This window comes from Python bivittatus, unplaced genomic scaffold, assembly GCF_059951505.1.
Source record: "Python bivittatus isolate LINGU-HERP-01145 unplaced genomic scaffold, Pbiv_v1 ctg000480_np1212, whole genome shotgun sequence".
In the NCBI taxonomy this organism is placed as follows: domain Eukaryota; kingdom Metazoa; phylum Chordata; class Lepidosauria; order Squamata; family Pythonidae; genus Python; species Python bivittatus.
In genome coordinates, this window is record NW_028277075.1 from 56,077,176 (window position 1) to 56,149,264 (window position 72,089).

Here is a 72,089-nt window from a genome sequence, read left to right on the forward strand (position 1 = left end):
ATTCAGGAAGGGGACTCCCAAATGATATGATAAAATGTTTGAAACCAACCTTGCACACATAGAGCTCAAGATGGTGTCTACCATAAGTGTGATCTACCCTTCCCTTCCCCAACCTAAACCCTTTGTAGCAAAGTCCAAGTAGTCCATTCTCCCCACTACAGGCCACACTATTGAAAGTTTTTATGTGCCATAACTACTTCCATTGAGCTTTTCATACTGCTTGAAAGCTTGAAATACAAAAGTGGCCTCGGCTTCAAATAGTGTGCATACTTCTTCATAGGGACAGTGTGCCCAGAAAGGGGGAAATATTACAAAGTTTAAAGCTTAAAGAAGGTTGAAGATTCTTGTTTGGTGACCAGAATTGATTAATCTGGCCCTTCAAAACTGAGAACCAGGGAGAGAATTTGGAAGGATGAAATTGTGAAAACTTTACTATGGGCATCAGTGGGAAGTCTTTTTTATTATTATTATTCTGAGCTGAATAGATCAGATTTTAAATAGGAGGGGTATTAAAAACAATTATTTTCTTGATAAAGAGCAGTACAAAATAGCACCATACAAATAAAAGGTCAGTAGTCATGCATCAGTCTGCATAGCCACTGATGAAGAGGGGTCTGAAAATGGAGACCCCTCCATTTTCCAGGTGGAGATTTTCTTTCTCTCTCTTTCTCTCTCTGCATTATAGAAGGGGTGAGTGGGAGAGATGAAAGGCCAGGAAGACTTTGTTGGCTGCTACTAGCAAGGCTGCCTGCTGCAAAAAAGGGTCTACCTTTAGGGATGGATTCCAGTTCCAAGACCATTAACATTTCTCCACTCTTGGGACTTATCTTTGTCAGCTTGGATGTTGAACAGCTCATTTCTTGGAAGATCACAGAAGTGGCTCACATTATGAGATAATGGTCTGGAGCCATGATTGCCAAAGACTGTTTATCACATGCCATTCAACGTGACCTTCAAAGTTATTGGTTTGTATTTTAACAAAGGAGCATTGATTGATCAGGGCTAATTAGAAGGGAAAACATTTCTTTAGTACTATCCTATTTGTTCTATCAGGACTTGCTCTGTTTCGTGAGAGGCAGCATGACCCTCTGTGTGGGTTGTAGGAGGGCAACTCAAGGGTTTTTGCTGATCTAGGTGGTTTGTAACTAGAACTCATTCAATTAAAAGTGCTTGTTTTAACCTTCAGAACAGCACATGACTTGGAGACAGATTGTCTTAAAGACAATCTCCCCCCATGTTTGCTTAGCCAGATCCATTATTAGTTGGCTGGATGAGGCCAAGAGGTAACTAAAAATAAAAGGGCCTTTTCAGGAATGTTCCCTGCCCCTTCTGAGAAGGCTCACCCAGCACCTATAACATTAAATTTTCAACATTTGGTGTGGAATCCTCCCCACTCCTAGATTCTGGGTTCTCTTTGTATTATTTTGCCACTATGTTGTCCCTTTGCTTGATTTAGCTTTAACTGAACTTTTTTGCTGTGCTTTTAATGTGTGCACCTCCCCAAGAAGTTTGGCTCTGGGATGGTTTAAAAATGAACTAACTAAAGAACTTGATATTGCTCATGGAAACTGAGGAGATGCCCCATTAGTTTTTCAAGCTCTGAAAGTGACTTGAGAGCCTAGATTTTCATTCCAAGGTTGCAATGGCAGGTTCCATTACCATAGGACGCAGGCATACAGTGAGATGCTATTAGAATAAGAGGAGTCCATGTGCCATCTTTAAGTCCTCTTCAAGTGTGAGAGACTGTGGGAAAAACATTGGGGGTGAGCCCAGATATGAAAGACATTGGAAGAAAGTGTTTCAAAGAGACTCTGGCTTAATTCACTCAGAGCTCTGGCTGGGAATTTATTCTTACAGATTTCAAGGCCCTATTTTTAACTCCAGACTAGCACTAAAGGGACCTTACTGAAATCCATACCATTCTGGCTTCCTTGGTTGGCCAGCTATGTGGGGCTTGACATCAGGCATTCACTTGAATACATGAGAGCATGAAAGTGGGTAAAGAATGAGGGCATAGACTGGCCTTTCTCCAACTTTCTCCAGCTACTATGCAATCCACCAGGAAGGGAAGCTGCCCTTCTATTCACTTAAATGACATTACAGCCTCTTTTATATTCTACAACCTTGCTTCATTAGGGTTCCAAATTGAATGGACAACTATTCATGTTCAATAAAGTCCAAGTACAACTTGAACTGAATGTATGATTTTTGGAAAGAATAGGAAGCAAGAATGCAGGTACAACTCAGTCTTGGCCCACTTTTAAGCCCTCACATGTTCAGATGAACACCAGGAAATGGCTTCAGTTAACTTCTTGTGTGTGTAGGAGTCATTAAATATGCTTGAATTCAACTCTTGCCAGCCTCAGATGGCCTGTTGGCTGGGGATGATGGAAATTATACTCCAAAACATTCAGAAAGCATCAGCTGTTCCTCTGAGTGCTCAGTGTCAATAAGATTTTTAAATGAGTTTGTTGTTGTTGTTGCTGTTTTCAAAATTTATTGCAAAAGTTCATAATGAAGTCAGGTGTTAATTTCAATTCTTCCTTAGATGACCTTGCTAGGTAAAGACATGTTTGCGCTGCATCTTCTGTGATGTGCATATAAAATCTTGTTTTTTCTTCTTTTAAATTTATCAGCCAGAAACAGCTAAGGAACCAGTTCCTGCACCTGGTTCCTTAGCTAAGAACCTGTATCCACCCTACAGAGGGAAAGTAGGATTGAGAAACTAGAGCTGCCTTCTGACTTTTGATGGGTGGTGGATCTCTGACTGAGATCCCATCACAACAGGATTTTGGAGGACATGTGAGGGCCCTCTTCAGCCAAATGAGCAGGAGGGTTCCCAAACACATCAGAAAACTTTTCACATTGGAAATAGATCTATGGCAGTGCTTGTGTCTGTTAATTTGACTGAGGTGGAAGCTAGCTAAGTGTCCCTTGCTTGTTAGCTGGGACATCCTCAGAAGGCCCTGTTCTTTGCTGCCTTTGGTAATACCGGATAGAATCTAAATCATCTCCACGCAAAATCGGAGAAATAAAACTACACTGAGAAGAGAGATTCAAGTTTCCACTGAATTTACTCTAAATCTTTTTCTGTCTCTTTTAAAAAGCAAGGAAACCTCTGGGTTTCTTCTTAATATTGAAGAATGTTAAATTGATGTGGGATCTGTTGATTGCTGACAAACTAAAAGCTTTGCATCCACCCTAAGAATTGTCAGAGAAACGAATTTCATTGCAGTCTTGGGACACGTAGCCTGGTAGAGGGTGACGTGAAGGAAAGCCATTTTTCTTTTCATAACAAGCTCTGCTAAATCCATCTTTTTGGGTAATTCACTTAACAAGGAAGAAGAACTTTGAAATTAGCCTTTGCATATCTTGTTTTCAATTTACAGTTGCAGAGCAGTTCCCCTTTAATATAACCATTTTCAGAATAGATTACCAGTGGAATATGTCCAAATTCATCTGATGTCCCACTGCATTTCAATTGTGTCTTTTCTATTTTTTTTGGGAACAAAGCTGAGAGTGCTCCGTCTTCTTGCAACATTTTTAAAGGCTTCACTATAATAACTCACTTGATTTAAAGAAGTAGTATAACTCAATGATGCAGCAAATTCCTCTTACCTGCAGTTCAGTCAAAAGCCTGCTCACACTCACAAAAGGTTTCTACTTTTATATTTCTTTTTATTTCTCACAATTGTCCTCATCCTTCTGTGTCTTCAGGTGCAGCTATGTATATAAGTTAGGAGAGAGGGAAAAGTTGATACTTACTTTTTATGTTAAGCTTTACACAATGTTGGCTGAGATCTTAACATTTTCCAGTAAAGTGGGATCTGCTTACCTATTTATTAATCAAGGAGTATATTGAGGTGGGTAACCCTCTTGATCTATTTTGAGACAGCTTGCTTTAAACAAAAAACATTCTCAGCAGTGGATCCCATAGTCCAAATGCTGTTCATAAAACATTTAAGAAAGATCACTCAATATTAAAACGTTTTTTGAAGGAGGTGAAAAGAAAAAAAGAAGAATTGCAAGCAGACTCGGGGTTTTTTGCGTAATGACTCTTGGTATCCCACTGAGTGAAGTCTCTCCCCAGCTTCTCTTCTGCATTCTTCATCATTCCCTGTGGGAGAATGAGTTGGATTTGTCTGCCATATTCACAGCAATCGAGGTGATCCAGGTTGAAAGAAAATCAATAAGATGTGTCCATTTATGCCTTACAAAGGAAGAAAGGTCTGAAGAACAGGCATGGGACGTGATTCAAGCATTGGAGACTTAATAAGAGTTCTACTTGTGTTTGAAGGGGATGGTAATTTATATTTTACTTTGAACTCCCTTTTTATGCTTCATAACTATCAGGATTTGGGCTGACATGAAAAGCAAGGAAAAGGAGGTTTGATGCTGTCTTAAAAGACCTAACTCATTTGGGAAGTGCAGATTCAAAATCCCCCCCTCCAAGAAAAAGAAATAGAGAAATGATTTTAAAAATAATGGAAAAGCATCACATTTTCATATTGATGCCCCCCTCTTGAAAAAACTAGTTTAGAGTAGGACTGGGGAGTGAATGGGACATAGGACTGGGGAGTGAATGGTTTCTTTGAGCCTATAAGTGAGGTTTTTTGGGAAGGAAAGAAGGAAACATTTCCATAATACATACTGGGATACCACAGTAGATTTGATATAAAGATCCTCCTCTATCTCAAAAAAAGGGAACACCTAATTTTGATTGTCTTCTTTCTATTGTCAATTTATATATATATATATATATATATATATATATATATATATATATATATATATAAAATCATTCCTTGGTGGAAAAATGATCTTGCATGGTTTTAGGAATTTAGATAGACTGAGAGATAATAATTCAGTGGGAACAGTGGGTGGGACAGAAAAATTCGGGGGGGGGGAGGGGAAGGTGGGCAGGTGAGAAACCATAGGATTTTGCCTTTTGTACTGGAATCCTATATATCTAGGATATATAGTATCTATATAGTATCTGCTTAGAGAAATTTCATTCCAAAAAAAAAAAAAAAACCAGCAAGCAAGTAGGTCTAGAACATAACACTGAATGCACCAGTTCCCCAGTCAAATGACTTTCTATACCCCAAGTCAACCACTAGAATACAATTTATTACGCAGTATTTTGTCTGCTTTAGTTTTTATAGAAAAGAGGAGTGGCAGTGGTTTCTATTTGTGGACAGCAGGATATCCAAATATAAGACACTATATTGACATTGTGTGGTCCGATTATTTATTCCTAGGTGTGTTTATTTAAAATAAAGGAGAAAAGAGAAGGTTTGTAGTTTATGAATAAAAACATTCCACTGGCTGTTTCATGGGGCTGCACAGAAAGGAGTCAGGATGGCATAGGTTTATGGTCCTTGAAACATGTCTTGCATTTGCAAGGAGGCATCATGATGTTGATGAAGTTCTCTTCAGCCAAAATAAACTTCAGGAGCCCAGAAACTCACTTTAACTGAGTTTTTCAAATTTCAAGCTTAGAGCAAAATCCTGGTGGGAGAGGTATTTCCCACTTCTTGCCTGTGTCTGTTATTTCCATATTATGCTACCTCTTCTTCTTCTGGACTATGATGCAGCTGCAAAAAAGCAAATGCAATTCTAGGTTGCATCAAAAGAGGCATAGTGTCAAGATCAAAAGATGTCATTGTTCTTCTCTGTTTGGCATTGGCCAAATCTTATCTAAAATATTGTATCCGCTTTTGGTCAGCTGATTTTAGGAAACATATTCTGGGGAGGGCAACCAAAGTGATAAAAGACCTAGAAAGAAAAACAAATCAGGATAAATGGTTGGAGGCAATGGGTATGTTTAACCTGGAGAAAAGAAAATTATGGAGAAACATGATAGTTGTCTCCTAATATCTGAAGGATTGTCATATAGAAGATGGGCAGAATTGCTCAGAATTGTTCCAGATGACTGGGTAAGAAATAATGGGTTTACATTGTAAGGAAATAGATTCCAACTGAATATCAGGCTAACTTCTTAATCATGAGAGCTGTTTAACAGCGGAACAAACTGCTTTGGGAGTTGGTAGGTTCTCCTTCACTGGAGGTCTTTAAATGGAAGCAAAATGGCCACCTGTTTGGAATGCTGTTGTAATGATCCTTGTTGCACAGATCTCTTCCAATCCTATCATCCTGTTATCTCTGGCAATGTGGAAGCAAGTGGGAAAGTAAAATCCCTTGTTTCTCGTGTAACCCAGGTGGATGGAGCCAATGGACTAGAGCAGGGTTCCTCAACCTTGGTGACTTGAAGATGCTGACTGGAGAATTCTGGGAGTTGAAGTCCACACATCTTCAAGTCACCAAGGTTGAGGAACCCTGGACTAGAGTAACTACAAGAACTTATGCTGAAACATATCATACAGTGAGGCAGACCTTTCCTTTGGGAAATCTACAGTTCCCAAAATCTTCTGTACTCAGTCATGGAAATAGGTAAATGTTTTAGTTATGTTTTTAGGACTTAATAGGTATTTATGTGCCTTTCAGGGCATTTAACCTCATAAGGCAATTTGCATCCACCAAAGATAACTCAGTTGCAGGAGTGTTTGAAAGAAATGCAGCTTTCAGATTCTACCACACTCAGGTCATCTCCTCACTAGGGACTTGCAGCATCTTCATAGCATCATCAAGCCATTGCTGAAGTGATGTAAAGCCTATCCTTAATACTGTTATTTTGACACACAATGGTTGGATGACTCTGGAAGATGCTCTAAGTTGTCAGCAGAGAAATGACTTCAGTCACCTAATTCTGAACATGGAAAGGGGAGACTCCAAATAGCTTCCCTTTGTACTTCAGCACTTGCAGCTGCTCCCACAGGTGAGCATTCATGGAGATATAGTGTGGCATGGATGGTCAGAGTGATATTTTCCCAAGACAATAGATTAGTTTGGACATTATTCCAAGTTTTCTCACTGTATGTATTTTTTTCTAGAAAATCTGAAGAAGACTTAACTAAGCCCTTTCCTTTTCAGTATTAATTTTTAGTTGCATTTTAAAAAACTCAGTTTTAGAAAGTAGGTATTTATGGCCAGTGACCCCATTACATTGTGCAATAAAAGAATAACATTGAAGCTCCACAAAATGGCATCCAAATTGTTCTATACAGCAAAGCTCTGCCACAGCAAACAGCAATGGCCATTGAAGAAAATTAGGCCACCTTCCTGACAGACCACCACTGATTTCTCTGCTAAGAATAAGGTTTTCTTCTAAATATTCATGATCTTAGGTATCTGTGAATGGGGTTTGGGGAGACAAATGATGGAACATGTGCCATAGTGTCACAACAGAAGCCATGCAGCTGATGTATGAGTATGAACAGCTGGGGCTTGCATCATGATGTCATGCGATCCACATTTTGGTATTTTTTCATCATCGCAGTTTGTACTGTCCCCCAAACTCATGGCAGTTAATTTTTTTTTTTTTTATCTGCGCTCAGTCGTTACTGACTCTGCAGTGACTGCTTGGACGAGTCCTTGCAGTTTTCAAGGCAAGGTGTTTCGGAAGTGGTTTGCCAGTGCCTCCTTCCTAGAGCAGAGCCCAGCTGGTGAGTGCAGGAGGCGGGGTTTCTGTTGCTTCGCGCCTTTTTCGGGCGCGCGCGGTTTTTCGCGCTTACCGGCAACTGCTCCCAACTCCTTTTTGCAAGGCGCCGCTAGCATTTTTCCTCCCACCGGAGTGAGAGTACCCATTTATCTACTCACGTGAGTTTTCGACCTGTTGGGTTGACAGGAACTGGGGAGGAAACAGGAGCTCACCCTGTTAACGCAAAGGCTGGATTCGAACTGCTGAAGCGTCGACCATTTCTGGCCAGCAACTTTCAGCGTCATTAACCTGCTGCGCCACCATGTCCCCGGCAGTTAATTAGCTACAGCCTAATTAAGTTCTTGCATTAGATAGAATAAACAAGGGCAGTGAAGAAGGTAGTGGGCAATTGATTCACCTTCCCCAGGTGGACACAGACAGAGGCATCCTTGCAAAGGAATGCCATTAGACTTCCCTTCTAATAATGATGAGGATGTCACATTGAACCTGACTACAGTACTGGGCAAAGATTGTTGACAAGGTAAGAGGTCACTGAGAAGGGTCTTCTGAATAAGCTTGAGCTACACAATTTTGGGCTGGAGCTTAGATGTTTTGTAAACCTAGGTGGTGGCCAATATTTTTTTTTTAAATTCAGACATAGTGTTATTCTGCTCTTCAGCTATTTGGCCTCAGCAGTTTTCAACACCATCAGTCAAGCCCTGTGTAAAGCATAGGATCTGGAGGTACTCTTGGGTAAAAGGAAACAAAACTCTGGGATTTGGATACAACTGTTCAGATTGGGGGTCATGTACACACACGGAAAGGGCAAGTTGGCTTTCTGGCAGTGCTCCTTAACTTCCAGATGTCTCTGGAGACAGCAAACAGCATGTTTCCACAATTAGGTCTAGTCTGTCAACTGCAGCCATTCCTGAGCTGGTTGGTCCTGGCAAGATTTATCCATGCTATACTGTAGTTACATCCTGACTTCCTTCTGCAATGCACTATGTACTTGGAGCTACCCTTAAGGAATGTCCAAAGATGTGGTTCTCAAAACTTAACTTTGGCTCATATGATGTGGCCTTGTGCCATAATCTCTCCCTTTCGGCTAGAATATATGTTCCTCTTTTACTTCTTTCTTTCTTTTTTTGTTCCTTTTAAAATTATGGTTATAATTATTAAGTTGTAAGTCTTAATAACCCATCTTTTTAAAATTAATTTAGTTCAGCATACTATAATAAAAATAGTAATTATCTCACATATTATTTTAATTTGGAAGGGGTTTTTTTGGGTGGGGAGGGGGCAGATTCTTATGTTCCTTTATACTACATGCAAATGGCCTGGAAACTAACAAGAGGACAAAGGAAATGGTCACTGAACACTGTCAATTGCAGAAATATTTCCAGAATTGAAGGATGCCCATTCTCTGTCAGTGATACAGAGAGCTAATCTCTTTCTATGTTCATGCATCTTTGCCAGGGATCTTAATGAAAGGACTTTTTAGAAATTTGGCCCGCTTATACTACTTTATATCTTTAATTTTCCACTTGTTTAGTATGAAACCAACATATGGAATAATCTATGAATGATGAATTTTCAGGTAAGTCCCTTTCCCTTCCCTTCCCTTCCCTTCCCTTCCCTTCCCTTCCCTTCCCTTCCCTTCCCTTCCCTTCCCTTCCCTTCCCTTCCCTTCCCTTCCCTTCCCTTCCCTTCCCTTCCCTTCCCTTCCCTTCCCTTCCCTTCTCTTCCCTTCAAGTCACCTACTCAGCTGGTGTCCAACTTGGTGTTGAGGAACTTTATCTGACAGATGCTGAGAATATTCCTCACAAGGCCCCTGCAAGGGCTCCCCCCTTCCCTCCTTACCCAGAAGGGACCTGGTCACCCTAAACAGGGCAGCCAGTCAGCTATCTGCAGATGCAATAAGAGCAGAGAATTGATCTCGTTTTGCTGCTCTCATTGCCTTTATTAGGTAAGTCCTAATAAAGGATCTCACCTTGCTCTTCATCTTTTGCCAGCAGTGCTCCAGGTGTCTCTTGTGTTGCTTCATCTCCTGTAGCCCCTCGGTAAGTCAAGATGCTCCACAGGGTCCACAATCCCAGAGAGTGCCAGCCCTATAAGGTAGACCAGACCAAGGAACCAATGCTATATCGATCTATTGGAACAGTTCTAGAGAATCTTGCAAGTCTGAATGTGCTTCCCCCGTCCTTTCTTTATCTTTGTGTGAATTAGGGAGGGGTCTGTCTGAGATGCTTTCTCAATTAGTTTTTTGGAAAGGACTCAAGCCCTGCTTGTCTGATTGTTGCCTTGGTAGTGGCTCTTTCTCTTGTCCTTCAAGGCCATTCTCTGTGCCTCTACAGGGAGTGCAATCCAATCCAGGGCTCTTGTCGTATGCTCATTCCAAGCTGCGACCAAGGCCTCAGGAAAACCCCCAAGTTCCTTCTGAAAGCCGGTTGGATCCATCAGTCACCCATCATAGGCCCCACCTCACTGCCATGTAGGTGGTCACAGAGAACTCCAGGGCCAAGAGGTTGTGGTCTGTCCACGGCAAGGGACTGATGTTAATGTCCCCCAACCCATATTACAATGTCACTGTCTTGAGACAAAACCAGATCTAATCTGTGACCTCTGTTGTGGGTTGGGCCCTTAATAATTTGGACAAGGTCAATGGTTGCCATGGTGGCCATGTACTCCCAAGCCACCTCTGTCTCCAGGCCCAAAGAAGGCAGATGGGAATCCCACAGGACTCTAAGCCTGGGGAACTCCACCACTAATTTAGCTACAGAGTCAAGACGCTTGAGCAGGGTCATTGCTACCTTGCAGGGAAGTAGGTAAGCAAGCAGCAGTCCCAGCTGATCCCAACAGGCTCCACTCATAGTCTTTTTGCCTCTTTAGCCAGGCCTTTACAATATGAATTAGTTAACAGCCATTAAAAAAAATCTATTATGTTTTTTCTGTTCCTAGTTTGCCACCTTGAGTGCCATATACAGGTAGTCCTCGCTTACTGACCACTTGTTCAGTGACCTTTCAAACTTATGAAGGCACTGAAAATAGAGACTTGTGACTGATCCTCAAAGTTGCGGTTGTTGCAGCATCCCCAGAGTCACATGTTCTTGATTTGGGTGCTTGGCAACCAGCACTCATTTATGATGGTTGCAGCATCCTGCAGTCACGTGATTGCCATTTGCGACCTTCATAGCTGGCTTCCAACAAGCAAAGTAAACCAGGAAGCTGGCAGGAAGTTGCAAGTTGTGGTCATGTTATGTTGTGCTTAATGACCATGGGTGATTTGCTTAACAACCACTGACAGAACTGACATTGTAAGTCGGCGCAATCATGTGACATCAAGCTGAATGACCGCACCGCTTAGCAACAGAGTTGCTGGTCCCCATTGTGGTCAGTAAGTGAGGACTACCTATAGTCAGAAATGCAGGATAAAAATTTAAATAACACTAATACTAAAGTCAGTAAACTTTTGAAAGTGATTATGTCTACCATAAAAGAATAAGGAAATGATATTTTTAACAGTGGCAGCAGCCAATGACATTTTTTGTGGCTAACACCACTGATACTCCAAGTCTTTGAAGGATGCTGTCTGACATCCAGCAGTTGCTCTACCATTATTGCCGGCAGCAGAAGAAGTAAAACAAAGTGAAACAAATCAACAGGTTCTTTTTTAAAAGAGACTGAGACCACCACTGACTTCTCCTTAAACAAAAATAAAAATAAAATAAAAATCAATGAAATTGCCAGATTTTCAGGTACATCCAAATTGTCTCTCCTGATTTTGAACAGAACCGATCCTAAACTGAACGTATATACATGGAAACTTTGGGCTCAGCATTAGTTACATATAGGAACAGAAAAGAAATCCATGTTAAAGAAATCTCTAAAAGATTTCTTTTAGATTGAAACTCCATGAAATAACCAGCCTGAGTCCACTATCGCACAAAGGGAAAAATTAACAAAAGTTAGCATAATTTGAGACTTTGTGGAAAACCATGTGTTTTAAGAAGATGGTATAATAATTACATTTGGATTAGTTACTGTAAAATAAGTGTCTCTTCTGTAAAATTGCTGAGTCGTAAACATTTGTATACAACAAAGCATATATGTTTTTCTCATTATTGAAAAATATGTTTAAAATCTATGTGCACTGCATTTTAAAATTTGACAGAAACTAATGATAAATGAGAATACGCAATACTCATGTGGAACATGTGAATATATAAGATGAATTAAGTATTTTTAAGTTGCATTGATTTCACTTTCAAGCATCAGTTTATCCTTCCCACTGAAATCTCTGAAATGGATCGAACCCAATGTATGAAGATAAAATATCTGCAATCAGAAGATCAATGAGTTGTTAGACAATTTCTTAGGACTTGAAATTAAATCCTCAGCCACAGTTGGCTGTTTCATTTTGGAAATGCAAATAATTATTGCATGTCTAAGGGAGATTGGGAGTGCAAGGAACAGTAATGCCTAGAATTATAGATATGGATATAGATATAGATAAATCTTAAAGTACCATTGAAAGGAGTTTGGCCCACTACCACCATTTTGGTGAAGACAGGAAAGAGCTGCCACTGGGGCTTTAAATGAGTCAAACTAGCATTTCAATGATTAACTTAACACTTTGAAAACATATCCTTGAGTGGGGAGTGAGATCAGAATACCAAAATAGCCTAAAATAGTGGAGCGTTGTAGCCTAAAAACTAAATTGGGAAAATTGTTTGCAGTTTATGCTTGCAAATATATAATGGAGAGAAATGCTGTAGGGTGGGCATTGTATGAAAATACCCAAGTCATCTTACATAGGCTTGAGAAAAAAAATAAGGAAAAATGCCTGCCCCCCCCCCAAAAACAAGTGGATAATATATCTGAACCGCCGCATGTAAGCAAGCTTTTGCAATTCAATAGATGTGTGCTTTTTGCCTTAATAGATCTGAGGACTGTTTTAGTGCCTTATTTGCATAGCAAAGGCATCGCAACATCAGCTTTGCTTAGTACGTGACAAGGAGAAAGTCTGCCTGGGCCCCCCAACTATTGAGTCATGCAGAACATACCAATACTGGAGCTCTGTGCACTCGATAGGCCTTCTCTGCTTATTAGCCTTATATAGGCAACTGGGAAATCAAATGCTAAGGGTGCATTTCATCAGTTTATCATGCATGCCTAGGACCCCCCTTTCCACGATGTAAAGGGGCATTATAGCCAATGTAACGGCCTGCCGAGGATAGAGTCCCTCCCCTGTTTTGTTTGCAAGCCCCACCTCTTTTAGGCAGAATTCTTATAACATGAATTGAAATTCAGTGGAAACTGCTTGAAATATGTTCCCCAAAGGATCTACAAACAGACATTCCTCTTTGCTCAGGACCTACACGATAGTTCCAATTTCTGACCTGGAAATGAAACTTTTCTTAGTCTGTGCACTGCATTGTTCGTTCATCCCAGTCACTTCTTCCATCCTATTAGCAGCCTACTTGGCTCATTTCTGTTCACTATTAAACCATTATTACAGGGTGCCTCTCAGTCTCAAGAGCCCTCTGTGCTAACTGGATGCCTGACCCTGATTTTTGATATGGAGTCATGGGGCTTCTGTGCCTTTCCAGTATGAAGCCACCCCAGCTATACCTTTTTCAGGCAGGAGGCAGGCTCACAGACCAGATCCACAGACAATAATATTGTAGAGCTAGAAAAGTTCAAGGAAACAGCAACTAAAACGTTCCAGTGATTTAAGCAACATGAGGGAAAAACCAACAAAAAAGTGTTTGGCTTTAGAAAAAAGATGAGGAAAATGAGGAAATGCAGGACTATTTATTATTAATTTTTCTGCATGTCTAAACACTCAAAACAGCTTAAAACAATATATTACAACATGATAGGGATTCATACAAGCAGGCATGATAGCGAGAATGTTGGGTGAAAGTAAAGAGTGAGAAGATTCAGGACTGACCAAAGTACATTGTTATATAGTATGCAGTTAAACTTTGATCCAATGAAGCATCATGATGGCTTCCACCTTGGGCAGCTCTTTAAGAAAAGGATTAAAAATTATTCAAGGAGGATGAGGCAGTTCATGGCTACTCATCATGTTCTTTATATGCTCTTTTCAATGTCAAAGGCAATGCACCTAATAATACCCTTTGTGGGTAACTTTGTGCTTAAGTTTGGCTTCTTTACATCCCATTAGGCCTCTTGTTGGCCATTCGGGCAGCAGAATGCTGATCTAAAGGGGCCTTCAGTTGTCCTGACTTTCAGTACTTCTGATGGATGGGAGTTCTACATTTTTATGGGTGGATATGGATAGTTTCCTGATATTGAAGGATATGTGACCAAGTTACACCAAAGTCATAGGAAAGAACATCAAATTATTTTTGCCCAAATGATTCACTAGAAACCTGCTAGCTGTCTGTGGACTTTTTAGGGAGAACATTAAAGGAGAAATTGGTTTTCATGACTATTGGTTTCTGCCCAACAGTATTTTATCATTCTTTTTAAAAATGTGCTTGAAAAAATGATGAATGAGTGGGTTACACACACACACACACACAAAAACAGGTAGCCCTTGACTTATGAGCATTCATTCAGCGACCGTTCAAAGGTACAACGGTGCTGAAAAAGGACTTATGACTGGTCCCCAAAGTTATGGCCGTTGCAGCATCCCCATGGTCATGTGATCAAATTGGCAACCTGCCTGCAGTTACGATTGCAGGAGTGCTTCAACTCCCCCCACCCACTTTTTTCACCCCTTTTGGGTGCCCTGCACCGTGTCTTGTGGGATGGCAAGCAGCCCCAGAACTGTGTGGCTCTGGGGTGCTTGCCACGCTGCAGCTCAGAGGCTTCTTGGTGCCCTGTGCAAGAAGCCCCTGAGCTGCAGTGTAGCACAAAGCTGCAGCCACCTCTGAAGCCTCAGCTGTCCCAGCCTGCCCCAGCAAGCCCAGGAAAGTGTCAGCAAGCATTCATTTGCCCAGTTGTCTTCTCTCCCAGTTCCCCACACTGACCTTTCCTCTTCTGCACCCAGCCTCTATGGCTGAAGCAGAAGCGCCTTGCTGCCTTTGCTGTCACCTTTTCAGACCCAGCTTCTCCGGTGAATGTTTCCTACACGTGGTTGGAGGCACTCCCTTACCTAACTGAGGCTCAAGGCTGGGAGGGGCCAAGCTCAGAATGGCTTGGATTGGGGTGGGTCCTTGGCTAATGACCAGTGAAATTAGCTTAAACAACATCAAGGGGATTGCTGTTGCTAAGCAGTGCGGTCATGTGATGTCTCGCTTTACAACACATTGCTTAGCAATGGAAATTCTGGTCCCAATTATGGTCATAAGTCAAGGACTACTTGTATACATATATACTTGAAGTAACTGGGTTTAGTTTTCCTCTGCAGAACTGCAATTTGGTATATATTTTTAAAATTCTCATTGGAATGCTAATTTTTATTTTTATTATCTGCCATGAGCTGTTTTGAAGTTTTTCCCAGACAAAAATAAATAGCCCCATAACAGAGAGGATTATAGTAGTCTTGTTTAGAAATATCTGACTAGGAATGACATTTAATTTAGGAATATAGAAGGTTTTATTGAGGCTGTAAAGTCTTTGAAAAAGCTTGATTCACTCTCCTGTTTTGTAAATTTGCCTATAAATGGTTTAACTGTTTTTTTTTTTTAATGCAACTGAAAGGAGGAGAGAGCTTCAGCATTCTTTTCAACCATACCAAGGAGAGACACATTCTCTCTCACACATACACAATATAATTCAGTAAAATGATAGCTAAGTTATATTGTCCTTATTGTATGTGTGTAGGAAATATTTTCTTTTTGCAGTCAGTGCATACCCAAACAGATCTGTGACTCAGCTTTGAAGGTTTTGCTTGAATAAATCAATTTTGGCAGCCTTGTAATTCATAAAACAATACCTCTGGCTTTACTCAAATGGTGGTGGGATTGTTCAGCCTCTGTGATTCCATTCAGTTTTGGAGTGTTAATGGGGCTATTTGTAAAGAAAGAAAGATAATGAGTTATCACAAAACAGCAAGGACTCTTGAAGGGGCATTCTCCCATTTATCACCCCTTCAAGCACAGTCCCCAAAGAACGATGCAAGAAATCTTGTATGGAAAAAAGAGAATTTGGCAGTGACTGCAGACTAACATTCACAAACTGGGGAGCTGGGGCTACTTTTTATTTATATAATTACCCCAAGTTCCCTAGTTTCTAAGTATTAAAAAGCAAGGGAAGAGAAAAACAAAAGAAAAATAGTTCTTCCTACATTTTGGCTGCCTGCCTTTATGTCTATTTTTGTAAATTATAATCTATGGGCATAAGGCTATTGGATCACTTTAAAGCAAAGCTAAAAAACATGGAGGATTTTGAGCCATTTATAATTAGTCACATGGATAGCATTCATACATTCATATATGTATTTTAATTAATTGATCCTGAGGACTGCATCTTCACCTGGCTCATTAATACTGCTGACTCCTCTGCATAGGCTTTGTGGATTTGATTCAGCATTCTAAAGAAAACTGGAAAAGATCCTTTTCCAGATGTATCTAATTTCTCTGAGCAAGAACTTCCTAATTCGCTGAAAATGACAAAACAAATTTAGAGTATCATTCTTTATTCTTTCCCCCACCTGAATTTAGGGCCTAGCAATAAAAATTCATAATAAGATTAGTTTGATCTTTGTTTTGGCAATTAATACTGAAAGCACTGAAGTACAGAGAATACAAAACCACCCATTAGCAATGTTAGATTTAAACTCTGTAAGCTAGTTTCCTGATTTTGGATAACATCTTTGGGGGGTTTTTTGCAAGAGAAATGGGAAGGTTTGCCAGGAGTACTGTAGGTGGGAAGGAAAAGTAAGCTTGCATATGAGCATTCAGTTATTATAATACTGCTGTAAGGGTGAGGCTGAAACTAGATATGATATGGTCATGTGGTCATCAGCCAGAAGCAAAAGACTCATATCTCCTCCTCAGGTTCCTCTCTGATAGCTATTGCTTAAAAATATGTGCCATCATCACATGTAGAATTGCTATGTTCCACACAAAGAACAGTGGTGTAAAGGCTTTGTATGTGATGAGATCCTCATGCATTGTACCAAGGCAGGGGTGGGATATAGGGATGAAAGGTAGGCTGGCCATGGCTCACCTAATCCTCATAAATTCATACTTGAAGGAAGGATGAAGAAACTCTCATTACCGTGATGTGATCAAAGAAAATGGTCTCTTCCCAATCATGTCTTCATTTTAAAAAGCCAAACACTGAAGAATACAGAGCCTCCCCTAGGTCCTTTTCTCATTTGTTGAGAGAATTTAGCAGTTCTTGTTCAGGCATTTCCTTTTGCACTCAGAATTAGACATCTAATATGATCAGAAAAGGTGTATTTTAGCAAATACATTTTGTATCCCAACATTTTCATTCTTAAAGGACTGAGCCAAGACCGTGATAGCACAGACTGTCATAGGCTGAATGTATAATGGTCAAATGTAGCTTAAATTTTAGGGCATATGCCAACCCAAATCTATTTTAAATACTATTGATATCAGCATGACAAAAAAGGGCTTACCTTTCTGCTGCTGAAACTGAAGTTAAAAAGTTAGGAAAGCTTTAATGGATGATACCTGATAACAGGTGCCATTTGTGTATTCTAATTTCTGCTGGAATATGAGTATATATTGCACAGCTAAAAAAACAAAAACAACATTATAATCTTAACATAGGAACAACAATGAAATCTAATAATATTCTCAGTGTTTAATCTGGATTTCCATATATTTACTTTCTACTAAATTTCACTGTAGCTGAACTTCCAAAGGATCCCAGTCTTCCAATAATATTGAAGTCTACTCAGGATTTATAAGCATTCTTATGATGATTCGAATTGGGTCAGCTTTCCTTTTCAGGCCTTCCAAGGGCAGAAAATTGGTTAAGCTTATCATTTGCCATTGTTTGTATAAAGAAATGCAAGATGCATATTATCCCAAGGACAGTAATTTGACATGTTTGCACCCAACCATTTTTAGAAGTTCCTCAAGTTCCTGAACTTGTATGCAAGAACACTTCATTCGGTTATGCTATCAGGGGGTAAATAGTAAATTTTTGACATTTGGGAGCTCATTATCATAGCCCTCACTGACAGTTCTACTTAATGTGCAGTCACATCTCTCTCTCTTCTGCTTTTTTAATAGGAGCAAATACTCTGGTTAAAAACTCTATCATAAAACAAATATATGCGCAACAAGGAAACAAATAGCTAACAGAATCAAATAAATTCAAACAGAATTCCCTTCAGTCAGAAGGGAATAAGTTCTATAGAAGTCAAGTAGTTCTTTTTGATTGCGTAGGATCACACTGTAAAACTGTAACAAAATACCTCTTTCTCCAGCTGAAATGCAGCCTTTAGTTTTTAATTAGAAATGCAAACAAGACTATATTGAGACACTGAATGAAGTAGGAACCATAAAAAAGTAGTACTGTCTATGACAGAGGAACATGGTTTGAGGTAACAGGGCTGCAGGTAACTCCTCCAAAAGTTGATACGAAATTATGTCTAAAATGACTGTAATAAAATAAGCTGGAAAATATTAATATTAATTGTAAATAGTTTTAACTAAATTGATATGCAAATGAATTGAAACAAATTTTTGTTTTTGTTCTGGTTTTGGATTCTCTTGGGTTCCCTGTTACCCCCCTCACTCCCCACCCCAAATCCCTGGTCTTTGCTTGTTCTATCTGATGTTCTTTAAAGAGAGAAAGGGACTTAAATACCCATTTCATCCTTTTCAGAGCTGAACACAAACCAATATTTAATCCAGCTTCCATCAACTGAGTAATCTCCAGACTAAACCTCCCTTTTTCCCAGACAGCTTTGGGAAAACTGACTTAATCTCAAAAAGCTATGACATCATCTATTGGTTAGAAAGTCTTTGATAATCTATATAATAAATGAGGACCTTTCTTAAAAATATACATTATCTCTGCTTCCCCACTGTTTTCGGTTCCCTCAAGTTGCCTCATTTGAGAGAAATCATTTGGAATTCTTGCATTAAAAATGCAAGTAGCAGCTGCTTCAGAGAAGCAGGAACTGATCATGATTAGGATGGCAGCAAACTTTTCTTCCCTTCAGAGAAATAATTCTCTGAAGCTGCTATTTGTACTTGAAGAAAACTCCCAATGAGTGCAACTGGAGTTTTTTCTTTTTATGCAAATAACTGCTTTAAGGGAGCAATTTTCATTAGGCTGCAGCCTGGGAGGTAAAGGTTAAAATCCACTCCATGCCTGTTGCAATTTTAATAATGATCTTCTCTCCCCAAAGCTGCTATTTGCATTTTTTAATGTGTATGTTAAATTTAAAGATGCATTTAGCACGTATAGCTTGGCCCCTCGTGCCAACTATTTCTGGGAATTGCTTATTTCTCTCTCTCTCTCCCTTTCCTGTCCAGCCCCCTCCCCAACAGTAATATAAAAATCCTTCTTACTATCCATTTTGAAATGGCCACTTTGCTCCCCAGTAGTTCCATAAAGTACAAGCATCAAACTGAATCACAGCCTAGAGGGGAAATGTATACATCTCTCACTGGGATACACATTTTGTAGCATCCAAACTGTACAATCACTCCCATGAGGAGCATTTCCTGCGTTCAAAGCGGTGCAGCATTTGCAGAATGTTCTTAAATCTCTCTCTTCAGGCCTCGCACATTTGGTGCACGTACATTGCTCTCCCTGGCCTTAAAGGAAGTATAATACACACATCAAAGGAAGGATTTCCTCCCATCATGAGCCCCGATGGGCAGAGGCAGCAGCAGAAGCTCACAAGCTACTGTATCTAGTTCTGAGCCACTGGTGTGTGGCAGAGTTCAAACAACAGCTCATCTTGTCAGCAGCATGAGTGCGGGCATGTGCGTTTTTGAAAATATAGGTCAGTGTTTAAATGTTGACCGTCCTTGGACCCAAATGATAGGTTCTCAGTCACAGGAAGATGTGACACAAACTGAGAAACAATCAAGGAAAGGGGGTTGTCCTGGGATAAAGGAGACAAGATACCTCCTGGATCTACAGACAACATAGGCAGGTATACTTCACTTTGCCAGGCTATAAGCACAGAAATCCTTTTGTCTAAGCAACAATTACAGATTTAAGGGGTCTGCCTTTGCTTATGTGTAGTCACCTCACCTGAGGTGATGGTTGCAATGCAGATAGCTATGGAGCAGAGTTTGGTCTGTAGGGAGAGAAGAGTGAGTCAGAGAAGTAGTGTAGAAGTAGTCTATGCAGAGATGGGACACATTTTCATTTTAATGGTATTTTTCTGGGCTGGGACTACCGGGTACGGGAGAGCATCATGTTCCAAGAGCATATGGCTGTTTTTGTAGGTGTTTTTTTTCCTGAATTGTTCTTATAGAAGATGCTATTTTGGGTGCACACTGAATCTAAGTTATCCTAGTTGATTAAATTCCAATCTGAGAATTTGCCACCAAATAAATGGTGCATTCATGGGGCTCCAAAAAAGGGATTGCATACAACTTGTGGGCTAGCCAGATGCAACCTTCCTGTTATAACCGTGAGCTCAAAAGTGTTTATTCAGAATTCCAGTTGGCTTTCATTTTTAAGCAAACTGGCATACCTTTGAGTTATGTGAATCAAAAGAACTTCAGATTACATGTCTCCAAGCTGCATTAGAGTTCTTTGCTCCAAATTTATTTAATTATTTATTTACTGGATTTATACCCTACCATATTCAATAGTTTCTCAGCTTACAAGAAATACAACAACATGACAGTTTAAACAACTGTGTAGAATACCAACATAAGTGGCAATAAATAAAAGAGAGCGAACTAATAAAACGGGTGTAAGAAATTAAGTTAGCAAGATCATGAAAATACTCTGGAATAATTCATGTTTATAAGAGCTTCTTGAAGGTCAGTAGGGAGGGAGTGAATGTATATACAAAAATATACATTTCTTAATTAAATGAATATATAAATACTTATTCATACTAAGATATTAAAAATGAGTACTTTATGATAAGATGTTTTCAACATGCTGGATAAAATTATAATGTGTGTTTAGCTAAGTAGCTACATGGACATATTACTATTTTTTTCAATTTACCATGGTTATAGTTTTGTAATAATAGATTATTGGCAAATTATATAGAAATCAGATAGAATGGATTGATGAATCAACATATGTGAAACCGACCTGGACTACAAGTTGAGTAAATTGGTTATCCCGACTTCAAGGTACTATCATTCAGTCCAGGGCTGCTGCTGTCCTCTGTTCTAATTAAAGTCCAAGAATGTATGGTGTTATTTCATACGCTAATACCCTCCAAACAAAGGTAGAATTAGGAACACCTTATTTCTGATCATTAGTATCAAGTGGAGTGGGGAGGGAGGTCTAGATAGGAAAGCGTTAATAGCTTTTGCCTGAATGCTGGGCTTTGCAATTTCTAAGCAGCTTTAGTGTCTCCCACCACAGCCCTGATTTAAAATTCATAAATGCTAATCCTCCATAATTTACGGTTTAAAAAGCAGCCCCACTCACAGGCCCTGTGGCTACAGCTCTGTCAGAGTAATTATGCCGCCAAGCTGAAATTGGACTACTAACTGAGATATTAAACAGGGTAGGAAATCCTCTTCCTTGGCAGCCTACCCAATTATTCCAAATAAGCAAACAGATTAGTGAGTAATTTTCCAGTTGAATCTCGTGATTGGTGCCAGAATTGTACGTTAAATATTCAGAAGTAAATAGATTAAAGATGAAATGTTCCCCCTCCTTCCCTCTCCCCCACAAGCTTAATTTAGTGTGTATATTAAAACTTTTTTTTTTCAAAGAGAGTGAGAAAAATCTTCATTGAAGGGCAGGGTGATTACTTTGAAAAAGAGTCCCTCCCCCTTTGGTTTGCCCATGGTGTGTGCATGCCTGTGTGTGCGTGTGGGGAGAGGGGGCTCTGCCATTAATTAGTCAGGGCACATTGTGTTGCAGGAACCCTGTGCAGCACAGAGACAGGGGTGGGCACTGACGTTCTATTAACCCTGATCCTGGAGGAGACCACCTATGTGGCAGCATCAGGAGAGCTAAATGGTGACAATCAGGAAAACTTCTGAATGAACTTTAAGAGAGATTTGATGGTAAAGCTGAGAGACATTTGGTGTCGCAGCTTCCTAAGACACTGGAGAAGAGGAGAGCCTTTTGTGTTTCGCCTGTTGACTTTTGCCCATTTCTGAATAGGTTATTTTAATATCCTTTTTATGGCAGTGGGTGTGTGGGTGGGATTAACATTTCAGAACATTCTAAGGTTTCATGTCTAAAAGATGAAGATCAGGCACATGATTTACCTCATGTATTTTCATGGGTCTCTAAATTCCATCCGACTGTATGTAAAGATCAGCTTGAGATATCCTGCTTGTGGTCCTACTGGCGAGAAAAAGATTCTGGCCCTTCTCATTGGTATCATCTTGATTCTACAGAACTCTCCCTAGGAAGGGAGTATGACTGACTCCCATTGTTTTAAAAAATAGAAGGCAAACCTGTTCATCTGGCCATTTGTAGAATCATCTCCCACTCTCACTCTCACTCTCACTTTCATTTCTTACCTGCTGCATTCCTGACCCTGTCCAGGACCAGACTGCACTTTAACTGAACTCTGTTAAAATGATTGTATTGCCATTGTTTTATTGCTGACTTTATGAGAGTTTGTGTTACTGTTAATTGCTTATATCAAATGTTTTAATTGCATAAACAGCAAGATGATAAAAGAAGAAGAAGAAGAAGAAGAAGAAGAAGAAGAAGAAGAAGAAGAAGAAGAAGAAGAAGAAGAAGAAGAAGAAGAAGAAGAAGAAGAAGAAGAAGAAGAAACAATAACAACCATGTAGGTGCTGTTTCCTGAATAGTATAATGCTTTAGAATGAGAGAGAGAGAGAGGGAGAGAGAGAGAAGCCCAGTGAAAGAAGCTGAAAATTCTGGCCTTGGGAGTTAGTTTTGGCAACAAAGTTGAGTGAAGATCATATTAAGAAAAGATCACAAGGAAGAGACTTGGAGCCCATGTGAACCTCATGAGTGTCTTGGCAAAAACAAACAAACAAAACAAAAACAAAAAACAAAACAAAACAAAACGAAAGCTCTTGCACAAGAATAATTATAGAGTTCAGGATAAAGAGTATACAAGCCAAGAACACCTGAGACTCAATAGTTCTGAGGCTGAAGCTAAGATGGGACATAACAAAGGAATCAATAGTTTCATCCTGAGTAAATGAAAGAAACATCAAAGAGTTTCTCAGCCACTTGATTGAGCTAAATCTACTTAACAAAGCCAGTTACAAGGGATAAATAAATCAGTACCATTTTATGAAACCGTAAAGGGTGAAGCAAGAAACTCTTCGTGACTGTGCTATTTTTCCACCCAGATTTTTGCCTGCCTGATTTATAGGTACTCTAATAGCTTAGTGAGCTGGGTAGTGATTTGCCCATCAAGCAGGCATATTTATGTGTTGGCATTTCTCTGGGAGCAATTCTCTTCAATCAATGAAGGAGGCATATACCCGCCTCAAATTATGAAGTGGAAGAGATGCATCAACAAACAAACCTTTGCTCCTCTGTGTTCCTCTGGATCATCATTCTTGCCCTAACAGTCTTCCAAATCTCTGACTTGGTAGCTCTTTCTAAAACAAAATGGATTCCTGAACTAAATATAAGGTACAGCTACATGAACAAAGAGAACCAGCGTGCCAGAATTCCTTCGTAAAACTAGCAATATTTTAATTACCAGCAGAATACAAGAATCTTGTAGAATTTATCACCCTTTTATTACTTACATAACCACATGTAGTAGTACACATTTAAAAAGTCAGTTGTCTCTCAAATAGTTGTCACCATGTTGTTGTAATGTAAGAATACTCCAAATGTCATCCAAAACAAACCTGGTGTCACTTTTCTACCATGTTATCTGGCTATTTCAGCCATTTTACCACAGTTACGGTTCTGCAACTGTCATTCCATTGCACGTCTATCACTGGAAGTTTTGTTAATAGAAGCCACCTGAAACTTGAAGAGTTGGAAACCAAACATTTCCATGGGATTTTTCTGATTTTTGCCTTTTGCAAAAATATGTTCATGGGTTTCAAGTATTCTGAAAAATTTCATACACACCAGAGTTGTTTGGAGAGCCACTTTGGTGTAGTGGTTAAGGCACCAGACTAGAAAGTGGGAGACTATGAGTTCTAGTGCCTCCTCAAGGGACAAAGCCAGCTGGGTGACCTTGGGCCAGACCTTCTCTCTCAGCCCCAGGAAGAAGAAGGCAAGGGCAAACCACTTCTGAAATCTTACCAAGAAAACTGCAGGGAGTAGTCCAGGCAATTGTCAGGACTCAATACTGATGCTAAGCCACCACACACACACACAAAAGTTGTTCCGGTACTTGTTTAGTTAAGCCTTCTGTAGCTTTGAAAATGGAAAGCCTGGAATCGGGCAGATAGGTGGACCTAACACAATGATGCTGGATGTAGGGAATGACTTGAGAGAGCAGATTAAAGAGCCATGGACTATAGTGTATTATCTTCACTTTGCCTGTCGCCATTTCTGTGATTCACAGAAAGCATAAGAGTTTGAACTCTGCTCTCAGGGAAGAGAATTTTCTTTTCTCTCTCATTTTCTCTGTTTACAACCTGAAGTGTGTGTTTGGTAGCTGTAAGGCCTTGTGCCTAGCTGCTAATATAACTACGGATCCTTTCTGTACCTGCTTGCAGGCATATGCATACACAAACACAGGTATTATGGCAGGTGTTTTTCCTGCTACTTTGAGGTCACAGATTAATTATGATTATTTACTTGTTTGAAATATTGTCATTTTCTTACAGAAGAACATTTACAAAAGCAGGCTAACCATGCAAAATTTGAAAAGATACAATCATTACAGTAAAACCAGAGACAGATCAGCAGAAAATATCATTTGAGAAAACTGGAAGCTTGAATGAAGAGATTCACGTTATCAAGTTTGCAATATTGCAATACTGAGGATGTCATACAACAGGAATTGGCAACTTTTTCAATCAGTAGCAACAACAACAACAACAATACCTGTAATAATGTTCCAAATAGCACAAATCACCACATCTCATGAGATTTCAACATTCTCACCTCAAATTCTTGTGACATTTCAACATTCTGGCTCAAAATTTTATGATCACCACAGAAGTCACTTGGGATGACTGAAGCACAGATAAAATAAATTTCCATGAAGCACCGTGGTCCGTTAGAAAGGGGGGACCATGGTACTTCATGGCATTTTATTTTATTTAGCAAATTTATTTTCAGCCTGCCAAAAATAAATATATGATGAGAATATATAGCATTATATTATTTCTGCATATAGTTGTGTTTTGACATACCTACATTATTTTATATGAGTATATGTAATAGCTTAATACTTAAAATGAATTTACTCTGCTTTAATGGTGAAGAAGCCCTTGACTCAAAGTCAGTTCCTGATGTCTGCTACATAAATGCATTCACGCAGTTCTCTGTGCAACTATGTGGAAGTTATTTGCCATTGGTTTCTTCCAATACTAGTGTACCACTCTAGCATTTCCTGGTAGTCTCCTATCCAAGTACTGATCAGGCCCAGCCCTGCTTAGATTCCTAGTTTAATACAGTGCTATCATCTGCTGAGACTTTATTTTACCAAGTACAGTGACTGTGTGTCCCTGTACTTGGTACATATGTCCTAGTAGAAGTTAATATGTACTTGTACATACATCCTAGTGGAAGTTAATCTTTAGATTAGCGATCGGAGATTGCATAGAGTAGTGTGATCACACTTTGGCTGTACATTTATTATACCAGCTAAAGTGTGCCCAAACTGACCAGTGGTGTACTTACCATTAGCAGAGAAGGCTGCATATACAGTAATATGGTTATGCATAAGGCTGGTATTATCCAAGGGTACATCTTCTCTACCTTATTAAAAAAAAAAATAAAGCATTATTTCAAAGCCTCAGCTGACCAAAGCCATTATGCACACTGAGGTTCAATATCTATGGGGACATGTGATGAATATAACTACATATGATGCTGTACGATAACTGCACATGACATGAGAACCAATATGAGCATATTATGTCAATTCTTCACCATCTGCATTTATTGCTAGTCCATTCTGGACCCAATTCAAAGTGCTCACCCTACTCTATGCAATCTCGGATCTCTAATCTAAAGACTATCTTCCACTAGGATATATGAACAGTCTACTGACACAGTCACTTTACTATCTAAAATAAAGTATCAGCAGATGACAGCATTGTATTAAACTAGGAATCTTAAAGCTCGGTATGGCTTAGGAGCAAACTACCTGAAGGAGTGCCTTCTCCAATATATACCTACCCAGACTTTAAGATAATCTAATGAAGCCCTCCTCCAGGTCTCCCCACTAGAGGAGGTGAGATGGGTCTCTGTAAGGGGGAGAGCTTTTTCTGTGGTTACACCCCATTTATGGAAATTCTTCCCCAGAGGGGCTTCACTGGCACTCCTACCAGCATCATTTCAGCACCAGGCAAAGACTTTTCTATTTTCCCAGGTTTTTACTGGGCTTTTAATTCATATAGTTTTAGTTTTGAATGAGCACCATGCTACTGCCCAGTTTATATGGTGTTTTATTGTTGTATTTTATTTTTATCATATATCTTTTTATTCAGGTTGTATTTTTAAGTGTGTTTTATTGTAAACAACCCAGAGAGCTTTGGTTATTGAGCAGTTCAAATTGTTAATATTTTTTAAAAAATAAAATAAAATGAAAGATTACAATAGCAAAGCAAAAGATTAAATGGTAAAGGACACAAACGTGCAAATGAAATGAATGAATGAAAGAAAACTAGATATGTTGAGTGTCTGAGAAATTAAGAGAAAGAGGAAGGATGTAATAGATCTGAATGAAAGTGGTCTGATTTTTGGAGGGGAGTTGATGAATACATGAAGGGATGTGAACTTGTAGGTTTAATTAAGAATGAATGTACAAAGAAAATCCATGGAATAAATGAATGAATGCTTTTACCAAGATGCAGTACAAATAAAAAGCATGGTAATGTAAAATTCCATCCAATCAAATTAGTTCTCAACTTAACAGATAAACCAATAAACAATCCAGAAAGTTCTGTAAAACAAGTAAAAACATAAATATTCAAAACAATATCCTGTGATATGACTGAGCATGTATACACCCCTAATTAGAATAAAAGAGGTATTAACCTAGGAAATGCCAAAATTCAGGAAAGTAGGGTGGGATAACTACGCCCTACACTGACTGACTACTCAAATAAAAAGGTATTTAAATCCCTTTTCAAGGCTATCAAACTTGGGCAAAGAGGGAGAACAGGAGGGAACCAATTCAAGAGTTGCAGGGCCAGTCCCTGAAAGCCCAGAACTTGGAGGAAGGGAGGAAAAGAAAGAAGTTTCCCCCTTAGAGAACTATAAGGAATAAGTAATCTTGTAGGGAAGCCAGAGAGACACTGGGGGGTTGTGAACAGAGAGTCATTGAGGGGCCTGTGCTGTAGCAAAATATGAGAAGGGAAGGGAACAGCCTCAGTAGCACTGTTCTGGACTAAGGTTAGTAGATGGAAACAACTGTCAGGAAACAATTGCAAAATTCAAGATGGGAAACAACTCAAATATGCACCACTAAAGCCACAGTCATCCTCATCAGAGATCTTTGGATCCATGTCTTCCTGCTGATGGATCATGTCTCAGGCTTCTGTGCAGAAACACAAACACATTGTGCTAATTTTGCTGATAAGGAGAGTAGAGACAGTTCTTATAGAAAAAAAGAAGGGGTTGCAGATGGGCTGCCAGTAGAAAATGATTTAAAAAATAGAGAAGATTCTGGGAAGAGGAAGGGAGGGGAACTGAAATGGTGGTAATGGCTAGCAATTAAAATGGGGTAGACAGCTCAGGCTCTTGAAGAATGGTTATTTTTCTATAAGAAAACCAATGTGAGCTGAGTTCAATTGGGCAGTCTTTGCACAACTGAAACGTTGTTGGTTCCAGGACAATCCCAGAGTAATTTGCTGAAGAGAGTTGTTAAGAATAATCTGGAGAAGCATACTGAAGACCAGAAGAGGAGACACCATAGGACCCGCTCTACCATTTGCAGAGAACTCAAAGATGATGATGGAAAACAAGAAGAGAAAAGGTATTATCAACCAGACAAAAGCCAGCTGTCAGACTAAATGAGAGAGAGAAAAATGCTACCAACCTCTGTAAGCTGTTCCTTAACTCTAAATTTAGGAAACAGATAGGGGCAGAAATAGAGTCATGCACATATAAGCGAAGCTCACATCATAATCTGCAAACGTGCATGCTTAGAGTTGTTCTAGGCTGACTTTAGTATAGGGGGAAAAAAAAAAGGTTCTTGCCTTGTAGTTTAAATCACTGATCATCTAAGGTATGGAAGGAGGGAGGAATTCACAGTGGAATGCAATGCAATTAGTTGCTTGCCAAGTGAGATTAATAAAATGAAACTACTAGTGCTTCTTATTTACATATGCTTCTTAATAAAAGGGGGAAAACATGAACTGGTGTCTTGCACTGAATTTCTAACAAATTCTAAGAACCCATAAGCTGCTCTAATCACACTACAAGTATTCACCAAATAAAAATTAGTGAATCAATAAATCAGTGCAAAACTCAAGGCTGCAAGTAGAGAAAATGGGTGGTCTGGAGACAATTGGGAGAAGACGCATTACAGGATGGGAAGGATAATCAGGCTGAAACATGACTAACTCTTTGTTATCCATATTCAGCTTAAGATGATTGGAGAACATCCAAGAGGAAACACTAATGGGATGTTTTATCACAACTGATGTCCTCATCAGGGCCACAAAAGATTAATAGACTTGAGCATCATCAGCATAATAATAACTCTCTATCTTTATTGATTCTTGAGCCCAAGGAAACAAAACTACTACCTTCACATCTTTGCTGTCAATGATAAGTTCAGTGAGCATGCTGATCGACATTATCTTTGTCATCTTAATAGTTAACATTAATCTTGTGGTAAGAACAGTTGCTCAGCTCCTTCATGGCACGCAGTTAGGTTCCCTTTCCAATCTTGATACCTATAAAAACATACAGACTGACTTTTTAAGATCCCTCTTTTAGATTCCCAGATGGGCTCTGAATGTAGTGCTGAGAGTAGAAGCTGGTCTCTGATTAGGAAGCCAACACCTGGCAAATAATATGGTTCACCTGGGAAAAGATCAGTGGGGACCACAGGCTGTTTCCACTAATAGCACTGGACAGGTATAGATCCAAGTGGTGGGGAAGTATTATAAACAAACATATAGACTGTTCCCTGGGTCTAAACCAATAAGGTCTGGCTTAGATAAAGCCAAGGAGGTAATCAAGCAATAGGTTGGGGACATAAAATTACAATGGGAACTTAGCTAAACCACTAGGTTCTACTGGACTAAGATCAAGATATTCTCCTGCAAATTACCTGAAGTTGTTTACCCACTCTAAATATTTCTAAGCTTCTTCCAGAGCCCATTGTAATGCTCTGCTTTTGGCAGTCTTAGAGGGCAGATTTAATAGTTTCCTGATCATTCAGAGGCTTTGCCCATGTGAATCTAGGGAAGTCAAAATACTAGAGCATATATTTTTGTAATGGAAGTTTTATGTTGTTATTCAGCTAAGGCTACTACAGCCTCTAATAGTGAAAATCCCTGACCTCTCAGATGAATTTTCTATCCAACATTTTTGGTTGATACCAAAGGTGACATATGTCAAAGCAAAATACTGCACCCAACCATCTAGGACCCCTGATAGTATCAGACTAGTACATATACTTATCAGAATACTATCAGGCACAATCTCTTTTATGGTTATATTTTATGTATATCGAGTGTATATGAATTCTGGTCTAAGACCACAATAAACCATAATTGATTGAGAAAGAAAAACAATGACATTGAAAACTCTGGTTGTGAATCAGGCCACCAAAGTGACAGGTATAAAAGGCAAATAAAACAGAATCCAGGACTGATCCCTGAGGGATATCAACTTTAAGGGGAAATGTCTGGGACTGTAATCTGCCATGCAATACTGCTAAAAAAATAAGAAGGCAAAATAGATTCAGACCGATCAAATGCACAGCCAGTGATGCCCAAAGACCATAACCTAGACAGCAATATCCAATGGTCAAGTGTGTCACATGCTGTTGTCAAATCCAAAAGGATCAGCATTGATGTAAAGCATTGGGACTTTGCTACCAAAATATCCAGATTTGAGAAAGTGCTGTCTCAGTTTGCTTGGAATTCTGATTGATTTGGACCAAGAAGGACATTAGAGGACAAATGAGAAACCAGTTGTGAGACAGCGACTTTGTCAAGGGTTTTAGATGAAAAAGGAAGCAGAAACACCAGTCAGTAACTTGACCACAAAGAGGACCCGAGGAAGTTTCTTCAACAAAGGACAAAGAAGAGTGTGCTTTAATGAGTCTGAAAAACTGCAGGTGGTAAAAGAATAGCTCACCAGGGGAACAATCTAGGATTGGTGACAGTTGCATGTTATACTCCAATGAATGATGATAATGGAAGAACCAGAGAGGAATTTTGGAAAATATTGTGCAACTTTCTGAATGAGTATGAACCAAGGCAAAAAATATTTTATTCGGTGACATGATTGAGCAGGCAAGAATGAGATATAAGAGTACAAGAAAAGATATTGAACCATTTGGAGGCCCAAAAATAAATGAGAATGGTGACTGCTGGATGAGTATCTGCTTAGAAAATGTTCTGTTTGTTTCAAATATTATGTTTTAATCCTAAACCTATACATAAATATACACGGTGAAGGAATGAATATGAATCTAAAAGCATGAGTAATTTGATTATATTCAGGTATTGAAAGAATTAGTGGATGAGTGCTGAATGAATGTGAGTTAAATACAAAAGTAAGTAACCAATATCAAGAGGTACTGTATATTGAAGTAATTTGGTCATATAGAGGGAATAAATGAGGATCAAATTGCAAAACAAATATACAAATGGGTTGAAGGAAAAGGAAAGACCAAGAAATTTGTGATTGGATTGAGTTGATGAGATCCTCAAAAAGAGGGATGAAATGTCAAGAATAGAAAATAATGTATGGAATGCTACATGAACATGAAGGAAGTATAGATGATTTACTAGGATAAAAAGATATGGAAGGTTAGAATGAATGGGACTGGTGCAAATTTAATTGAGCTATGTTTCCTTTTATTTATGTTGTCCCATGCCATTAATTTCTCTGACTGTTTCTTACTCTTTATGCTCTTCGTAACATTATTTATTCCAAAAAGAAATAGCATGTATATAGGTATTAAAAAGTAATAATAAAAGGAAACAACATAGATTATTATATGATAACTAACAAGGGAAATACTATAATTGCAGTACTTGAAAATATATAGTCCTCCCACTTCAAGGAGTAGTAACTTAGATTTAGATCTAATACATCTGCTTCAACTCTAGTATGAGTAGGATAGGAAGAAGGGAAGATAATGGAATTGAGTAACTTAGAGGAAGTACAGGACTGGTTGGCTGACATCCTGAACAGGAACACATTGGTGAATTAATTTTGTTGCAGGAAGCTAAAGCTCTTGAGTTGAACCTGGTGAGTCAGTTAAAGTTTAGTTATGGTCTTTATATAAGGGGACTATTTTCTTGGCAACAGTACAGGCAGTTTGCCATTTTCTTTTTTCTTTGTTGCAGGGCTCAAATGGTCAACCAAATCTTCCTAAAATCAGGTTAAAATTATGTCCTGCCTACAGCATTGTTTTTACTGAAGTTATATTACAAGCATGATCTAGTGCCTTGCATTTTTGTTATCCGAAGATTCTTCAGAAATAGAAAAGGGAATATCTTCTATTTCATTAGCCCTTACTTGAGCACTAGCAAACTACGTAGTACTATTTGTTTTAAGGAACTGGGGATGTTGGCTGTAACTCACAAATTTGAATGGTCTTCAGTGGAAGCAGTTTTTTCCCCCTTCTCAAACTACTGGAAGCTTGGCTTACATATTCCTTCTCTCACATGAAGGTCATCAAATGCTGTTGTGCCAAGTGTTAAAATGAATGCCCTCCTAATGAACACTGAAAAACTCAGAAAACATTTTTCTGACAAAGCAGCAAGAACTTGTGCACCTGCTTAATCCCAGCATTAAAGAAAAAGAAAGAGCTATCCATCCATAATCACCTGGTTTACCTGTGCAGAAGGGTGTTCAGCCAGAAGGCAGAGAGAGTCAGACTGCAAGGTCAAGTTCAGTTTAAATAAATGAGGGGAAGAATTGCTGGCTAGACCATAGAGATCACAAATGTGGAGAATTTCACTATTACTATTTCTAGTAATCCCAACTCACTTGATAAGTCAGGAAATGGCGACCATTTCTCATGGGATATTTATGTTATATCTGGGCATAGAGAACAAATGAACTTGAACTGAAATAATTGGGCATGCTCAGCCTTTCAGTCCATGGCAAATATAAAAGTCAATAATAGCTTAAAACCATCACTCTTAAGACTGAAAATACAGTCCTGTTCTTTCTCATTTAGAACTTGTATGTATTTTGCCAAATGCAATTATATGGGCAAAGAGGATGAGGGTCCTGACATCATACCATGGATCCCCATTCCACAGCTGGAAGGGGAGATTTGGGTGGTAATTCCCTTGCGAGGAAGGAAGGAAGGAAGGAAGGAAGGAAGGAAGGAAGGAAGGAAGGAAGGAAGGAAGGAAGGAAGGAAGGAAGGAAGGAGCAAGCTCAACAGGGCTTAGGAAGTAGTTTCTCTGTCATGGACTCCTCATGTAATATTGCTGTATTAAGCACATATTCAACTTCTAAGATTCACACATACTCTATAGCAGTGTTTCTCAACCTTGGCCACTTGAACATGACAAAAAGGTCTGATAGCGGACATTGCAATACCTGGAGACAGCAGAAGAAAAGAGGAAGAATCGGAGAAAATCACAAAATATAAAGACCTGCAAATAGAAGTAGAACAACTATGGCAAAAGAAAGCAAAGATAGTACCAGTAGTAATAGGCACCTTGGGTGCAATCTCAAAACATCTGGAACACCACTTGAACACCATCAGCAATTGACAAAATCACCATCAGTCAAATGCAAAAGGCAGCTTCACTTGGAACAGCTTACATCCTGCGACAACACCTTTAACACCACCAAACAACAACATCTGCCTAACCCGGGTCCTTGGGAAGGACTCGATAGGTGGATAAAAATGTTAAATCCAGTCTAAACATCTGGCTGACTGAGTGACCAACCATCATCATCATCATCATCATCATCATCATCATCATCATCATCATCATCATCAACATCATATATTAAACTTGTCATATTTGGATAACCTATAGAGGTTGATCCTCAGCAGGGTTCTGGTTTCCCTTCTGGTTATATCTCTGAACTAGGAGGGGAAATCTACAGCTAGGACAGGACTCTTACTTCTGTGTATGGAGAGCCTTTTAGCATTTGGCACTCAGGGATTCCCACTCTCCATGCATTCTCACTGCTTGTATAAGAAAGATTGATGGAGGCTTGAAAATACCTATGGGATGTCCTATGAAGTAGAGTAGAGCACTGTATAAAAACTGCTATCCTGGAGATCCAAGCACACAGCTGTCCATCATAATTTAGTTGGAATTTTTTCTTGGTTAATCATTCAGGCTAGCAAACCTGTGAAGGGCGACTATTCACAACCGTGTACAGGCATCTGGGGATCATCACAGATGTACTGCTTTTCCTAAGGCTTTTCATGAAATCCTGACACATGACAAAGAAGCTCTGTTTGGCCAGATGTCTGGGTATTGCTGCAGCATCAAGGTGGAAAATTAGATAAAGAGCCTTGCATGCACTTTAGCCAAGTCTCCAATCTGAGGACTGCAATGACAAAATTCTCACCTCCTATAACCAGGGCTGAACTTCCTTGAAAGGCCCCTCATATTGAGCTTAGTGCACCACAGGTCCGCTGGGTTTAGGGTTGGCTTGCAGCTGGCATGGGCTGCCAGGCCTATGAATAAATTTCCCCTCTCCTGGCCATGTCCAGAATATTGTTACAGTGCCTTTGGGGGCTCTTGAAGCCTCGCTTTGCATGCTCTGGCACAGTGACTTCCGATGCCATGCAAATCTTTCCATATGCTTGACAGCTCCTTCGGGTGCCTTTCCTTTCACAACATTGGCAAATTTTCCTCGTTGCAAATTTGCCTGTGTATTTAGGGATTATTTTGATTGCTTCTACATTTTTAGCCATCTTTTCCTCATCACAGCCTAATCTGGCACATACATTTAGCACTCTGTCCTTAGCGCTCTCCTTTGAAATGAATGGAAACGGGGCCCTTTGTGTTTCACTGCATAGCAGACAAATGCTATGAGATTCCCAGAGACAAAGTGAGGTACTATGAAAAGACCCTGCCTTCAGAAATATACCAGTAACTGTTACAAACTCAGGAAAGTTCTTTAGGGTCTCCCTAACAGAAAGTGTTCACTGATATTATTGGCAGTGAAAAGAAACAACTGCAGTGTTAGAAGGTGTCAGAAAGCAATTGGAAATAAAGCAGCAAATGTCCTTTGGCCGTAAGGTAGAATTGTCTCTGGTTCTCTGGAGGCGTTCATTTCATGAAAGAAGTATGTCATAAGGGGATGGGCTGTACTTTGGAGACCCACCCCCCTTGCCTTAGCCTTGTCACCCAGTTTGCCTTCTTTTCATATATTGTCAATTCTACAATAAGGAGACTGCTGTGAGCATGTTAGTTTTGCAAGAGTTTCGGATTCTGAAAAATCCTTCCATGTTGCTATCAACCAGTGGCCCAACTTTCTGTCTAGATCAGGGGTCCCCAAATTCTTCAGCTCATTGACCCTTTCATGAAGTTTCAGATTGTTCATTAACCCCCAAACATTTATTAGATGAAAATAATTTAATAAATGTTACTTTAAGTAGTAGTACCACAAATAATAATGCAAATAATAATAACAGTAATGACCCTTGAGGAGTCAATATTGACCACTTTGGGGAACCCTGGTCTAGATGATGACTTGCTTCTGATGTAGATGAAATATAGTAATATTTCTTTTTCTTTTTTCTTTTGTATTTTTAACTTTTTCTTTTTTTAAAAAATAGTAATTTTATTAAAATTACAGTTACAACAGTAAAAACCAATACAAACAAAAGAAAAAGAAAAAGAAAAAATAGAAGGTGCAGAAAAGGGGAAAAAAAGAAAAATAGCAAGGAAAATAGAAAAGAAAAAAAAAGAATATAGTAAAGAAAAAGAAAAGAAACATAAAGAAATGACTTCCCCCTTCATCACAAGTATAAACAATTTTAGTAACTTATCATCTTCTCTTAAAATACAACAAATGATCTCTTCTTCCCATATTCCATCTCTTATCCACTCCTCCAAGCAAACTGCAAAGTGAACCAGCTTCCCTCCATTTCAAATGGAGTTCCAAATGGGGATCCAAGGAAAAGGAAGTTTTTCTCTGTTTTGTTTTACTTAATGACAAATATTTTGCTACCTGAAGGCAGGAGTACTTCATAGCCCATGGGGTATAAAAGTTTAAATAAAACTATTAAATAGTTAGTATTGAAAATAGCTAGGGGCTAGTTTCAATCTAAGGTTACCTGTACATAATAATAAATCCAGGGATATGTTCATAGATGAATTTTCAAGGTGGAAGAGAAAGAGAGGGAGAGAGAGATATGCATTTTTTTCTGAATATTCCTCATCTTCCTAGGAATTATGAAATGCTGTAACCTGTAGGACTGCTAAATTTTTCTCCCACAAGATACTGGTCATTTTTTGCAATTATAAGAAGGTCAGAAATCCAACAACTGTAGGTTTTCCAACATGGAAGGAAATACCCCACAGAAGCAGTAATAATGTTCATAATGACAGCAACCATAATTATATGTGGATCTTTATGGAATAAAAATCCCGGATGGATGGATGGATGGATGGATAGACATCAGGAGTGGGCAACCTACATCCATAAGAGTGTATGCACTTTGTGAATACCATTGTTGTCCTCCCATGAATCCCCTTCAATGAAAGTTGCTGAAAATGATTACATGGTTTGTATTTGGAGAAATACAAAAAAGCTACAGCCTGGGCCCTAAAACAGATTGAAGATGGTTTTACAGAGGAAAGCCAAAACACATTGCTCTCCAAAATAGGAAAAAATGGAAAAATCTATGTCTGCTCATATGTGTGATATGATCTTAGCCAGTTTGCTTCAGCACGATGTCCATTGTCGTGCATGGCCACTGAAAGGTTCCCCACCCTGTATGGCTTTCCAGGTTCCAAACACAGAGGGGTAAAGGTTACATTTTCCTTCCAACTCATGGGGCAGCTGTTAAGGATAGTGACAGGAATAACAGTGTAAGCTAGCTCTTACACTGGGTTTCATAACTCCTGAATAGGATTTATGAGTTCCCTCCATCTCCCCTTTCTCTTAAACTTGTAAAAAAGCATCCATGCATGTTTCTCCCTTTAGAATTACTTGAAAGGACAGTCTATTTTCCTATTTCTATTGTTACTATGTGTTTTCTCTGCCAAACGGTCCCTTCCTTTTCATTCTCAATATTTTGAAAAGCCTCTCCTATTATCTTCTGAGGAGAATATAGATGTCTTTTTTGTTTGTTCTTTGTACTTTCCATCGAGATCAGCCCACCGCATGCTGCCCATGTGTCCTCAAATTATGGAGAGTGAACGCTTACAGTCATTGTGACTTGGTTCTCTTTCTTCTCAGCTCTCCTAAATGATATGTGTTCACAGACAATTATGGGACATTTTTTTCCCCAGGTGTATCACTTAGTGGCCCAAAGACAACAAGGGGGAAGGAGGACCACATGGATTGTTCTTTTCTTAACAGGATGTCCTTTCAGAGGGCAGAATTCAGCACCTGGTGAAATTATGACTTTTATTTAGTCTTTCAGATGTGAACTAAGCAAGGCTGTCAAGTCGCTCCATCGCCTTCATTGTGAAGGCACTTTGCTTAGTCTGTCAGCTGTAAACAGCTTAAGAGACGTGTCATTTGAGTATTATTATAGCACTTTAAGATTTGTTTTTAGATGGGTTTGTACATTTTTTTTTTCCTCCTGGCAAAGGCTTAGATATATAGATGACATGGGTTATTTACTGCATTTACTGGAAAACGCTATGCATTCTTTTGTGTAACTATGAGGCTGTGCCATGTAAAATAAAGAGCAGGGCGGCTAACCTCTTATTACAGAAAGGAGAACAACTTCTGGTCAGCTTCTAACCTGAAGAAACTCCTGTGGCTTTAATAGTGGGGTAGAGACAAATTCAACAGATGTAGCTTTTCTTTCCACTATATGTATATTGCCTTTGAGTTGGTGTGCTGACTCCTGGTGACTGCCTGGACAGGTCCCTGCAGTTTTCTTGGCAACATTTCAGGAGTGGTTTGCCATTGCCTTCTTCCTAGGGCTGAGACAGAGTGACTGGCCCAAGGTCACCCAGGGAGCTTTCATGCCTAAGGCAAGACTAGAATTCATGGTCTCCTGGTTTCTAGCCTGGTGCCTTCGCCACTACACTAGACTGGCTCTTTTCTTTCCACTACAGGACTGGAAAGAGAGAAAACAGCCTGCTGTCTTCCAGTCGCAGTGGAAAATGTAAAATGAAGTAACCAAACTGAGTAATGTGACAAATCATTCCCTAACGTTTTCTAAATATCAAGACTTTAGATCCCCTATTATTGATGGCAGTCTTTTCCGACCAGTTTGAACTATAATTCCCATTATCCCCAGCAGTGTAGCCGTAGGTTGCAGAAGATTGATGGATAACACAGGCATATTTTAAAGTGTATGCTCCCTTTGTAAAGTAACAGTTAATTTTTGTGTTCAATATAAAGCATGGGAGTATTTTGAAAATATAATACTCTAGCATTATTGGTCTTTAAAAGCCACATATTTGAGATTTTTGCAATATGTCACAAAATCAACCTTCCCTCCCCCAAATACAGGGTAGCTTGAATTAAGGTTCCAACTTCTTCCATAGGAAAAGCTAGATTAACGTGAAAAGTTGCTGACAGGTTTGTAAGAAAATAACATTAAAGAACATGCATCAGGTCCAAAATAATTTTCCATAATATACTATTGATAGACAGAATCTACTGCAAATACTATTCATTCACTAGCAATATTTTCAGTATGATTCATATTAACCAACTGAGATCTGTGAAGAAATGACAGAATAGAAATACGCTGAACATATCTGAGCTAAACTAGACTATGGCTTTCTTACTAATGCCACCCATGACCTAATGCCTCATGTTGTTTTCATAATAAATAAGAGTTGCTGTAGATGTGGGTTCCAAACAAAATCAACATTTCTTTCCTGAGCATAGGTATTTCATGAAAGCACATATACTTTCCTTTAATGCCAATCCTTGTATTGAAAAAGTAGCACCATCTAAGTGTTATAGGTAGCATTAGATGGGAGAATCTCAAACTCAGTGTTTGCAGGAGTAGAAACTGTTTAGGAAAGAACCCCATACAATCAACAAGCCTGCTCATTTGGCAAGGAAAGCTGACTGTTGGGGTGAAAACTGGGGCAGACTTAGAGAGGAGGATTCTGGAATAGAAACTAGTAGGCTATCTGGAACTGTAAACAAGAACATTCAAAATTACTATGGTTTGTTGAAAGTCCTCCTTGTTCCTTCTTCAAGCACCAAAAGCTACTGAGAAACAAGGGTGGACACACTAGAGTACTTAGGTGAATCCCATGCTACAACAAGGTATACAATAGTTTCTGAAAACTAATAGGCAACTTCCCCCTACCTGCCCCCCCCCCAAAAAAAAACTGTCCAGCAGGAACTCTGAACAGGAATATTCTTGTTGGAAGCTGAATATGTGCTATAATATCTTGTTCCAAACTTCTTCTTGTTGTTGACTGAAGCTTAAAAGGCAGTTTTTTTAAAAAGCTCTTAGCGTGTGAAACAGCCCATTTCTTTTCAGGTGGACTCCAAAATATGCCACTGTTAAATTCCATTCTTCAGCATTTTGGGGAAATACAGGGACTGTGTTGAACAGAAGAGGAACTGTTCAGGAAGAAGATATGCTAGGCCTATATAACATTGAAAATAAGTACTGTACTATTGACCAATATATATAATATATATATAAAGGTGGGATAAAATCATCATCATCATCACCATCAAACATTACTTTAAAACCATCGTTATCTTCATTCTATTATCTTCATTTTGGTAATGGAAGAGGTCCAGAGTTTGGAACTGCATTCATATCTCGTGACTCTGACTGTTCCCAGGCAGAATAGTATCCCCCTAGTTTCGTACAAAACTCAGTTTTGGGAATGGAACATTCTACAATGTTCTCTTCTTTTAGAACCCAATGAACTTCTTCTAGACCATGCCTTCCCCCACCCTTTTTTTTTTTGGCTATTTAGCAGAAGTAAATCCTTCAATCCAGAAGTGGTCTGAGGTGTTCCAGACATAGTGTCTTGAAAGAACTAAGCTGTTTCATGGCCATGCCCCCATGGAACATCTTAAGCTGATTCCAGTTTGGAGGATTTGCTGCTGGAAAATTGCTGAACTATCCCCACACTGGCATAGTCTGAAATGTTCCATTCCTCAAACTGTTCAGTTTTGCACATTGCTCCATTCCTTCATAGTCTTGAGTTATGGTGAATTTCAAAAAGGAAATTTCATCTTATTCCACTCTTGAAATTGATGCAATGGCTGCAACATGTTATTTTTGATATAACTTATGACCTCTTTGTTCAAATTAAGTCCTTTTGATATATATGCTAGTCACCTTTTGTTTTGCCACTTGACAGTGGGTTGAGAAAATACATAGTTTGTAGCTCTATAAACTTGCTGGATCACAGGTTGTGCATGGCTATAAAAATAAGTATTTTATGCAGAAATAGACAGTTCTGTGTTGATACAGAACTGTTGAACTGAGAAATCATGCAAGCTTTTCCAGAAAAAAAAAGCAGGTAGGAAACACAATGAGAAAAGAAACTGAGAGACGGAGAGAGAGAATGCGTCCATTACATGGGAAAAATACAGCTACTTTAACAAAAATGAGTAGTTGAAGAAAACAAGTATTTTCAATATGTTGCAAACAAAATTATCTGCCAAAAGGGCATGATAATTATCTTAATGTGATTTTTGACCAAGATAAATATTTCTTATTTTATAAACCGAGCCACAATTTGAATCTTATGCAAAACATGGAGATAAATCTAAAAAATATGATAATGTAATAAAATCAAAATTATTAGAAATCACACTGCCAAACTTGAGGCAGTAAAATCTTTTTAAGATCCGAGAGAAAATAGGCTAGTAAAATCTGAGTATGTTACTACAGTTTAATCACTTGATAAATAGCTGCATTGTTTGGGAAGAATAGAGAGTGCCACGATTGCACTGTCCCTGTTCATAAATAGTACATTGCTGCTTCAGCTCTAATGGATGTCTGCAGAGCTGGTATCAAAGCAGTGTCATCAAGTCTAGCAATTGCACTGAAAGAGGGAAGAGGTAGTTAAGCCAAGTATCTATAAACTATTTCTCTAAAATGTGGATTGCAGTTAAGCATTGAAGTGATTGTCATTTGGATTATGCTGCTATTAGAACTGACCAAATTCATGTTTCCTAAATTAATCCAGGAGGCACATTTTCTTTTCTCTTCATCCTTTTCAGAATTTCGCAATACAATTCTTTAAAAATTAAAGGCATACTAAGTGTGCATATTCAGGAAAAGTGTATATTTATACTTGTTTATTGGGATCCACCCATTCCCATGTCTAGAAACACATCACACCGATTGAGAAAGGTTTGGGAAATGTTCAAATAACGTCAGGCCGATATCTGAAAGCCCTAAAGTTTTGCACGTGGTTCAGATGGGCAGGAAGATGAAGACCGTGTATCTGCAAAATTTGCTGCAGTTCTCCCTAGTTTGTATTGAGGAAATGGCAAAGTGGCAAGGAGAGAGAGGGAGTTGAGGCATGGATTTTTTTCTATGACTGAGAGCTATAGTGTCTACTCATAGTGGTTTTACAAAGCATCCTGTGTTACTTTGCTTTAGGGAAGGGAAAGTAGAATATTGCAGGACTGTTCCAGTATTCAGTGCTCTGTACTAGTTCTCTTTCCCAGAAGCAGAAACACTAAAAGAGTTCTACTAGCATCCTTGAGACATGAGAAAGTATAGAAACTGGATGCCTGCAAAACATGCTTGATGTCAGTCTTTCTGACTCTGCTGCATCTTTCAGATGTTCCACAACCACCCCAGTATTCTTTTATTTCTATTTTGTGTTTTTTGAGCTAAAGCTGAAACTAGATAAATAACAAAAATCCTTACGCCGCTCTTAATTAATCACAAATCCCTATCTATCCTTCTCAATTTTTGCTGGTTTAAGAAATATTGTAATTGGGGGTGGGGGGAGAGAAGGGGAAACAATTGACTCCCCCCCCCCCAAATGATGTTCTTGTTGGACTCCTTATAGAAATGAAATGATATGAATGGAAAGATATTTGTCTTTTAAATACCAGTTTTTTGGGAGGGGGAAGGCATGTGTGCCATAAATTGATGAGTTCCATGAATATCACACCATGAAAATGCATGCATGCTTTTCAGTACAGAAATCAAAACACATTAAAGAAGTTAAACCACACAGAAAAAAACTAGCCTTCTCTGAAAAGAAAAAATAAAACCAATTTCCCAATGTCATTTAAGGCTCATCTACTGAAGGAACAATTGCAAACAAAGTCTTTTATGAACCACCAAAAGATAAACAGAAGTAAAATAACAAGAATTAGATGGAACAAATTAGATGGGACAAACTGAAAGGGCAAGTGGCAATCCGAAAAATGAATGTTTAAGCCCATCCTGTTATAAGAGTGCAGCAAACCAGAGAAGGACACCCCAGATAGATTTTTATGTGGGGAAAAATGTTGATTTTCTTCCAGAAATTCATACTGTGGAACATCCAACCTTTCCTTTATACCAGGAAAGTTCACAGGACTGTGGAATGTTCAACCTGTTCTTTATTTTTTTTTCAATGTTTAATTTATATCCAGAAAGAGAGATCTTTGTTTATAAATCCTGAAAGAATAATACAGGATAGAAATCTCTGAAAGACCGATAATGCCTTCAAGTTAGATGGTTTACACTAACTCTGTAGTTAAGTCATAAACAAATGGAGGAGGAGGAGGAGACATAATTATTCCTAGAAACTGTGGAGGGGTAATATATGTGAATATGGAGATGGAGAGGTTGCTCAGTTTATTTCCGAGCTTTTCACATTTAGTGCTATTCACTAAAGCCAACATCGAAATGTGTTAGTCCCATACAATTGATCTTTATTTATCTGTTTTGCTTCAGTCACCTTTATAAGAATGGGTTCCATGGACTCAGTGGCATGGAACAGCATTTTTTTTTAAATGCACACATTTTCAATGTCCTTTTGTTTCTGTTATCAGAGAAATGATCCTAATTTTGGTGCCTCTTACTTTAAAAAAAAAATTTCATCAAGTCAACAGGCTCCTTCTAAAACAAAGGTTACTTGGGATTCTTGAGCTGCACCCAGTCCCCTTTTTGAGCCAAAATTGTGCAGCTGATTGTATAAATAAGAAAGAAAGAAAGAAAGAAAGAAAGAAAGAAAGAAAGAAAGAAAGAAAGAAAGAAAGAAAGAAAGATTTCTTGCAGATTTGGTGCAAATATTGAAGAAAATTCATATGCTAACATAGGTTTAATGTGCCTATTATAGTTAAGACCCCAGTAATGAAAAAAGAGCAAACCTTCTACCCATGTTCTCTCTGATAATACCATCAATTTATGTCCATGCCCCCTGTGGCCTTGGCCACCCCCTTCCCCACAAAAGTACAAAAGAAGTATGACTAATAGCTACCCCAAAAAATGTCCATCCTAGCTCTAAAGTAATAGATTTACAGGCAAATCCTATTGGGCTACATGATCATGGCAAATTTGATTTCAAATAAGCTGTTAGCAAAAAAACAAAAACAAAAAAAACCCAGTACCAGAGAAGTCAAACACACCATTCACTGCCATTCCTTTTATTCTTAACCCGCTCCCCTTACTGTATGTGATGGGAAGATGGAGACCAGCCCTTATCCTGATGTGAGAATTAACATTTATTTCTGACCTCTGGCATGTTCTATGGTCCCAGAGGGGGTGCTCCACTAGGGACCATGGGGTTACTCTTTTAAGGACTAAGGTTAAAAACATTAACAGGCCTGCAACCATGGTTGTCCAGAAGCAAGAGCAAAATGCTTCATATTCCTGTTAGCAATGTCTTCCTAGCTCATCCCATGGCTGTCAAAATATAACTGAGTCTCTCAGCCCTGTCTTCTCTGATCGTGAATCAGCCAACCATCTCCTACAAGCTAATGTTTTAGAAACATCTGGCCCCTTGCTGTGACAAGGGTGAGGAGATGCAACTACAATACAATAGATACCAAAGCCCAGTTATGGCATTTCATAATATTGTATCACTGGAGAATTGCTAGTGTAAGTAGAGCAAAAGGCAATAAAGCTGCCTTGATATCCTGCCTGCTCTCTTATAAGAGTTATTGAATCAAACCTACCAGAACTGCTAGACAAACAATTTTCAGCTGCAGTCTGAAGTATGACAAAGGCAGCGCATCAAAAAGAAATAGGTAAAGCGGAACCTGCTTGTGATACTCCTAGTGACACATGTTAGCAGGAAGGAGCCTGTGACTGTCCTCCGCATTCTATTGCTTCCCTTGGTTCAGTGCAAAGCCAGTTCTTACTGAATGTAATTCTGGATAGAGCCTAGAATTCTGATATTTTTATAAACCAAAAGATGGTTCTTCTTCCTGTATTAGATGTATGAGCTGGTGACATTTGCCCTTCTCAACTGCTGTACCACATGGTTTGGCAGATCCATGCGGCAAACCTCATTACAGCGATGGGCATCATCACCTTGTTCTTAGGATCCATTTTGCTGTGGAATATTCCTCTTTGAACTGTTGTTAGTATCTCTGTTCCCAGATAATGAACAAATGAAACAACCTGGACTTTTTAAGGAAAGTAGAACAGGATCAGTCATAACAGATGATGAGACAAAATTAAAAATAACCAGGAAGAAATTATAAAGGGACAATGATGACTTATTTTCCCCCTTAGGAGAAGTACCAAAATTATTGATCAGGATAATACTTTTACCAGTTTTTCCAAAACTATTAGAACTTAAACCCAAATTTTAAGTTTAAAGTTTAAGTCTAAGTTTAGCCCAAGTTTAGGCCCAGCCTAACTGTGTTCCTCTTTTTCTCCGTTAAATGTATCTAGCAGCAGCAAGGTAAGAACTGAAGTTCAGCCTCCTGTCTTAGCTAAAAGGAGCAATGATTCCATGTCCCATGTTCCCATTTTGCTACTTACTGATGAGGTCAGAAAACATGGGGACTACGTTTGCCATGGCTAGCAAACCCTAATGATATTACTGAGAGTATGACAAACTGAACTTTAGAATACTAATTAATTTTTTTTTTTAGAAAACAGATCCCCCAAGCCCATGTCATGTCACTGATGTTCATGGCTGACCCAACTATACAAGCTGCATATTCTTTAAGAAGGAAACATCTCCAGATATCAAACTGCTCATTAGAAGGGATGCTTCCCATGATTTTACAGAGTGAGACAGAAAGCAGAATTGATCAGACATTTTAGCCAATGTGGCTTTTCCATGCCATTCACAGATGCAGGAACAATGACCTGGATTTTAGCATCCCTGGCAGAAATGGTCACAGACATCTGCCATCCATTCGCAATGTTCATTAGATCTCCAGCAAGGCCTCTTTCCCTCAGAAATGCAGTGGGGAAAAAATCACGGGACTGCAAAGACAATTTAAATGTTGAAAGGCAAAAGAAATCAACATCAAGCCACAATGGCCCTTGAGGGACAATCCAACGCACCTAATTCTGATTGCAATATGAAGCTGTCTGTTTCTTACTGCAAGATATTAAAAGGCACAGCTTGTGGCTACAAGTATGTATATACTTTAAACTATAGTTGAGTCTGAAGAGCATTAGAGCTGCAGATTCTGCCCCACCCGTTTACTGCTGAATCATTTGCCTTCCAATTCTAAATGGATAGTGAAATTGATCATGAAAATCAGTTCCACAGAAATGGCATGCAATAGCTGAAGTGACTAAGGCAGAATTGTCACTGAGACTTGAGAGTCCAGAAAGCTTGTATGCAAACAAACGATACCTTTATCGCCGTTTTTCAAAATAATACTTTAATGTCAAATTTCAAATGTCACTAAATATCTTTTGGGATGATGATGGTGGTGAACCTGGTGGGAGGAAATGTTGCCTTGTGCAATTAGCCAAGAGGCGAGATCAAGAAGAGACCTCTAGTGAGTCTACCTGATTCTGTGCAAAAGTGGGTACAACTTTAATATATGAGGCGTTGCCATACTAATTACGGAGCAAACGTATCCACCCACCACTTCAGAGGTACTCAATACTTGATTAAATGCTCAGCAGTAAAATTAGTGTAAAAGGTTTGATATGAAAATGGCCTTGATTTTTAAATTGTAATTGTTGCTGCAATAGCACATACATTTCTTTGTATAAGTGGCTGCTGGTGTTCCAGTTAAGAATAATCAAATAAGAAGAAGGAACTATATGCTTTAAGGTCGAGCTTTCAGAGAATGAATTTTGTTGAGAAATAATCTACACATCAATTTATAAGTGATCTGCAAATAGTACTTTTTAAAATTTCTGGTTCCTTTTTTTTTTTTTTTTTAACAACAGCAACAAAATAGCTAGTTGTTCCAGACGCTGGGGAAATGGCATGAAAAGTATGGTTTGCTATATAGTGATTTTTCACTAACATTCTTAAATAAAGTTGTTAACGGCGATGCTTCCATTTTAGCAGGGAAACAGCTCAACAGAGTCAATCTATACTCTTAACTGAATCTTTTTGAAAAATGTTGGACTGTAAGTGAGACATGACTTACTTGAGGGTGTGACATTTCAGTGACATAAAGCTAAAATGCATGCTTCTACCACAGACCAGCAAAAGAGTGAGTGGCCTTAAAAATTGGATTTTAGTGTTAAAATAGTATGCAGAAGTAATGCATGGCTTTGTATCACGACTTCCACATGCAATGGTTGGTTTGTTGGGGTGCCTAGGCAATCACACCACAGATGGAATTCACTTCTGTAATTGACGTGCTAGCTGAACAAAGCACATTTTCTCAGCAAGCAAAAGTCCTAGCTTACTGCTGGGAAAATGTAATCTTTCAATAACAGAATATACTCACCCAAGACATTTAGATGTTCCTGCAAAATGCAGAGCTACGGTTTGGATCTTGTGGGAGTGAATGTTATCAGAATAATGCATAACCAAACAGAATGGGTCCTCCCTCATCCCCTGCCATTTATATTGGTAAATATTCTACTGAACTGTATACACACTGACATTTTTCTTTCCTATAGTACAGTCTTCTGAAATCTGGGAAAGGGGCTTTCCTCATATGATCCTTAAAGGGTATTTGCTTCTCAATGTTTTACATGTTGATAACTTAAAAATATAGAAAAGTAAATAAACTGGCCTGATTTACAATTCAGTATACCGTGACATCTGCAACGTGGGGTAAAAAATGTCAAGATGGAAGTTGTGGCTGCATGATCAAAGTCCCACCCCTTTTGTGCAAGTGTTAATGTCACATGCATGTACAAAGGAGTGGGGCTTCAACTGTACAGTCACAATTGCTTTCTTAACTCTTGACATGCCACCCGGCCACTCCCCTGTGGATGCTACTGTTAGTACGGGACGTTTAATTCTGCATAATCAGTTATACTAATCAACATATGTGATTTGGACTTTGAATTACCTTTTGTTTCTTTTTTAAAAAAAATTTCCACTCCTTGGATCAAAGCCTAACAAAACATTCTGAAGCCTTTGAAAGCAATGTAAGCAGCCCCTGATTTTTAATAGTCCTTTTTTGAGCCCACAAAACTAGATGTCTCTAAGATTATATCTTGTCCTCATGTAATATTTGAGGCAGAGGTTAAGGTTTGTTTCTAAATTTTGAATTCCTGCAGTAAATTCTCTTTTCAAAAATTATCACTCATTTGCCCACATTATCTGCAGTGTCTTGGTCTAGCATATTTCAATTACTTCTCCCTGTTTTTGACTCCTTTTGCAAAGAAGAGGGGGAAATTCACAGATTTTTGCAACATCCAAAACAGTGTTTTATATGTTCATTCTTCACCCAGTCTCCAGTTAGAGTATGATACTGACTGTTACAAGGCATGAAATATTAGATAAATTCATGGAAAGGAGTTCCATATGAGTTCCATACCAGGGTTAGCCAGTATAGACACCATATGATATAGTGGTTGAAAAAGACTAGGGAGACACTGGTCTGACAAGTCTTATCATTTTTGAAGACAGCCAAGCTTTAACAATTGTTCACTCCCAGATGTCCCATAATCATAATCTACATGGCATAGGGTCTGGTAATTTGAGAGACTGCCTGTCTCTCATTGTATCTGCCCAGCCAATTTGATCTGGCAGGGTTGGCACACTTTGGGTTCCATCAATTAAGCCCCCCAAGATTTGAATAGCCCCCACCATAAGGGTGTTTTGAAGGGCCCTGAAGACCTAGCTCTTTGCCCAGGCATTGGGTGAGGATGAGTGAAACCTCCTTTGGATTGTGTGGGTTTGTTTCTTTTCATTTCCATCCATTTTTTTCATCCGTGCCACCTTTACTCTTCATTTTTGTCTATTGTATTTTTTTCTTGTTTTTAACATTTTTATTTGTAACCCAGTCATTGGGAGTGAGGCGGCATATGAATAATAATAATAATAATAATAATAATAATAATAAACAATAAGAATAAATAATCCCAATTCATTTTACTTGATGCATTTGATCTAGAATTTCCATCATTCCCAGGTTCCCCTCAAACCATCCTTCTTTAAAGACGTTCTTTCCCAGACAATTGTTCTGTTTTCCCAATTCATAAATTAAATATTTTCTCTCTCTCAAATATCTTACCTGGCTGTGCCTTTAGGTGTAATATTTTGCTTACAGAGCTCAACTTTGCTCTTTCCAGCCATACCAATGACCTGTTCTTTATGTCTCCTGGCTGTATCTCCAGATCAAAAAGTAAAGGCACAATATTTGTTTTAAAAAATGGATTCCCTGCCAGTCTAACTATCCACCATCCCTCCTCCTTCCACATCATAACACAGTGTAAGTGACTGCACTCAGCTATAATCTTTATGGGCACTAAAGGGAGTAAATACTTAACTCTCTTAAACAACTCTTGTTTAAAGCCTATAAACATGTTTTTCGATGACCATGAGCCCAGCTTGTTTCCATCTGATTCTACAAGCTAAAACCAAACACTTCAGACATCCATGGAGAGTTAGCTCTATTGTTGGCTTTGGTTGAATTGCTTTGTTTTCAGTCCTAGACCCAGTCCCACACAAGGCTTTCCAGACTGGGCATCTGAAAGACAGTCCATTTTGCATTTGGAAGATGCATTTTACTTTGAAAGGAAAAGTTGAGTAATAAGCAGGGCCAACTTCTGGAAGAGCTGATTGACACTACATAAACCCTGAGTCACAGCTTTGGGTGGAATCCTTGCCTCTTAGCTACCACTTTATTCTTGTCCCAGGGCCATCATGACTCTTGATCATACTGTTCTCTGTGTGACTAGTCCCAGCTCATAATTGCCCTTATATACTGTATAAACTTCCTCTCCCTGACTATGATAAGTATGAAAGAAAAAGCAGCAAACATGTTGAAGCAGCAAACTAGAGTGTCTCTTCTGAGCAGAAAAATGCCTCCATAGCTGTGTCTTATTTTCCCTTTACCCCAAGGTTGAGGAACCTGTGATGCTCTGGAAGCTGCTGAGCCAATACAGACAGCATGGCCAATATTGAGACAAGCTTGGAATTCTAGATCAGCAACCTCTGGAGGGCCATCAATTCCCCATCCTTGCTTTAACCCCCCAAATCATGACACTATTATCTCATAATCTCCAGCTACTCCATGCTTGTGGATCAAATCAGAGTATGAATGTGTCTCTAAGATTCTAATATGGTACTCACCTAATTTTCTTGGTGGCAATATCAAGCAATATTTAATTTCAAGCAATATGTAACAAAAAGTTGTACTGGTCTGGTTGCCTTAAAAGAGTACATCACTTTTTGATATCTGGTAGTAGTAAAAAAAAAAAAAGAATAACAATGTCTCATATAGCAATAAAATAAAGAGCACTGTTTGATTGAAAAGGCTGCAAAAATAATTTCTCTCTCTCTCTCTCTCTCTCTCTCTCTCTCTCTCTCTCTGTGTGTGTGTGTGTGTGTGTGTGTGTACATGCCTACAGAGTAGCAAAAGTTTTATGATGGGCATTCAGGACATCCTTAAAGTGAACACAGCTTGAAAGAGATTCTGATTTCCTGGAGAAGCTGAAAACTCTGTAGGGACTTCAATCTTCACTGGAAATTTGAGACTGATTTTCACTGCTCTTAGAGCTGCTGGAGCAAGAATTTATTATAATTGTGCAACCTTTAATATACCATGAAAAGAAAGAAAGTCCTCTGTATTTTTGCAGAGTGTATCAAATCCAGCATTTAACTGTGCAACACAGTGATTCACAGAGTTTTGTTTTAGAAAAGAGGGTGGTTGTTTGGCAGTTCCTGAGTCATTTTATTTTCTGAGCTATCCTATGGTTGACTGAGAGGCTGATACATTGACAAGAAAAGATTTGCTACCTAATATCCAATCTTTCACTTGTATTCTCCATGAACGGAGAAAAAAAGCGATCAGTTAGAGATATTTAAGAAAGGAAATGTTAGAATTGTAGAAACCATATCTTTTGGAATATGAATTCAGATGCTAAAGAACATATATGCAAAGGCTGTACTACATGTTCATCATGGCCCATAAGTGAGAAAGCATGATGCCAAGATAAAATACTGCTTTTGTCAGGTATGGATTTCTTTTGTTTTCATTTTGCATTAAGTTAAAATTAAATGTGTGGGAAGCACCTCCAAGCTGAAATATTTTAAATATTAGCTTCTGTCAGAGATAGTTCCTAATTATGGTTAGCCTCATCCTATTGCTGGGCTCTAAGTGGCATGGTCTAGTGCATTTGGAGCTCCAGACAGATGACATCTCAATCCGTGGCAAGAAAAGCCACCTGGAGTACAGGTGGCGCAAAGCAAATTTGCAAAGTGCCAGTTCTTACTCAGGGATCTGATCATAGACCTTGGGTTAGCACCATGGAGAGCAGTGCTGAAACTGCTTCACTACTTGCTTAAAGCCGCCATTCCCAACTTTTTCCTTTATGTAGACCACTAAATTGTCATCGATTGTCATCACCCCATATACCAGGAATTGGTAACACAGTGGGTACCATGGCAGACATAAACATCCACGCACACGTCCATACCGGAGGTCAGCAACACAACAGCAGTATCCTTGGCTAGATATGCTATTTTAAGAAGTGTTGCAGTACCATTCAGAGACCAGTTCCTGCTTTTATTTAGATGCATATTTCTCATGATTCTTTGCCTAGCACCTCCTGGGCTTTGCTTAGGCTGAAATCATATTCTTCCTTTATGTATCCCAAGCACCACACTAGTAACTCTTTTCTGTCCTACTCTTACTCCCACCTCTTCCCCTACTGTGTAGAAGGTGACAATTCAGGGAATGCTCCCCTTTTGTCAGTTCTGACCTGTGCAATTGAGTGCACCTTTTTTGAGCCCCTGGCTCATTGTAAGTTAACTCCTTTTGATCCTGCCTCCCACCCCCTTTTATTGACCAGCTCTCCCCATTTCAGCAAATTCACTGGCCCTGCTGCTTGCTCCTGCTGTGACTGCTTTAATTCTTGATATTTCTGTGGCAGGACCCAGTCTGTCATCAGTTTGTTTAGAAGAGTCGAAGACAAAGGCAGGATGCTGTCACTGCTGCCGAATAGGTCAACGCGGACAACAATGCCTTCTGCAGGAACTCTCCCCCCATGGATTCTGTTTTCAGTCCATTTGAATTGAGGCACTTGGGAGTCTTTCTTTAGGATATGGGGGCAGGGAAAGGCAGGGGGTAGAGAGAGAAAGAGATACAATTTTGAAAAAGTAAAACCCAGCTTCTTCAGTTGGCATAGATTTCATGAACAGAAATAGGGGCATTATGTTAGAAACAGCTCTCCTTTGTCTCAGAAGAGCTGGAATCCTGAACCCATTTATCCATCAAATGTCATTGGCTTCCCCCCAACAAGTAACTATTCAGATTTTCTTTTCTTCTTCTTGTTTGGAGGAGAGCTGGCTTTAAGAGCATTTGGGATTGAAAAACAATAGGACCAAGAGAACCCCTTTGCATATCATTGGAAATCTGGTGGAATTGGACGTTATGATAAAGATGGTCCTGCCACTGAAAATGCACTCTTGGACAAAGTTCACGTTTTTCTTCTTCATGAAGTATGCTACATCTTCTGTGTTCCTAATATCATTATCTTTAAGCTTCTCCATAAGTAAATTGCACCATATGTTGCAGTAGGCCAAACTAAGCATCAACTACCACTTTCTGCAGCAGGTTTCCACTGTCAGTGTAATTGTTGGATTTTCCCTTCCTTTATGCGCATGTTGAGGCTCACAGTCAACAGAATCAGGAGTAACTGGATGAAATATATTAATACTGTACCAACATTTTCTTTTGCATTAAAAAAATCATTCTCAATTGGTTCGATGGAAAAGAAAATACTTTCATTTCCTCCCCCACCCCCAAGGGGGAAGAGAGTAACCAGTGCTTACTACCTTAGCAGGAATTTGATTGTGTCACCTAACAGGATTTTGATCTTGGAAATCAGCCTTGTAATCTTTCATCAGAAAAGGGATTCATATTTTTTAAGAGTATTTTTCCATGCTTGTATAATGAATTGTGCCTTTCTTGCTATTGTTATTTTCATGATCAATTCCCATTAACCAATGAAAACCAGTTATGTCTGTTTATTGTAGAAAAATCAATGCATCAGACAAAAATTCTGAATATATATTTGTTCGTTTAATCTGTAGCCTCCCTTCCTGCTTAGATAGCACTTAAGACACCTAACAGAATTTTTCAAAAGTCCCTAAATACCAACACTAATGTTAGTATTAAAATTAAAACTAAAACCTAACAAGTAAAAGTCTGGTGAGAGAGACATGCCTTACAGATTTTCTACATGCTGAGAGATTAAACACAACTTCCAAGGGATTCCATTCCATAGCCTGCTAATAATGCAGAAAAAAGCCCTCTCCTCCATGCTGGATCTCCTGCAAATCTTAACAAATTTGAGGTGGTAAATATAAGATCATTCCCAACATGGATTTATAAAGAGATAGAACAAAGATAGTTCTAGATTTTATTTAGGTGCTGTTTTATTGCCAGGAGATAACCTACTGGAATACTTTAGTCCATTTGAGGGATTGGAAAAAATATTGTTGATTTAAATACATTATTGGAAAATGAATAAAAAGCAGAATCCTTTACTTAGCCATCACTTATATTTTAAGAATTCACCTCTAGATTGAAGTAAGTTCTTTTTTGTTTTCAAGCTTAAGTCACTTAGAACTGCTGATACCTTATGGATAAACTTTGAGGAGTACGGTGGTCTCCCTTGATTTTGACACTGTGCTCAGAAAGCAAGATGTTGAGATGCCACATGATCACACAAGCCATTGTATTAAAATCTTGAAGGCTAGCCATTTCTCTTAAGTACATTGTCAGACTAATGTACTCCTAATGTCTAGAACTCCTTATTCAGGGTTCCAGAGCAGAATCCAGTACACTTGCCCTTCCATCTTCTGCAATGAAGACTGTGCTTAAAATGCTGGACTGGGGCAAGGGAAACCTAGGTTCAAGTCCGCCCTCACCCTCGGTAGCTCATTGGTTGACTTTGGGCCAGCTACTTCTCTTGGCCCAATCTACCTCATAGGGTAGCTGTGGGGAAAACTTGGATGAGTGAATGCAATATATGCTGCCTTGCACTCCTGGAAGAAAAGTGGGATATAAATCTAACAAGTAAATACATGTATGGTATCCTATTCTATTCTGATTACCAGCTGCTACACAAAATGCCATTCAGATGGAGTTATGAAAATGAACAGCAATGGCACTCCTCCACAACCTCCAACAACTATGTTGGGGTGATGGTGATGATGATGATGATGTCCCCCAACCACAGATCTGGAGGTGCTTTTGCAAGGCCATCAGAAAAGCTAAAGCATCAGCTTTCCTTTTCATTCTATGCAGACTGATTTTTCTCAGATCCAGCCAAAAACAAGCAACAAAACAGAAGTGGAAGGAAACCAGTTGCAGAACCTTAGAACTCACTTTCAGATTGTAGTAACACCATTCTCCTAAATTTGCTTTCCATTTTGTTTTCCTTTGGCACCTGTCCCAGCAGAAAAGTTATTTTTGTCTCACACATGCAAACTTCTGGCTTTTGGGATAGTGAAGTGAGTTTGCTGCTATCTAGAGAGATCGCCTAGTAAAAAGAAACAGTGAGTTTGCATGAAAGGAGGCCCTTCTGACAATTTTTTTCTCTCACTGTGCTCATTGCTGCCTTACACATCTGTCCCTGTCAGGGTCAGAAGAAGGAGACTGTGAAGATGGGAAGGGCTGCTGAGGAACTCACAAGGGCCTTCCTAGCTGCCTTACCCCAGTTGTGGAACATTTTCTGCCTCCAATGTGTGGCTTGTCTCCTACTTTAAGAACTTGCTTTCCTCTGACAGCTAAAGTACCTTTGTATTCTTACAGGCTGTAAAACGTCTATGAATTAGGGTTGCCACATAATGTTTTAAGGACTTTTCAAAAGCTGTGTAATTTCTTTTTAGACTTTTTACATTGTTCAGTGCCTGTTTTGATGTTAGCCTCTAATTTCATTTTATGTCGACTGTTTCATTGTGCTGTTCCTTTTTCATTCTATGTATTTCAATTTTCTTTTGGAAAAATGTGTTTTTATGTGTTGTTTATCACCCTGAACATTTCGCTCATATTCATTCTTGCCCCTTCAGACTTGTGGCCACCCCTCATTTAGTTTCTATTAAGAAAAGTTGTGCTTTAGAGTTGATTATGGTAGGGGAAGAAAGCACATTGCAAGCTTCTCTGAAGTTACAGAATAGATCTGACAGTACCCTAATGAATCTGAAGCTAACGTGGTTTTCAGGTATGATAAGAATGAAATTGTGTCTTAAACAAGAGTTGGAGAACTGCCCCACTGGACGCTGTTATGCAGTTGGTGTGATAGTTGGACAAATATGCTGCAAACGTGCCAAAACCATGTCAGTGATTTTGCTCTTGTGGCTTCTCCATAAGATCACAGACGTCTCATGACCGCTTGAAGGAGAACATCAACATTTGACCAAAATTTCATTCAGGAGAGTTCCATGAGCACCAGGTTGCTAGTTTATAGTTAAATGCATCCTTCCACCCACTTTAGTGTTTCATCTATGTTGATCTACATTATTGGTGTTGTATATTACATCTCGATGGCACTGTGTTGTGCTGGACAGTCCTAAAAGAGAAGTAACTTTACTGGAACCATTGTAAAGAACAGAGAACAGAGTTGTAAAAGAAATAAATTAATTGTTCAGCTGATTAATAGAAGACACCAAATCACTCGTTTTACTTCAGTCTTAAGGTAATCATTTTGACACTGAGATCTATCAGGCAGTTAGTTCTTCCACCTCCCAATTCTTCTCAGTCCAGTTTAAAATTATGTGGCCATTCTGACTATTTTCAGACTTATTTAGAAATCAAGATACAAGGAACACGTGCATTTACATGCCTGTGAGTCTTCGTGCATTTGTATAGACTGCTGAATCTTGCAATTGACAACAATTTACAATTAGTAAAAACATTTTAAAAGCCACAATTCAATTAATACCAGTCAATCAAACCAATCCATATTAGTGCATCCATTGGGTAAAGAACTGGACCACAGTATTCAGAGAAAAGTGAAATGCAGTGAATATCTACACATAACTCTAGGCAATGTGAATCAGATTAATTCATATCAGAATTCCCAAATATTAAAGATATCATCATGAAATTATGAACATTCTCTTTTTCTCTGTGCATGAGTGTTTGTGTGCTTTAAAAATGTGTTTCTAATTTTTGTAAAACCAAGAAAAAAAGCATCTGATGAATGCTCAGACACCAAAGCTGGTCTCTGTTCCACTGTAACTCAGCTTAATCTTAGTCTCCAAACATCTTGACCCAGCTCTTCATAAGTACATCAAATCCTGATCATCACTGAAAATTTTCAGGAGTCATTTTTTAAAAATGTGCCTTGGTGCACAGTGATTTGCTTATTTCATTCCCCTTCCTTCTGTCTTACAATTTGCCTTTTGTCTCATTTTTTCAGAAATACGTTTTCAGCAGGGATCTGTTTTATTCCCTCGTGTAACACACCATGTACATTGATGGGGCAATATAAATAATTAAGAGCAATAATAATCACATGAATCTGGGACATCAGTGTGATATCTCATTAAGGAAGGTGACTTACTGATGCAGGAACAGAAGAACACTTATAACATTTTGTGGCACTGAGCTTTTATATACTAGAAAAGCTATAATTTGCTTCTTTTAAAAAAGAGAAGAAAAAGAGAAACCTTCACCATTCACTTACCAGTTGAGTTCAGAATTATATCAATCACTGTGGCAATTTTGGGGGGAAAGAGTGACTTGACTTGGGAAATTTGAATAGGTTTTTATCCTCGTGTCACTCTGATGCTGTGGAAAAATGTCAGAACAGTCCACTTTCTGGATGTTCAGTTCATCATGCTTCAGATGGATGGGCTTCTATAATTTTAAAACCATCAGGTCCTCACTATAAGAGGAAAACTCATTTACAAAATTACATGGTAGCTTGATTTAGTCTGTTTCATATACATTGGCAAGTGCAATAAGAACAAGCACAGTGTTATGTACCTGTAAGCACTCAAGCCGTTACATTTAGGGAAGTTGTCATAAGCAAATCGACATTTTGGTCTCAGCTCTTAAATGGGCAAGTTTCTGAAATTGTTATCTTATTTAGATTTCATTAAAAACAGCATTGTAAAGATTCATACATGCTGAAGTTAATCATGACCATGTCAGCCCTTTCTACCCACGTTTCAAAGATCCATCTTTTAGTGGGATAACCTGCTATGTACTTTTTCAGAAAAGCAATGTATATTTTAGGGATTAACAAGCAACTAATGTACAAACTCGGTAACTAACTAACAGGATTATTTTCAGACATTAGATAATATTACAGATTCCTGTACACAGCCATTTGACTGAGCTGTAAGTTGCAATGAATGAAGCAACAAATTCCCCCTGCCCCCACCCATCAAGTCTATAATATTTATGGATTAGGATTATAGAGGCAGAAGGTTCTGTTACTACAACTGTTACAATAAAAGTAGTACTGACCTACATGGCACTGGTTTCTTAGTCTGGTATATCTTCTTGGGCTGACATAAATCTTGCAAGTCTGAATGCACTTCAACCTTCCCCTTTTTATCTCTGTGTAAACTAGAGAGGGGCTTGTCTGAGGCTCCGATCTCTTTTATCTGACCATTGCCTTGGCAGCAGCTATTCCTCCTGTCCTTCAAGGCCATTCCCTCTGTCCATTATAGTATAGGAAGATCTTGCTAAGCAGCCTAGGAAGTGTCTAGAAAATACAAATAATTTCTGCAATAATGACCCATAGGCAGGTCAGTTCATCCTGAAGATCTGTACTGACTTTCAAAATATTTGCTACATTTTCAAGTTTTCAAGAAGAGTAATTATTTTCGATATGAGTCAGACACCTGGCTTTTCAGCTCTGCCATTAGTTGTTTTTGTTTTGTTTTGTTCTGAAGTATCAAATCTCTATTTCAGCTCCTCAAATTTTGTCAGCCTTACCAACCAGACTATGAATAAACTCCATGGAAGACTAAAGACTATTTTTATTTATTGTAACATAAACTTGCAAGTCTGATTGTGCTCCTCTTCCTTTCTCTTTTATAACCATGTGAATTAGGGAAGTGTTTATCTGAGACATTTACATACACTTTCTACATATCCCAACTTAATCTATGTTTACCTTCTCATCTCTTTGGTGACAGTTTTCCCCTATCTCCCTCAAGGCCCTTTACTCAAGGCTTGTTACTCTCCACAAATTTCTGATTGAAATTATCCACTAAGGCTTGAGTCTGCATAAATCCAGCCATTCTAAAAGTCACTATATCATGAAAAAGAGCTTTTAAAGGGGTAAGAAGTTTAGTTTATTTTGGACTCAGGATAGAGTCAGCCAAAACTGTTGGTTGGTCTGCGATCACGACAATAAGCTATTCTCCCTCAAGCAAGGGTGAAGACTTTTGTTTTCTCTGTCTTTTCAATTTCAGACACATGAGAGTTTAATGTGAAATATTGCTGACCAATATTATAGGCATAACAAGTTTTCTGTATACCAATTAGGCAATAAAGTAATCAAAAGATAAAGAAATTACTACTTAGCTTGGGAGCAATCTTAGTTGTAAATTCAGCACATCACCATGTCAACTGGAAGACTAAGCCAAAATAATAGTTTTCATTGTTAGCATTTTTCAGTTTTCATCAATTAGCTGATAGACTGATTCTTTTCTCTTCCTAGCATTTTAAACATAGAAAGCCTTTTATGTTAGTCTTAATATCTGTCACCAACTTCATATTACTGGTAGCTTTACTCTTTCTAACACCATCTCTACAATTCTGGGGTACTTGTATGTAATTTTCCTTGATGTCCCCATTCCTCATTTTACTTTTTATATGTATCCTTCTTTGTTTTCTAGCCTTTATGAAGCTTTTTGTGTAGTTTCTTTGTCTTTGTTTTGAAATTATTTGCTATTGTGCTTTTAAGTGTCTCCTTCCTTAGGAACTGCCACCATTTTAAAGTTTCATTTTTCATTAGCTTTTCCTGCTAATTTATTATTGTTCTGAAATCATGAAAATCTACTATCTGAATGTCCGAGAAATGCATTTGATGGCACTTAGCTTTGATTTCCCTTACAATGAAGAATTCCAGTGATTACATGGTCACTTTCACCTTATTATTATAGCTATTCTGACTTTCTTGACCAAGCTGAGTTAAAATGGCATCCACCCATCCTTGACACAGCAGAAAACAATCCTAGCATGAAATTTGCTATTTCCCATTGCTGATACCTATCTTGCCTCTACTGTATCTGTTCCAAGTCATTGCCAAATGGTGGTGTTCTGATTTTTGTGTGTGACACTTACGATAGGCCAAGTGATTAATGTAATTTTTTTGGCTTTGCTGGCCTCACTCTTCAGCCTCATCAACCCTAAGTGAAAAACACCCTCCAATTATGGCACAATAGCCATAATTTAGGACTTGGTATATATTCTCAATGCTGTTTTATGCATCTTCCCCCTTTACCCCTTCTATCACAATACAAGTTGAACAAATTGGGGATCCCCCAAAAAACCTGGAACTATTTATTTATTTATACATTTTATAACCCACCAGACTCCTAATAACTCTGGGTGGCTTGCAATTAAAAAGTAAAACATTACAAAAGACAAAAAAGAGCAACGTATTCAACAACATACTTAAACTTCCAATCCAGCAGGGGTTCAATTTTCATTCTGCCCTAATGCCTGGGAGAATAGTCAGGTCTTTAATAGCTTCCTGAATGTCATCAGAGATGACATTAATAGCTTCCTGAATGTGATCCAGATTTATGTAGGGATATCATTCTAGTAGAGAGGTGCTGTGACAGAGGAGTTATGTTTCCTGGGTCCTGAAGTTGACACTGCTCAATTGATGGGACCCAAAGCATGCCCACTCTGCCTGATTCCACCAGAAGGACAGAAACAACCATCTACCTATCAGAGCTTTCGTGTCCTTGGAAATCTATTCTTACAGTTTCTTGTCTAGCCAGCCAAGAGGAGTCTGACACCTTGTGATTGACCACAAGGACATGTGTCAGTTCTTGTACACATGTACACATGTACTTGTGTACCTTGTACACAAGTACAGATAGCCCTTGCTTAAAGACAGTAATTGGGACCAGAATTTCCACCACTAAGTGATGTAGTCATAAAGTGTGACATAACATGACTGCAGTGCTTAGCAACAGCAGTTCTAGCAGTCCCTGGTTACCATCATTAAGCAAGGACCATATGGGTCATTAAGCAATGACCTCACGTGATCGCAACTTCCGACTTCCTGCTGGTTTCTCCATTGACTTTGCTTTTGGGAAGTCAGCAGGGAAGGTCACAAATTGCAATCACGTGACTGCAGCATGTTGCAATGGTCAGAAATCTGGGCCAGTTGCCAAGCACCCAGATTGTGATCACATGACCATGGGGGTGCTGTGACGGCCAGAATTTTGAGGACCAGTCATAAGTACCACTCACTCAGTGCCACCACAAGTTCAGATGGTCACTGAATGAGTGGTCACTAAATGAGGCCCACCTGTAATGGCATTTCACTGGTGAAACTGTATCCATATGGCAGCAAGGCCAAATAGGAATGCAGTGTGTGCTCTACTGCTCTTGTGCAAATCCAAAGGAAGACCAAAACAGTAGCAGCTCCCACTCTATAGCATATAATATAGTTCCCATACTATAGCATATATTTAAGATGAAATGTGAAGTATCCTTCAAGAGAAATTTGAATCCTGGTGACTTCATGCACTTATGTAGTTTTCTTGGCAACAATAAATGTCAAGTAGACATGCTTTTCCTTTTCCTTTTATTGCCTCTGGGTCAACCTCTTCAGGGAGAGAAAAGCAGAATAACAGGACAAATGCAGAATGACAGCAGAAGAGGCTGGCTAGAAACCAAAAGGGAGATATACAGTTGCCTGAAACTCTCAATAAGCACCTATCAGACCACTCTCACTACTGGTCACTTGATTTCACCTCTACCTAGTGAATGGTGAAGTGCAACAGACTTCACATACCTGGAGGGAAATGCTACTTTAGTGCCAAGACAGGGTACAACAACTTACGAAGTCCTATTAGTGAGCTGGGGAACAAGAGGAGAACAAAGGCATGAGGATAAGGGGAAAAAACTACTCTTTTCAAGAGATGATTATGTTGTGGTTAAATATCAGTGGGGACGCCATAGTAGACAGCACCAGTAACATTGTTTTTATTTGTTTCTCCACTTATTTTAATTAAAATGCTGTCTAAAATATTGCCAAGTTCATTTACTTAGGCTTTCTGAGCAGGTGCAAACACTGTACTTTTAACATATAATAAGCGAATCCTCCTCCCTTTCTATTGATTCTATTTCTTCTGAACAAATTCTATCCTTTAATTGCTGTTCTCCAGTCATAGGAATCATCCCACCAGATCTCTGTGACACCTATTAAATTGTATTCTTGCAGTAACAGTTCAAACAATGCATATAATGCCATTTTTAAAAACATTGGCAAATTTGGTATTGCATGTGTCCACTGATAATCAAAGTAATGCTTTTGTTTTGTACAACACAAAACAATTTCACCATGAAAAATAGTTCATATGACCACAGTTCTAAACTAATCAAGAATACAACTTCAAACAATCATATAATCCTAATTTTATATAATTTTTGACAAAATTGATTGATTGATTATATGCCATCAAGTTGGTGTTGCCTCTTAGCAATCACATAGATGTTCATGACAATCTGCCTCTAACTTGGTCCTTCAGGTCTTCCAATGGTGTACCCATCATTACTGTAACTGAGTCCATCCACCTTGCTGCTGGTCTTCCTCTTCATTTTCCTTCCACCTTTCCCAATGTTATAGACTTCTCCAAAGAGCTAGGTTGTCATGTAATTTGAGCCTCAAGTGAGAACTCTGGATTGATCTATTCAGTGATCTATTTGTTTACTTTCTTGGCAGGAGTTTTGTCCAACATCAGATTTCAAAAGTGTCAATATTTTTTCTATCCTTCTTCTTCAAAGTCCAATTTTCACTTCTACAGAGTGTCACATATCAGATGAGTATAATGGCTTACACAATTCTGATCTTTGTAGGTATAGACACATCACAGCATCTGAGTATCTTTTCCAAGGCCTTCATGGCTGCTCTACTGACTGCTAGTCTGAGGTGTATTTCTTAACTGCTTGTTCCTTTACTGTTGATGGTTGAATGACTAAATGCACAAACAATTAAAATAATATCTCTATTTTCAGCCAAATTATGCGGTCATGAGAAATGTATCCTAATTAGAAGAGAAGGATGAGTTTCAGGCTTAGAATGCTAGAGAGAACGGATGGTTCTATGAAGGCTTGAGCCTGAGAGCAGGGGTTCTGACTTTTTAAAATTAGATCTCTAGGTTGGCCTTTGTATGGCTAGATCCTCTTGCCAAGAATAGAGGAGAAGTGTAAAGAAAGTGAAAAGTTAAAGTAAAGAACGTGGTGGCGCAGCGGCTTAATGATGCTGAAAGTTGCCGGCGAGAAATGGTCGACACTTCAGTGGTTCGAGCCCAGCCTTTGCATAGCAGAGTGAGCTCCCACTTCCTCCCCCAGTTCCTGTCAACCCAACAGTTCGAAAACTCACGTCAGTAGATAAATGGGTACTCTCACTCTGGTGGGAGGAAAAATGCCGGCGGCGCCTTGCAAAAGGAGTCAGGAGCAGTTGCCGGTAGCGCGGAAGCTGCGCTTGCCCAAAAAAGGCGCAAAGCAACAGAAACCCCGCCTCCTGCGCTCGCCAGCTGGGCTCTGCTCTAGGAAGGAGGCCATGGCAAACCACTTCCGAAACACCTTGCCTTGAAAACTGCAAAGGACTCGTCCAAAAAGCAGTCACTGCAGAGTCGGTAATGACTGAGTGCAGATAAAAAAAAAAAAAAAAAAGTAAAGTACAGCACAGAACAGAGCAGTCCCAGAGAATGCAAAGGACTGTAAGTCCAAGCTTAAAGGCCAAGTTTTCTACTAAGCAACAGACCTTCTCAGAAGAAAATTATTTGAGAATTACATCCTATTCACAGGGTGAGATTTTATCAGATGATTGTTTGCTAGCTGCCAAGGCCAGGATGTTTTACATCTTAGTCCCTGTCATCCTAAATACAGTTATGTTTCTATTATCATTATCTGTCCTAGCTGGGTTTATGGCCTTCAGCATAAGCTGAAATCCTGGCTCTTGACTGCTTTTGGTCAACATAGAGAATGGTATTGCAATCTCCAGTTGAACTCAGTACATGATCCCTGGTTGGACTCTATTCTTCTGTTTGCCTGTGAATTGTTTGTAGTTTTCTTTCCTGACATTGTTACCAGCCAGATCACTCAACTGCATATGCCTAAGAGTAAATACCATGGGCTGACATTTGGATTGGAAGAACATTTTCATTACCTGGCTGTGCATCAAACTTCCATTCACCTTGAAGAAGAGAAATATCCTCTTCTAATTTTCTAATTCTTCTAAGGAAGAATATTTTCACAAACCTGTTGACTTGACAACAAAGTATGCTTGTCTGTACAATCTGCTGTATCAAAACTTCTATGATTAGCATGGGCCTGAATGAAATTCCAGAAGCAAATGTACATGCTATTGAAAGGTGTGTTCCGCTTCTGTTTGGGGGACCAAAGAGATGCCTGTACTGATGTAGAAAAAGCCAGAAAGAAGTTGAGGAAATTTCTCTTGAACAACATGTAAAGAAGTTAGTCCAACAAAAAGATTGATTCTACAGTCAGACATTGCTTCTAAGAACATGGTCTTCATTGCCCCCAAAACTGGATATGGATTCACTTGTATGATGATTATATGAGCTCCTTGGGATGAGTTTGGGATGCTTCCAGATCTGTTATGATCTTTGTGATCTTTGTGATTTTATTAGAGAAAATGAGGCTAGAGCCGACATAGGCATAAGCAGAACTGAGAGGGGTGGAACCAAAGTATAGATCTCCATGGGGGAGGAGTATAAATGAAGAAACATATATCATGACCTCACAATACAAACCACATGACTTTGGTACTTGTGTTTGATATCAGACTGAGGTTCTGTCATGATATTGTGATACACATTTTAGCAAGACACCCCAACAGTGTGAACCTTGGCATAGACCTGAAGAATTGGGAAGGTGCTACATATTTATTTATTTAGCTTATTATATAGCTGCCATCTCACAAACATGTGACTTTGGCCGGTGTACAACACAACAACAGTTAAAAACTCCATAACAATCTAAAAACAATAAAAAATAAATAAAATAAACATAGAAAGTAAAGATATAAAATAATCAGATAAAACCCAAGAAAGCGGGAGAACTTAATCTCATATAGCCATCTTGCAGGGTCTCCCTGGGATCCCCAAGGCTGGTGAAAAACTATGTTTTAAGGGCCTTCCAGAAGGCTAACAGAGATGGGGCTAACCTCACCTTGGGAGTAATGATATTTCAGAGGCTGGGGGCCATAGCTGAAAAGGCACGCCACCTGGGTCCTGCCAGATGAAGCTGTTTTGCAGACAGGACCCGAGCAAGACTCTAGTCACTTTAAACAAGACTGCCAGTTGGCTATCTGTGGATGCAATAAGGATGGAGAAGCATTACTGCTTTGCCACCCTTACTGCTACAAGATGGGCCTTAATAGTGGCTTTTACCCATGTTCAGTCGAGTTTGTCCCTTGTTGTCCTCCAGGTGCTCTAGACATCTCTTCTCTCATTTCATCTTTCTCAGCTCCTCTGGGAACCATGGGGCAAGATCCATGAGAGGAGAGAGGTCGCCTGGGTGTGATCCAATCCAAGGCCTCAGCCAGCCTCTCATGCCAAGCAATGGCTAACATTGCCAGCTCCCTCTGGAACCCATCAGGGTCCATCAGTTGCCTGGGGAAGAGCAATCTAATAGGTCCTGCCTCCCTGCAGTAGGCGGCAATGCCAGAGAATCTCATGGTCACCAGGATGTGATTTGACCATGACAGGGGAGACATCAAGGACTCCCCCTATTCTAGATCATGTTGCCATGAAAACCAGATCAGGGGTATGACCACTGTCCCATGTCAAGTCCTGGATGACTTGGGATGTTGGCCATGAATTCTTGAGCCACCTCAGACCTCATCCCCAGGGAAGGCAGATTGAAATTCCCCAGGACTGTAAGCCTGGGAACTCCACTGCCAAACCCGAGACCAAGTTGGGGAGCTCAGGCAGGGAGATTGCTACACAGCAGGAAGGCTGGTAGGGAAGCAACAATCCCAACTGATCCCTAGAACCCAACTTATAGATCAGTGTCTCATATCCGGTAACTTGCTAAGAGCTTTCTGTAAGAGACTCCTGCCATACTCCCACCCCTGTAATGGAGTCTTGGTTGATGCCACACCCAGAACCTGGCTGGGCACATTTCTGAAAGGGGGACCACTCCCTCTGGACCCAGCCAGGTCCCAGTAATACATGCCAGGTCAGCTTTCTCATCTGTGATTAAATTACAGATGAGAGAGGCCTTATTACAGGCTGACTGACTTGGCACTTAGCAGCAGCAGCAGCAGCCCAAAGCCAGGGCCTCTGAAGGTCCACTGACCAGGAAATGGGGCTGAGTCCTGGGGGCTGGAATGTGGAACCAATAAAAGGCACTGGGCTTGCCTTCCCTGCGAATGGCCTGTCCCGGTCTCCCACCATATCTTCCCATACCTGTCACCACCACGATGTTCCTACACCCCCCCACCCTATGTCCTCCGGCTTCCAAAACAGGGGATCCCAACATATCAACACACACCCCAGGAGGGCAGAGAAACTGAGGCCCCCAGTCACTTTAGCCTAAGCTCTCAGCACTTCAGGGTAATTCTGAGACCCACCCCTCCTTTACAATCTCCCCCCTGCTGGCCTACACACACCAGCCACTCTCACTAGGCTGGCTAGGGGTAGCCTCCAATCACAATCACCACACCAACCACCCAATTCCACCCCGCCTCCCCGGCTCTCACCCAGCAGGGCAGTCAATTCTTACCAGGGGAAAACCCCCCACCAACCATCGACCATCCATCCACCAGGTAGCATCTGCACAGTGGACTTAATTGGCCCCCAAATGGTTGTTCTGCTGTCCTTTCCAGACTCTAACCATGGGGAAGGAGACAAGATGGCTTCCATAAGAAGAAAGTCCAAGGCAGTCTGCAGGCAGCAGCCCCCCTCTGCTGCTACTCTCCCCCAATTCAGCCAGTCTCCCCCCTCCAACACTCCCAAAGGGGCAATCCAGGAGTTGTCAAAGTCCCAGGTTGAATTCAGAGATTGCAGACCACATGCCACACTGTCTGCCTCTAGCACAGGCATCAAGCTGCTTTCAATGCTGTTGCTCCCGCCACCACCACTGCTGTTCAGTGCCAGCATGTCTCAACAGGATGCACACTGGTCAGACAGTCCCAACAGGCAAAATGCCCCTCTCACCACCCAGATCCCCACCAATGGCCTCCGGTGCCTACTTCAATGCCCAAGCGGTGCCAGTCTGACAAGCCTCCTTCTCCTTGCAAGTGGTCCCATATTGGTCATATGGCGCCATAAGGTGCTACGTATCAGATGGCTGGCCCAGGGGGTCCATCTGCTATCGTTTCAGGGGTTCCTGACAAGCTTAAGGGATTTAACCCATTTTTCCTCTGAAACTCTCTTAATTTATGCTCAATAAAATCTCTTTGGTGTTTACCCTGGTGTGAGCCTAACATCTTTGAATCTTAGAACCTATTGGCTACTGGCTGGCCACCAGGACCAACACAATTCCTGAGGTATGAAGAAGAAAGGGGACATCAAAGATTGCTACCCTCTGTCAGGCCTAGCCCAAGGAACTCCAAGAGACAATGCAAATTCAGTCCAGCTATGTTTATTAGCTACAACCTCTAGCAAGAATCTTCCCAGACTGAAACCCCATCTCCCAAAGTCAGCCAGCCACAACAGTGTGAATTCCTCAGGAAGGTGCCAGTCTCATCCTTTTGTTCCTCCCATGCTCTTCTGGCGAGCTAAGAAAATGTTTATCTCTCTGAGCCTGGCCTTCATAATTCCATTCCATCACATCTCAGCTTTAAAAAGTTAGCAGCTATCTACTTCTATCCGTTCTATTTTTTTTTTTCCTAAGTTGTCCTTCAGTTGATCAAAACTGCCTTCTTAGTCTTCTTCTTTATAGAGAGTGCTGCTAAATCTTTCCTAGGTTCACTAGTCTTTCACAAGATGTTACAATAAAGGTGACAGAAGGTGCAGTTATGATAAGGTCCACAGGAATTCTAGACACCCCTTCCTGCTCAGTGGCCAGATGTTATTGCTTCACTTCTTCCTCTAGACAGCACCACTTTTGATGGTATGCAGTGGTTCTCATGCTGGCACTTTTGTCAAATTTATGGAGTTGGATAAAGTTAAAGTTTCATTTGAACTCATATATTTTGGTGGTAGAACACATGATTTTCAGATTCAGTCTCTGGCATTTCTAGATGGGAATGGATTAACTCCTGACTGAAACATTGAACATTTGCTGTCTGCAGGGATAGCAAATAATGAATTGTAGATTCCATGTGGCAACCAAACTCCACCCATTTTATGCAACTCAGTGTCATATGCCGCATTTAAGTACATAAGGGTTAGTTCGTACATCATGACATCACAACATGTTTAACATTTTGATAAAATTGTGTCTTGCTCCAGATGCCTCTGCTGTCAGTATGGACAAGTCAACCAATGATTCACACTAAGCAGTTTCATTCCAGTGAAATACTGTGTGTACTCTCATTTGTTTAATCCCACAGTCAACCAAGTTTTGCAGGTTAGGCAAGATACATTATCCTCTAGAGAGGAACAATTCCGGGAAAGTTGTGCTTACTACGGTTGGTAATGGCAACCATTATTTGAGTTGTCTGGAAAAAATGATCACCAATCCCTAACTGTAGAAAGCCTCATTTCCCATTAGAAAGGAATGACTGTTGCTTTTATCACTCAGTAATGGAGACACTTATTAGCCTACTAGCCAATTTAAACAAGGACTAGCATTGCACCAGCATGTGACTATGTGCAGCAGGCAGGTGTTTCAGCACAAGCAAAACCTGCCTGGGGTGAGAGGGGAAAGGGAGCGTAGACCTTTTAATTGAGCAGCAAAGACATATGCTGATCTTATTGCTGAGCGAGAAATTTTTCTTCTTCTGGCTGATCCGATTATTTTTCATCTACTCCATGCTGCCTTTTTGGATATTCTTTCGGTTTGCAGTTAATGGAGGTGGGGGAATCACCCATATCAGTTGGGTTTAATTAGGTTATTAAGGCTAAATAGCAGAACACACTGGAATTATTGGGGATTAACTTTTGCTCAATTTATTCTCTATTAATGTAGACTGTCTGATCAATTACAAAGGAGAGAGTGGCAACAACCATGTCTGACAACATGCTAAACCTTGCCTTAGAGAATCCTGAACTGAGGATCTGCCCTGGATCTGGCAGCTGGGAAGTGCTTCACTGTGTTAGCCTTTATGCAACATGGATGGTGTGCACATTGGCAGACAAAACCTGGTTGTCCAGCCACTTCCATGGTTATAATGAGAGCTGACCTTGTGGGGCAATCTCAGGCTGTCTCTTTGGATACTATGTTACATGCTCTGCATAGTCCATCCAAACTTCAGGACCTTGAATCACTCCTTTTTCATCATCAGGCCTGAGCTTGTCTAGGGTACCAGATTCGAGCTGAAAAAATCCAGATGACCACTAGATGGCAGAAAAACATTAAGAGTTTTCTTCATCTGTTTGCCGCTCTCCAGCTCAGATCAGGTAGTCCTATTAAAGCTACGACCATGTTTTCCCACTCCTTCATATCCTTAACTTTGTATATGCTGGCATCCATCCTTCTGATTTCCAAGGACAATCTCACTCTCAAGATTGCCTTTAAGAGGATAATATAATCAATCACAATATTGTCAGTATTTTTTGTGAACGCCGCTAAATATTCAAAAATAGGTTGATGTAGCCAATGGAGGGCATTTTAAAAATATGTCACATTACTGAGCTACGTGGGATATTAAAAGAATGTCAAAAAATACCCGCATTTTTAGATTTTATAAATGTGTAGGATTATTACTCCTCTCCCCTCCTGACAGCAGCATAACCATTTGCCATTTTGATGGAGATGAAGGGGATTGTAATCAACATATCTAGAATGCATCAAATTCGGGGAGACTGATTTATATAGTTTTTAGTGCCTCTTGATATTTCATCGGGAAGCAAACTAAGGGCCTTTGTCCAAAGCTGAGTTAAGAGTTCTCTCCACCCACTCTCATTCCATCTGCTGCCCCTACGACTGATCCCTAAACTGTCTCTAAAGCTTTGGTTCTGGCTTGTTACAGATGGTGGTGTCCTGACTTAGGGAGTACATAGCAAGTTAAATAAAACAATTCATTAAATCCTCTGGTTTTGCTGCCTTTCCTCTTTCTTAACAATAATTCCAGGTAGGACATCATCCTTCTGTCCCAACACTGCTGTGATTGATATGCATTCTTGACAGATGGCTTAGTCCACCTATCAAAATCTGGTACTGAGACAGCTGATCCATTGGGCTGTCTGGCAAAGCAGGACGGTGGTGGGTCACCCTTACTACCATGGGGTAGGAGATATTGCTGCTAGTCTCCATCCACCTTCTCAGCCCTAGCAGCTGACCCAGGCTGTCAGCGCTCAGAGAAGTGGCTAAAGAAGGAGGGAGACTGCAGTTTACTTGCTAGTCCCTGTCAGCAAGCCTGAAAGAGTTGACAGGCACTGTGTGTGCATGCGTGTGCGCGCAGAGTGACAGGAGGGATCCTGCTTTACCACATGGCTTCTACTGCCTGCCATGTTTTCCAGACTACATTTAACCACAGTTTTACCACTTTTCTGTAAGAACATTCAACCCACATTAAGGTTGCTCTTGAACTGGCTACGGTATTGTTCTTTCAGAAGAGTGGTGAAGCGGCATCTAAAAGTGAGGGACGATCCTCTTCTGAAAAATAAGGCACATTTTGAAACAGAACCTCATGTCTATGATTTTCTATATTGAAACATGAATGTTGTATTATTCCCCAATGTATCAGAATGTATTATACTTCAGTTTACTGGTGATTCCATGTTTTCAACCCTCTTAATATTTTTGGCTTATTATGGATGACTACCTTGTTTTTCTACATCTGCCACTGTTGTAAATTTAGCACTTTTTTTTTCCAGAGCTCATGAAAGATGCTCTGAATATGATCCAAAAACAGCGAGGAGAGAAATGAGAATAATCTTTTTTTATCTAATGCACACAAGCTATTTCTGAATCGAGGGAAAGGCTGTGAAAGGTCCGAGTGTGTTTTAATAATCTATGTTACAAACAGACCATAATCTCCACAATTAAGCTTCTGGCAGTTGGCAGGAGTTTGAGCAGTTGGCAGGCTGCCTTTTAAATAAAGGTCAAAACAGAGAGCATTGAGTTAACCAATAAATACTAGTTGAAGGGGTCATCATTTCCCCAGAATCTGGAAAACGGAATATTTTTTATTGTGTCTGAGTAGACTGAAGACAAAGATGCTAATTTTGAATGTGACTTTTCACCTTTGAAATAATACCTATTCATGTGGAAATAAGTAAAGGGAGAAAAAAATGGTATTTATATATTTAAGACCTAGATGTTTGGATTCTTTTTGATGTTATGTTTATTGTACATATGTAGACTACCTTGGGATAAACACATCTATAACACTTTGTAGAAATATTAATGTTTTTGCTGCAAAAAATCAACAAAGAATTTTGCGGCAGCTGAAAGACCAACCAAGTTATTGCTGCATAAGCTTTCATGAATTACAGTCTCCATCATTATTGCAACTTGCAGGGATCAGTCCAAAGGGTATCACAAAGTCTTACCTCATTTCTCCCTAGCTGCTAGCAATCACTGTGGGACTGTATGACACTCAGTTAGTACCTTAAAGATTTAAATGCCATAACAGTTGGTAGCACCTACCAAACATTGGCTGATTTTAAACAAGTTAAGCCAGGTCAGATACCACTAGGAAATCCTAGGGCCATAGTCTAGATTGGGAAGTTGAAAAAACATCATGGAAGAGGATGATGGCCACACTCTTCCATATGGCTGCCAAGAAAACCTCATGGTCAGTGGGAGTTGAGGTTGACTTGGCAGAATCTTTGAATCCTTTAGGGTTGCTACAATTTTACAAGAATATGAAGGACTGAAGTTGAATCTGTTCTATACTATGGGATTTGTGTATACGTGGAGGGTGGTTGGGATGCGGAATGACTATAGGATTATTTCTTTGAAGAAAATCTCCATTCAGATTTTCTGAAAGAAAAGCAGCAACTTTTTACATTCTCACATATAAGCTTTTACCCTCTTATCTACACCAAGATTAAATTCTCTGCTAAGAACCCAGAAGTCCTTGGGAAATAAAGCTCTTCATGGTGACAAGTCACAGAATTCAATAGTCAGAAATGTGGACATGAAAAAATGGATGGAGGATTACCTTGTCCAATTAACAGAAAAAGGGCTGTGTGGTTTACACCTGGACCACAAATGGCAGTTCTTTTTGTCTTTTGAATTGTGTGAATTTTTTTTAAGAAAACTACTTTGTTTTTGAACAAAACTATCCTAAGTTTTTTCCACCTTGATTTTGACTTGGAATAAAACAATATGATGAGAGTAAGAATGTATAAATCTTACTTATAATGTTCAAATGATGATGATGATTTTTTTGAAAAATCTACTTTATTCGGAATACAAAAAATTACAAAATGCAATGAGAGCCTTGACATTATCCCCAAAGGACTGGTTGGCACTTTCCCTTTTTTTTCTGTCATTGTGTCAATTGACATTCAAGTTGTTTTGTATACTGCCATTGGGAGTGTCTAATAAGGGGAAAAATACTTTCCTACCATTTATATGTCATCATTTTTATTATCACTAATTCAAAATGCCATTTAATTAAAAAACAGAGAAACCTACTAAATTACTAAGTGGGAAAAACAGAAGGGAGGAAAGATGCTTATACGAAAAAGAAAAACAAACTAACCCATACCTCCCTCCTGATTTTGAAAATTAAGCATTTCAGCAATGTATTTTTCTTTATTACATAGGAGGTTCTAAAGCTGAATGTTTTCTGAATATAATTTCCAGTGACAGCTTTGCTTATTATGTTATACAGTTCTATAATAGATGAAATATTTTCCTATCCAAATCATTTAAAATGCAACTTGCATGCCAAAAAACCTACCTACCTATTCAATAATAAACATGAATGAATATTTGCTGCTACTCTCTGTGTGTGCATGTGTGTGATTATATATATATATATATATATATATATATATATATATTCTAAATCATAGAATGGATTAGAAATTAAACTTGAAATGAGATGAAAAAGGTGCCGCAGAGCTGTAATCAAACATCCATTCCAACAGTTGAAACATGTTATTACATCTTTCAGCTGATTTATAGTACCCAAAGAGGTTTCATAATCATCTTCCATATTAAAACAAGGGGAACAGAGGCACATTTCAATAACAATGGCTGTTGTGTAGAGAGAACAACAATCATGTCCAGGAGTGTTATGTATGTCAGGCAACACAAAGAGGGTTATAGTGCGCCAGTTATTGTCCGTGTTCTACAAATGATTGTTGAGGAATTACAACAGCTAGTTCCACAATTAAATATAATAACTGTAGAGTTTGCCAGGTTTGGATGGGTTGGGAGAGATGGGAGGAGAATAGGAAGCTGAGTAGTGGAACTTAGATACATCTGTATTCTTGATTTTAGCACAACAGCCCACTTCCCCAGGAAGATCCTAGTTGAAAGATGGCAGGAGAAATTAAACCATACTGCCTCATTGATATTTGCTGTTAAAAGAATAAGGATCTAATTTGGAGCTCATGAAAGCATGGATTGTGGCAAAGAGATGGGCAGCAGTGGGATTTATTATAAGAGAAGCTGGCTTCACTCTGTGTTATTTTCAAACATATAGTTTATTTTTTTTCCCCTGGTGTCTGTCACAAATCCTAAAATGCTATTACAGAGTTAGCAGATGGTTCCCAAGTATTCATACCTGATAAAGCCTCCTGGGTGATCAAGCACTGAAAAATCAATATATTTTTTCAACTTTCAATGGCTAGCTATTCAGTTTCATTACATCTTGCTATTCCTCCATGGCTACTGTGATATGGACACTTACTTCACCATTGCATTAAGCTCTAATCTCTAGACCCGCTGATACAGGCAGTTAATGAATAGCTATTGTACCACCACTGTATGTTTCGCAATTCTTCTGATCTCAGTAGGATGTTTCAAGTACTGTGATCTTGTGTTCAGTAACACCCCACTCCCTGTTTCTTTCTTCCCATTTATTTCACTTATATCTCTCTACTCCTGCTGTTTTCTTCATTATGAAAAATGGAGAGAGTCTGTAATTAATCTTTAAAATAAATAGTCACTATATGTCTTATAAGTCAAGTAAATAGCCAGGGAATGTAAATGCCAAAACCTTGATTTTTCCCCCCCAGTTCTCTGAAGACATTAGGACAGAAGGTCCTCCACTGGAGTTTTTTTGTTCCTCCATTCT